At 34.9% G+C, this 72,089-nt stretch overlaps 5 protein-coding genes and 1 long non-coding RNA gene across 7 annotated transcripts; 3 read left to right on the forward strand and 3 right to left on the reverse strand.

Moving 5' to 3' along the window:
* Positions 1–4,440: 4,440 nt before the first annotated feature.
* LOC140976544 (MAR-binding filament-like protein 1-1) lies at positions 4,441–9,809 on the reverse strand. Of its 2 annotated transcripts, none has more exons than XM_073440774.1 (5): positions 9,485–9,809; positions 9,308–9,352; positions 7,505–7,668; positions 7,227–7,373; positions 4,441–6,325 (listed from the first exon to the last, which is right to left on the reverse strand). In XM_073440774.1, the coding sequence occupies exons 1-5, from the start codon at positions 9,744–9,746 to the stop codon at positions 4,622–4,624; spliced, it is 2,322 nt and encodes a 773-aa protein (XP_073296875.1). In that variant the 5' UTR covers positions 9,747–9,809; the 3' UTR covers positions 4,441–4,621. The 2 variants fall into 2 exon arrangements, with proteins under 2 accessions (XP_073296875.1, XP_073296874.1); XM_073440773.1 differs by having other exon boundaries at positions 4,442–6,325; positions 7,505–7,671.
* A 16,530-nt stretch (positions 9,810–26,339) lies between these two features.
* Positions 26,340–28,702, reverse strand: LOC140976545 (pentatricopeptide repeat-containing protein At3g16010). Its single transcript, XM_073440775.1, has 2 exons — positions 28,390–28,702; positions 26,340–28,264 (listed from the first exon to the last, which is right to left on the reverse strand). The coding sequence occupies exons 1-2, from the start codon at positions 28,478–28,480 to the stop codon at positions 26,427–26,429; spliced, it is 1,929 nt and encodes a 642-aa protein (XP_073296876.1). The 5' UTR covers positions 28,481–28,702; the 3' UTR covers positions 26,340–26,426.
* Positions 28,703–44,414: 15,712 nt separating this feature from the next.
* Positions 44,415–45,113, reverse strand: LOC140977488 (uncharacterized). The gene has a single exon (XM_073442225.1). The coding sequence runs from the start codon at positions 45,111–45,113 to the stop codon at positions 44,415–44,417; it is 699 nt and encodes a 232-aa protein (XP_073298326.1).
* A 5,198-nt stretch (positions 45,114–50,311) lies between these two features.
* Positions 50,312–52,614, forward strand: LOC140977818 (uncharacterized). The gene is made up of 3 exons (XR_012175441.1): positions 50,312–50,547; positions 51,656–51,737; positions 51,864–52,614. It is a non-coding gene; the product is annotated as an uncharacterized lncRNA (long non-coding RNA).
* Positions 52,615–53,049: 435 nt separating this feature from the next.
* LOC140976499 (uncharacterized) lies at positions 53,050–53,863 on the forward strand. Its single transcript, XM_073440705.1, has one exon. The coding sequence runs from the start codon at positions 53,050–53,052 to the stop codon at positions 53,779–53,781; it is 732 nt and encodes a 243-aa protein (XP_073296806.1). The 3' UTR covers positions 53,782–53,863.
* Positions 53,864–63,510: 9,647 nt separating this feature from the next.
* LOC140977584 (uncharacterized) lies at positions 63,511–64,509 on the forward strand. The gene has a single exon (XM_073442341.1). The coding sequence runs from the start codon at positions 63,511–63,513 to the stop codon at positions 64,507–64,509; it is 999 nt and encodes a 332-aa protein (XP_073298442.1).
* The last annotated feature ends 7,580 nt before the right edge of the window (positions 64,510–72,089 follow it).

Consider the following 72,089-nt stretch of genomic DNA (forward strand, 5'->3'; position numbering starts at 1 on the left):
GGAATGCATATTTCGTGATGTTAAAGTGTATAAGTTTTTTCTTATTGATATCTATCTATAAAATTGTGAGTATAATTTTACATTTTTCTCTATTTATAGGGTTCAAGCATACATGCAACAATCAAATATGGCGTCCATGAGAAAGTGAAATCAATCCTCAAATAAGTCATTTTTGTGCTATTAAAAACGTAATTGTTGCAGAAAACAAATTGAAATATTAGATGATGTCAAACAAATACAAAATTTATCGTTAAAAAAACAAATGCATGCGAGATTTTTTATGATACTTTTCCCTCGAAGATAATCAAGAGTTTTAGAAATTTGAAGAATGCGAATGTCGTTGATGAAACTCAACTTTATCAAAGATAATTGAACTACTTTATCAAAATTTAGTATTAAAAATTGCTAAAAAACTTAAAATATTTCTTCTTTCATTATTACCCGACTAATTAAATTTTCAAAATGATAGTGTCTTAGAGGGAAAAAAAAAAAAAAAAAAACCATTACTTTGGGATTCAATCTCATAATCTATGCTTTCCAATTATACAGTATATCCATTAAGATTCAAACAATCAAATTCCTTGATTGATTTTAAGATTCAACTTTTATACATGTTTGGGATTCAATCAAATACGAACAAATATGACATATTTTAGAATAGATTAAGATTTATGATAAATAAACAACTTAATATTTTATTTTGAAAATCAAACAAAAATTGTAATAAATTTTGTGCATTCAATGAACTTATCATATATTCCAAAATAGATCAAATTGCTTAATTTTTTAGAAATATACTAATAATTCTGACAAAATGAGGTGTATAAAATTTAAATACACTAAATATCTTGCATCACTTTATACCAAAAAAAATCTCTATAATAAAATAGACAATTTTCTAAGAAAACTGCACTACTTAATCAAAATTTAGTCTTAAAAATAGGAAAAACTTAATAATATTGTTGCTTTCAATATTACCCCAACTAATTTAAATTTTCAAAATGATCAGAGTCCTAGAGAAGGAAAATATTATATGTTAGGATCGAGTTAAAGTTTAGAGAGAAGAAATAAACTCTTTAAAAGATTTCGCGATTAAAAGAGTTACAATAGCCGTTCTTGAAATGTTAAAAAAACTAACCGAGCGTCAAGTAATTAAATAGAATTTGATTTTAAAACCAACCGGAAGAAACCCACAATAAATCCCTCTAAAAATCGATTAAAAATTTTGAAAAACATTTAAAAAGTATGCAAGTTGAAATGATGAGAATGGTTTGCTTGAAGAATTTTATCAATATTTTTATATTTGAAAAACACATAAAATGCTTCAACAATGCCTACCAAAAACGGTAGAAAAATTAAGTAAATGCGATAAATAAATATGCACAAATTTGTTTACGCATGTTCGGATATTAAGAATTCCAACGTCACTCATTCTCTCCCTTGGAAGGATTCATTATAAGACTTTGATTTATACAACCATTTGTATAAACTCATTTTAACTTAGGACTTAATATTTGCCTAATCGAAACTCCTAGCACTCTCGATATTAGGCTGCAATCTCATCCGCATAATGTTTAACGTCTTTTATAACAAGACTACAAATACAATTTTTAATGTGTTTGTATGAAGACTATCACTCAACTAAACTTTGAAGTTCATCTCTCTTGTATATGTGAGTGAATGTGTCTGTGAGGAAATTATTCAATTACAGTGTATATACTCTCAAACATATCCTAGCACACAAGGGGAAGAGCTCTCACTAACCTAATATATTAACTCAAACTCCCTTTTGTGCTTGATCTCATTTTAGTTAATTTCTTAATGTAGGATGCTCATGCTTTGAATCCACTTCAAAAACTTGTATTTGATCTTCAAGATGTTGTATGTATAGATTCAAAGAGTGATATATACATGAGGCAATATAATATGACCATTGGAAAATATTTTCTATTGTTTCTGATATTGCAACAGTCGTATTTGACTTTATGACAGGTTGCTTGTGCGGTATGGTTCCAGGAGCAAAACGGTTGAGTGGATGAGCAAAATTGAGTGAAATGTGAACTGGTTTGGTGAATATATCTCTTGATTCGTTGATTTCTGGGTAAAGTGGTAAAGATAAAAGAAGTTGTTATTTTTCTTAGCTTTCATAGAATCAAGAATATGCAACATATTCAAAACTAGTAACTTCATCGCGAATTATTAGCTTCTTAAGCGCTTCAATGTAGACTTCAACATTTGGAAATTATTTGTAGACCATTGTTTTAGATTTCCAACTCATGCTGAATCGTTCCATTACGTTAATTGAGTTGAGAGATATCGTCAAAATACTGTCGGCTCAAGGATGTTTGGTTGGTCGGATCTTACGACCACCATTTCGCCTAGATAACATTTGAATTCACTTGACCGACCTTGTCAAATTTTCAGTTTGATTCTATTTAAGTTTCAACTTGATATCTTACAATTACATACTTGATTAAATATGTTAGAAATACAATAACAAATTTTGTTATCACAAAAATTAACTTTGATAGCTTTTCCGCAACTAAACTTTAAGATTCAATCAATAATTCAACCTAATTCCTTAACTGAATTGAAGATTCAACTCTTATACACTTATTTATAAAATTACAACTTTTATACACTTATTTATACAATTGCATACTATGGTTCTATAGAAGGAAAATTCCATAAGTTTGAGATTCAATCCCATTATTTATGTTATCCAAGTATACATCCTATCAATTTTAATAATTCAAACAATCAACGTATTTTACCTCACAATTCTGTCATATTATGAAACCCATTTCATTCTTAAAATCGAGTATTTGAATTTTTTTTCCGGAAAAGTTCAAAAACCAAATCTGTCATATTACCTGAAAACAAACAAAACATTGGTGATAGATTTAAATTCATTAATCCTAATAAGGAATCAACATACAATATCAAACAAGGTAATCTTCTTGCCGAGCTTATATACAAATCCTAACTTTTAATTTGAGACGAAGCTCCAATGACACATAAGTTTTGTTTTGAGGCTTTGGATAAAAGCATGAAAGATATAATGAGATTTGTCAATTCTTCAGCCTTCATTTGTCTTTTGGAGGCAAAATAGTTGTTCTCGGTGGCGATTTTTGACAAATATTGCATGTTATTCCAAAATGCAGTTGGTAAGATATTGTTCTCGCCACCATCAATTCTTTGTATATATGGAGACATTGCACGATTTTGAGATTGAAGAAAAACATGCGACCACAAAATTTAGGTTATGATGAAGAATGTGCTAAACAAAGAAATTTTCAAATTGGAGTGCTAATATAGGAGATGGAAAAATTGGATAACCAAATGACAGTTATGCGAAATTCGATATTCTTGATTAATTTTTGCTGAAAGATTGTAACGATCCTATTGCAACAATAGTTAAGAGTATGTATCATTCTTGAGACATCACTATCAATGATGCTGCATATTTTCAGCAGAGAGCTATTTTGGCACCGACTCTTGATGACGTTCAGTTCAGAAATGAATATACGATATCTCTAAACCTTTATAAGGGAAGATTGTATTTAATTTGTGATACGACGTGCCACTCGGATAGAAATGTTGATATATTGCATGATGTGTATACCCCTGAATTCTTAAATAGAATAAGATGTTCTGGAGTACCAAAGCATGAATTAAACTTGATGGTTGGAACTTCGATTATGTTGCTGTGGAACATAGATCATTCTCTTGGATTATGTAATAGTACTAGATTGATTATGACGAGGCTCGGAAATCATGTTTTGGAAGGACAAATTTTGATTGGAAATAATGCAAGTCTTAAATTGTTTATTCCAAAAATGTCATTGACCACCTTATGATCTAGGACTTCCTTTTAAATTCCAACAAATACATTATCATTTGATTGTATCATATATAATGACAATCAATAAAAGTCAAGGTCAATCATTGTCTCATGTAGGACATCTTTTGAAGAGCCTGTTTTTGTCATAATCAGTTATATGTCGCTGTATCTAGTGTTACGGATTCTAGGGGTCTAAAAATTTTGATATGTGATAGGAACAACAAGAAAAATTCAACACATTGTATTTAAGGAAGTTTTTCAAATTTTATAGGATAATTTGTTTGTTTTCTAATTGTATTATCTATAACTCATATATCTAATTTTTATTTTAATTATTTGTTCGAATGCTCATACTTATTAATTTTTATTGTTAATGATATAAAATAACATTATGTGTATCACAAAGATGTGATACTAGTATTTAACAATACAGGAGTTTCTAATGTATTGAATTTTTAGAAGGGAATTTTAAGTGTAAATTTAACAAAATTGAAGATTTTTAGCTCGTCAAGAGGGGCTTTACCAATTTTTGTTTTATACAAAAAACCCATGAATGATTTATGCACTTAACCCAAAAGAAACAAGAATTATAAGAGTGGATCCGTGATTTGTCCTTTTTAGAAGTCAGAGCGACTCTAGTATGCATATAGGCAATCATTAAAATAAAGCTTACATCTTCCCAAAAAATGTAATAACACAACAACGCCTATTTTCCTGCCGATGAAGATGATTAAAAATGACAAGATTTCACAATGGACTCGGATGAATAAAGCATTGTCAACTATTATCTGTCTCCTTTCTCCTCCGATAAACTTTTTTATTTGGTTTACCTCTAGCTTCAAGGTTTTGCTGGTTCTGATTATTTTCTTTAGTTTTCGATGCGTTTACTTGACTCCTTAGCTGTAGTATTTCTCCCTTTGCAAATGCCAACTCGTGTTGCAGTTTCTTTCCTCTCTTTTCTAAACTCTCCAGCTCTTTTCCCAGTTCCATCACCACATTAGTGGCATATTCCAAGTTTTTCCGAGCTTCTTGATTCATTTGTTTTTGCTCGTCAAGAGACTTGTGGAGTGCATTTTTTTCATCTTCAAAACTGGAAATTGTAGAGTTAGCAGACTCGAGATTCCTCAAAAGAGTTGATTCATTCTGAGTCTTCTCGCCAAAAGATCTTGAAGTTGCTGCTAAATCTGCTTCAAGAATTTTTTGAGCTTCTTTGTTTCTTGAAATTTCCGTCTCGAAAACCAGTAATTCATTGTTCAAAGAAGATACAATTTTCCTTTCTTCCGTAAGAGCATCAGCAGCTGCTTCTGCTTTCCTGTGGGCATCAATGAGTTCTTTCTCTGAGCTATCACACTTTTGCACTGCAGCTGCCAATTCTCGGGACATAATTTCCAGTTTTTCATTCATTTCGCCCAAAAGTTCCTTTACCGACAATAATTCTCCTGCTAAGGATTCCTTACCTTCTTTCAATTCATCAATTTCACACTGCAATGATTCCGATGCTTTGGTAAACTCAGACTTAACCTTGGAGACCTCGGCTTCAAGTTCTGAGCACAAGCTTCTTGACTTCTGCAGCTGCTTTGATAGATCAGATGCCTCATTTCTTGATTTTTGTAGCGTTTCTTGTGTAATCTTGAGTTCTTGTTCAAGAATCTTCGCAGTTCTCAGTTCAACGTCCAACTTTTCTCTTAAATTCTCGTTCTCTCGAGTCAAATTAGCAATCAAGACTCCATCTTTGTTCACTTCATCCAATGCAATGTTAAGTTGTTCCTGAACCTGGTGGAGCTGCTTTTCCCTTTCACCCAAGCGCTCCTCATCCACAGCCATCTTCTTTTCTGCAGAAAATTTAAACTCATCGAACTCCTTTAAAATCCCATCAAGCTTTTTGCTCGATTCATCTCTCTCAGTAATTAAAGAGGTTAATTCTTTATTCAAATTCTTCAATGTCAAATTCTTCATTTCCAACTCCATTTCACTCTTCGAGACTGTACCTTTCAGTTCTTGGATCTCAGAATCTAACCCTTTCAGTTGATCTCGGGATTTCTGGTATACAGACCTCAGTTCATCACATTCTCGTTCTTTTTCAACAACTTTATAATCAAAATTTTGAAGATCATCCTCCTTAACTGTGATCTCTGAAGAAAGCACTCTGATCTTTTCTTGCAAGGCAGCTACAGAATCTAGCTTCTCCTGCATCGGTATTTGCAGTTCCCTTTTCTCGTCTTGGGACTTACTGAGGTTTCTTTCCAGATTCTCAACTTGGGTGATTAGAGCTTGGTTTAATCTTCTCTCATTTTGCACCTGCTTTCCCAGGTTTGTTATTGTACCATTTGCACTATTCAATCGATTGATCAAAGATTGTTGCATCTCATTTGTTTTTACGAAGTCCTGCTTCCGAGCTTCTTCATTTTTCAGCATGTTTGACTCAAACTCTTTTTCCATATTAGTGATTGCAGCTTCCTTTTCCTTCAGTTTATTTTTCACCTGAGTACCCAAGAAAATGACAAATAAATAATAGCAAAATTTTCTGGCTGAACCTCAAGCTCAAGTAGAAAAATTTAGTTAAAACTTTAGCTAAGCTTGCGTATAAATAAATTTTTATATAGTAAAATTATAAATTGCATTAATACATTATTTATTTCATTACACTCTAACAAACATAAGAAAACTCCATGCAGAAAAGGTTGATTTAAGTTTATTTTAGTTTTCCCTGGAGGTTTACAATAATTAAAACAAACCTAACTAACTTTAGAAATTACATATACCTCCACTAAGTTTGTATCAGTCTTACATTTATACCAACTAAGTTTAAATATTACATGCATATCCCATGAGGTTTTTATCTACCTTACAACTGCCCCCACATATTCAAGGTGATAATTGTAAGATGGACATACACCTCGAAGTATGTATATATAATTTTTAAAGTTAATGAGCGTAAATGTAAATTTGGTACATATATCATGAGAGGTATACGTGGCATTCAAAGTTGGATGTTTTTGTAATTCTTAGAAATCTTAGGGAAATATATGTAATTAACCCTACTATAATTAAGCTCAAACTCGAGTTTCTACTTGCCATGCACCAGAGAAAGAAGGCATATTGACATCAAATGCAACTAAATCAAAGAAAAGTGGAGAACTTTTTATAACATTTAGATCAGTGGTTTCAAGGCTGCTTGTTGATGCCAACTTAGCAAATATAGCAAAAACTTATGAACTCCTATAACACCAGAGAAGAAAGCATATCGATATCAAATGCAATCAAATCAAAGAATAATAAAGAATATTTTTTATTATATGTAATCAGTGGTTTCAAAGCTACTTGTTGATGACAATTTTACAAATATAACAAAAATAATATAATATCTTTTAAAATGGCTTACAGATTCTATGGTCGCATCAGAAGTGGCTTTTTCCTTCGTTGTTGATGAATAGAGAGCAGCAAGAACACCAGACGACAAAACCCCAATTGAATTGATAACTGAAAAGGTCGGGTGTGGGGCTGGGGATGCATTTTCCTTAATTGTTTGCTGGGCCCAAGAAACTTATTATTTAGGCAAATGATTTGGAGAATTATATGCAAGCTATCAACCTTTGAACCGTAAAACCAGTAGTTAAATAATGTACTCTCTACACCATGCTATATCAAAGAGAAGCACACCTCAGTATTTGGTATCCTGTCTTGTGTTTTCAATTCAGCACTTTCTTGTGTTCCCAGTTCAGCACTTTCTTCTGTTCTCGACTTGGTACTTTCTTGCGTTCTCAACTCAGTATTTTCTTGTATTAACATTGACTCAGTATTTTCTTGTGATCTCGACTCAGTATCTTCTGAAATGAAACAGTAAAACCCCGAAAGTATAGTTGTTAGCCATAACTTATAAGATGATTGGTATTGGGAAAGATAGGTATGAATTTTCTTTCAAGTAGTCAATTAACGCACTGAATAGTAATTGCCAAAATTCAAACACCCCAAGTCATGGATTCATCCATCATCTAAATTATAACTCCCCACAGTCTTGGAAAAGCCAGCTACATGAATTAAATAGTATTCAATGATCTTAAAAACACAGGAAGAATAGAATCCACTAGGTGCATCTTTAATAGATTCCTTAATTGTGTGGAAAAGGTGAGGTCCTATATAATTCAGGATGAATAGCAAGTTGCTAAACATGGTAGGTTAGAGAACATATTTTGCAAAAGTAAAACTATCATTTCAACCACCTCCCATGAGTTTGTGTTTTTCAGAAGTGAAAGGTTCAAAACCCTTGGTGCGGAAAATCCTATATATTTCATTAAGTTGGTAACTTGTTACCTAATATTCAATCAACATGCATACATGTGTACACCTTATAGATTAATTATTCCCAGTATCTGGTTTGCATGGAAGTGAACATTAAAAAAGATGAATACAGTATAAACTCCATATCTGTAATCTCTATTGGATAATCATAATATTTTCAGTCCCAAAGTCGGCTAAAAGAATAAATGAAAGTTTTTGATAAATTAAAAAGATATTTTTTAATTGAAAACCCTTATGCAACTTTATTAACCATTCATCTCACAATTAATGGTTCATGTATCTCATCTGTCATTATTGATTTTTGAACGTTCTTCAAATGGGAAGTCTTTGTGTTTGGTACAGCATACTTTTCAAATGGGAAGCCATAATGGTCACATAATGTTTCACTTAGCTCACCCATTACCACTTTAGTCGCTTTCTTTTCCGGTTCAATCAACACAATCTGTTCCTAGCACTAGAAATGAGCCAGGACTTCTTTGGTGGGGTGGGTGGGTGTGTGTTGGTGGGTGGTGGTGGGGGTGGGGGGGGGGGGGGGGGGGGGGGTAAGAGGGGGCACTTAAAATTTAAAAGTGTTGGGAGCCAGAACAACACTTCTAGTCCTGTCCCCTTCCAATACTGACTGACTCTAGATGAAGTCGTATCCACCCCCTTGTCTCGTTTTCATAGTTGTTTGCATTTCTCCAGCACATTGGAGATTAAAACTATGTTTCAAGAGTTTGAATATAAGGGGACTACATATTCCATATCTTCAACAAAACTATGCAAGTTCTTTTGATCTTAGCAAGTTTAAATTCCATCAAATATTGAAATTAGAAACCTATTTTTAAATCATCGCCAATTGGTTATACCGAATGTTACCACCGATTAAAAGACATCATATTACTGATGTAACTTTAGCCAAAGACATGCATTGTGAAGGAGCTAAAAAAATGCAGGCCGGCAGCCAGACCATACGAAACACTCGAATCATAGCTAAACAAGTACTGATTGTGCCAATCTTTAATAAGGAATCCTATGAGCATCTTCCTTAACTAATTGAAAAGTCAATAACAAAACTAATGGACACACTTTCAAGAAATCAACTTCCCAAGTTGAAGATAACAATCTTGATTTACAAAGATTTACAATGTCATTAAATAAAGGAGAAGTAAAAGTTAAAGTTACTTTCAATCGAGCGACCATTCCTTGCCCGCCCGCGCCGATTCCATCCTGATAGCAAACCAGGAACACATAAAAACCAAATTGCCACAAAACATTGCTTCTCCAACAAAAACAAAATAGTAAACAAAACAACAATTACAAACACAATAAAAAAAAAACAAAAAACAAATGCCAGCCGACCTACAACGTAGCCATCGACAGCATCTGCCCTCGTCCCAAGAAACGGAACTAAACCAAAACCCATGAACAGAATCGCCCTCCTTGCACAAATATCGCTTTGTTTTGAATTTTCTTGCAGCAAAAAAGCCATGGCGGCCCTTTTCTTTCTCCGGCACAGAGCATTTCTTGTGTCAGAAAATGGGAGCGGAGAGGAGTCGGAGGCGAGGAATTGGCATAGTGGAGAGTGCAGAAAGCAAGAATTCCCTATCACAGATCCAACCATGGCAAAAATTCAATATTTTTTTCTACATTTTGCTGATTTTTGGTTGATAGACTATACAATACACTGCCCCATCAAAGGCTCAAATCCAATTTTTACTGTTTTTATTTTATTTTCATATTTAATATTTTATTTATGGATTATACTGGACTCGGAATTAGGGATATCAATGGGTCCGGGTGACCCACCCATCTGGGACGGGTTTGAGCATACTAAATAGGTCATGGGGTGGGTCTCGGGTCCAATTTTTGAGACCCGTCTGGGTATGGGGCGGGTCATGGGTCCTATAATACCCAACCCATACCCGCCTCATATATGTGGATATAAATTGATGTGCTCGCGAAGATGGTTGTGAGGTGACGTGGAAGATAAATAAATCACATTTTTATTTTGTCATTGTACTTTCATTTTAATTTTGTTACTATACTTTCTCTCTTTAAATTACATTGTTTTTACGGTTTTAAATTACAGTTTTATTTTTTCAATGTACTTTCTCTCTTTAATTTTGTAAGTAATTCTTCAAGTAATTTACCAACTTGTCCCACCATTCTTGATGAAGAGGAAGATGATCCTGAATAATGTGTCTGAAAGATTGCTTACTCGCTGATTTTACATTGATCTGTTTAAGTTATGTTATGACTTATTTTTGAGGATGTCAAGACTTTTTATTGGAGAGCTAGTAACTCTTTTTTTTTATGTGATTCATTATGTCGTGAAAATAATTTGTTTGTTATTATTAAGTGTGGTCGAAGACATGAATTAGTTTTCTATTGTGTTGTATTTAGAGGATTGTTTGTTTCATAATTCAGTCATGTGATAAGAAGATTATTGTTTTCATTTAAAAAAAATTCGGTCTCGCTGGTCTCGCGGGTCTACCCGACCCCATTTCGTTTTCGGGGTGGGGTGGGTCCGAAGAATATTTAACCGGGGTGGGGCGGGTAATGGGTCCAAGTTTTCTTCATGGGACGGGTCTTAGGTTTAGCCATACCCGCCTCATACCCGCCCCATTAACATCTATACTCGGAATAGTTGAAATACCCTTATATTACTATTTTTTCTTAGAAAAGGCTTTTGGTTCGGGTTTTTTAAGAAAATAAATTTTTTTTTACTAAACTATAACAAAATTACAAAAATTTAAAAAGTATAACATTCCGAGGAATCATTTTGAGGATTTATGGTTCCTCGGATCTTAAGATAAAATTTACAAATAAATGGTATGAGAAAGTTATTTTTACTAGTATTCCACACGTGCAATGCACGAAATGCTATTTTATATCATTAACAATAAAAAATAATAAGTACGAGCATTTGATCAAATAATTAAAATAAAAATTAGCTAAATGGAATATAGATAGTACAATTAGACAATAAACAAAGTATCCTATGAATTTTGAAAATTTTCCTTAAATACAACATTTGTCGTTGAATTTTTCTTGTTGTCACTATCACTTATCAAAATTTTTAGACCCCCGGGATACACAACTCTAGATACAGTGACATACAACTGACTATGACAAAACATGATTTTTCAAAAGAAGTCCTATATGAGACAATGATTGACCCCGATTTTTGTTGATTGTCATTGAATATGATACAATCAAAAGATAATGTCTTCGTTGGAATTTAAAAAGAAGTCTTGGATCATAAGGAGTCAATGACATTCTTGGAATAAGCACATTGTGACCCGCATTATTTCCAGTCAAAATTTGTCCTTCCAAAACATGGTTTCCGAGCCTCGTCATAATCAATCTAGTGTCGTTTCATAATTCAAGATAATGATCTATGTTCCACAGCAACATAATCGGAGTTCCAACCTTCAATAACCCGTGATTTCGTACTCTTGCTAGAACATCTTATTCTATTTAAGAATTAAGGGGTATGCATATCATGCAATATATCAACATTTCTATCTGAGTGACACGTGATATCAGAACATAAATGCAACATTCTCTCATAATGGTTTAGAGATATCATATATTTATTTAACTATACGCCATCTAGATTCGGTGCCAAAATAACTCTCTACTGAAAATATTAAGTATCGCTGACAGTGATGTTTGAAGAAAGATATGCAATCTCAACTATTGTTGCAATAAGTTCGTTACAATCTTTAGTAAAAATTCATCAAATATCGATTGTCGCATAACTGCCATTTAGTTATCCAATTTTCCATCTCATATATTAGCAATCCAATTTGAAAAATTCTTTGTTTTAGCACATTCTTCATAAAAACTTAAATTTTGTTGTCGCGTGTTTTTTGTCAATCTCAATATTGTGCAATGTCTCCATGTATTGATAATGGCGAGAACAATATCTTTCCTACCGTCTTTAGGAATAAAAGGCAATATTTGTCGAAAATTACCACCGAAAACAACTGTTTTGCCTCCAAAAGGAAAATAAAGGCTTGAAGGATTGACAGATCTCATTACATCTTTCATGCTTTTACTAAAAGCCTAAAAACAAAACATATGTATCATTGGAGCTTCATCTCAAATAATAAGTACCTTATTACTTGCTCAATATGTAAGTACCCTATAGTAGATAATGCATTTGTATTTGATACTTATTGATAAGTGTCTATATATTATATTAAGCTGATGTTTAAACATTTTTATATATTTGAGTTAAATGACAATATAACACGTAAATAAAATCGAAAGGACGTTTATTTCAAACCATTTATTTCAAAGTTACAAAAAAAAAAAAAAAGTATGTAAAACTACACAAAGCAATCCAAAAGTTAAATTAAAAACACGAGAAGAATAATTACCTTTTGTTTGCTTGTTTCTTTTCTATCTCTTGGCACTTATATAACCACCCTACATTTTGTCAATCTCTTCGTTGTTGTTTCACGCCTTCGAAATTTTACAGCCTTTGCCTTAATAAAATCTCTTCTCTCATTGCCCCAACATTGGGGCCGATACTAAAATTTTATATGAAAAATGTTGAAAGCATGTGGGACCGAAATCATATACCGTATACCGTACCGTATCGAAAATTATATACCGTATATCTATCGAAAATTATGGTATAAGAAAATTCATACCGATACCGTACCGAAAATTTGGATCGGTATACCGAAAATTTCGGTACATATAACTAGCATATCGATTATACCGAAATTGTACATATAATAGTTGACAATGCTTTATTTATCCGCATCGATTGTGAAATCTTGTCGTTTTAATCATCTTCATCGGCAGGAAAATAGCATACCATGTGCATTATTGTATTATTACATTTTTTGGAAGATGTATGTAAGCTTTATTTTAAGGATTGCCTACATGCATACTAGAGTCACTATGACTTCCCAAAAGGACAAATCATAGATCCATTTTTATAATTCTTGTTTCTTTTGGGTTAAGTTGCATGAATCATTCTTGGTTTTTTTTTTAAAAAAAAAAAATTGGTAAACCCCTCTTGATGAGCTAAAAATATTCAATTTTGTTAAATTTACAGTTAAATCCCCTTCTAAAAATTCACCACATTAGAAACCCATGTATTGTTAAATGCTAATATGTGTTAGAAAATATCAATTTATTGACAATATTTAAAATATGTGTTAGAAAATATTAATTTATTGACAATATTACTATGCATATNATATAATGTGACACTCTCTCTCACACACGACACCTAAAGGCACACACTAAACTATCTTCTCTCTTGCCAACCCGTAAACCCACCTTCCCCAAACCCTTCAACAATTTTCGTCCCCTTTGACCAAACGTCCGGTGCGTCGCCTGAAAAATTGAAATAACCACATATACGGAAAGCCATTGCGAGAGCTGCGTTTTGGTACAAATATTTCAAGGTATTTCGCGACTTCAATTTTTTGCCGTCTGAGTTGGTCGCGATTTTCCAGCCATTTCTTGATTGATTTCGGTAGTTTTGGCTTGTAAGTTGCTTATAGTTGAGTAGGGATGGCAATGGACCGGGGTCGGGGCGGGTTTGCCATCCCATCCCCGAATTCCATCCCCACCCCCATATCCGTCCCAATCCCCGTTTTTTCGGGTTCTGGGAATCCTCAAACCGAAACTTCGGGGATCAACTTCTCATCCCCATCTCCATTTCAAAAATATTAATATGGCAACACGATGNGGATCCTCGTTTTTTTCGGGTTTGAGTTCGGGTTCTGAGATTTTTTTAAATCCCCGATGTAGTTTGGGACGGATATGAGATTACTATCCTCATCTCCGAAATCCCTGAACCCGTCCCGAAATTAATATCAATAATAAAATAATGATATTATTAGTATTAATAATATCATTATTTTATTATTGATATTAATTTCGGGACGGGTTCAGGGATTTCGGAGATGAGGATAGTAATCTCATATCCGTCCCAAACTACATCGGGGATTTAAAAAAATCTCAGAACCCGAACTCAAACCCGAAAAAAACGAGGATCCCCATCCTCGTTTCGGGTTTTCCCCATTGGGCCCCAAACCCGTGGGGAAAGTTGTCATCCCTATAGTTGAGCTTAGGATAATTTTTCGCAGCTATTTAACTAATAGATATCCTGATATCTTGCATCTATTCATGCACTGTATTCATGCATGACATCATTGAATTTCTAAGTCATATATCGTGGTTTTTTGATGTCTCGTACTGGGGTTTCTGACCCCCCAAGTGGAGGCTGTCGTGTCTTCTGTGTGTGGACATGATAAGTGGTAGGTACAGGTGGTTCGATCTTAGGCGCTCGAGAGGAAGCATCAGGAAGTACCAAAGCTCCTTGAAAATGAGTTCAGTTATATTTAGGTACTGCGTGGTGTTGCGGTCTCCCAGATACTATATGTATGTGTTTGGAGGATTGTATTATGGTATCATCGAGCCTTGTCGGCTCTAGGATATTTTGGTTTGTATATGTCATGATTGTGTATGGCTGTCACATGGTTATGTTGTTGTGTTTATTGAGAGCATATGTTGTTTATTTTGAGTATTGATTTTTTGGTATGTCATATTTACGAGAAGATTATATCAAAATTTTTATAGGTCCAAACACAAATTTTTAACACACGTTTCTGTTGTTTATTAATTAATCGTGATTGTATGTTAATAAATTGTGATTATGATGACAGTCCCTCACACAATAACTGACCCAAACTTTTGTTGATTGTCATTACGTTTAATACAATCAAAGGATAATGTCTTCATTGGAATTTAAAAAAAAGTCTTAGATTATAAGAGGTCAATGAAATTCTTGGAATAAGCACTTTATGACCCGTATTACTTCTAGTCAAAATTTGTCCTTCCAAAACATGGTTTCTGAGCCTCGTCATGATCAATTTAGTGTTATTGCATAATCCAATAAAATGATCTATGTTCCACAACAACATAATCGAAGCTCCAACCTTCAAGTTTAACTCGTAATTTGGTAGTCCAAAACATCTTATTCTATTTAAGAATTCAGGGGTGTTGAAACATTGAGTTTTGATGTTAGGTAAAAAGATCACAACTAAATTCGAGAAAGAAAATGAAATCAGTAACCTAACCGATCGCAAGCTCAAACTGATATCAGCGTAAAAATCAACCTACCAAACTAATTAAGGTACTCTTATTTAATTCAAACCGACAGACTATCACTTTAAACGAGATCGCTACAAGGATCTTATCGATCAGTGATTAAGGACCAGAACCTAAAATAATACAGCTTTTTTGTTCCTACCGATCAGTGTTAAGGATTAGAGTGACAGTCTCTGCCAAAAGTCAACTGATATTAGAAAAGACGATGAATCGGCAACAAGTACATTGCAGTCATGAACGGATATTTTTTTGTACAAGTTACCAATGAATACTATGACTATATATAAGATCAGTTGAACCAGCCAGCAACAAGAATCCTCAGCTGAATACAAAGCCAAATCTCTTTGCAAAAATATTACAAGAACTCAGATTGAAGAACAATCACACACTGATTCGTTATTTTCTGACATGTCAAGGATCACATTCGTGCACAAAATTCTTTTGTTTAGTTCACATAAGCTGTGAGCAAGGAATTCTATCACTCTAAGTTTTTCACTTTCAGTTAGACAGTGTTAAATCTTATTGAATTGGGTAATTTCAAATCTCTTGTAATTACCAAAGTTTTTAAGTACAAACCTTCCTTGAGGAAATAGGTGTGACGTATAAGTATTGAAACCTCCGAAAATCAATAAACATTCATTCGTTCATTTATCATTTAGTTTGTCTTCTCTTAACTACCCAACTGAATAGTCATTTGTTTAAACCAATTTCAGTAAGCATACTTCCGTACAGTTCACTGATTGACTTGCTGAAAACTCTATTGACAAGAAAAAAGTTTCAACATTGTTAACACAATTTAAACAATTCAAAGAAAATTTATTCACCCCTCTCTAAATTTCTAATCTCGATCCTGACAAGTGGTATCAGAGCGGTTCATTTTTGTCTTTGAACAAAACATTCCTCATGACATCATTCTGTAAGATTTCAAAGTTCTCCAAAGAAGACTTTGATGATTGGAATATCATAATGCCGATTCTCTTAAATGCTCAAGACGATGATATGTGGTTCATCATCACAAATGGACCAATGAAGATAATGAAGACAAATACAATCGTAGTCATCACTGAAAGTGCTCCTCAAATACTAGAAAAACCAAGAAGTGAATGGAAAAACGATGATAAGAAGAAATAAAATTTTGACAATGTGGCCAAAGACATTATATACAAAACCCTCGACAAAAACATATTCAACAAGATCAAAATATGAAAAATCGTTGAAGAAATATAGGAAAAGCTGACCAGTTGTGTGAAGAAAATGAGCAGACCAAATAAAATAAGCTCTATGTGGCCATATAGAAATTTGACAGTATTAAAATGCAAACCGAAGAATCTATGTATGACTTTGATGAAAGAGTTAGTTGAATCATAACAAAACTCAGTGCACTTGGAAAAATGTATAGCAACCAAGAAATAATTCTCAAGGTGATGAGAGGACTACCGAAAGAATGAGATCTCAAGACTATAGCTATGCGTGATTCAAAAGACTTGTACAAAATGGAGCTACATGAATTATTTGCATACATGAAAGCCTATGAATTTGAATTGCAATAAAGGAAGATGATCAACCTACCTCTCAGCTGACTAAAGCTTTAACCATGGTGAAACTGGAACCATCAGTTTCAAATGAAAAGTCAACTGAACAATTAAGTAGTGATGTGTCCGTGCAGCTTTCTTCAAAGTCATGTTTTTTCTTTTAGCAACTCCATTACGTTGAGGTGTTCTTACTATAGAGTATTCATGTTGAATTCCTTGATCTGATAAGTACTCATTCAAATATTTGTTAGTGAACTCAGTATCTCGATCACTCCTAATCTTGATTACTGAGGTTGATTTCTCAGTTTGTACACCCTTAAGAAATTTATTTATTTGGGTTCTAGTATGATTCTTACCACTAAAAAGTATCACTTAAGTAAATCGAGAGAAATCATCAACAATCACAAGTGTATATCTCATTTCTCCTAAACTGATTGCAGGTATTGGCCCAAAAAATTCCGTATGAAACATTTATAAGCATTTATTAGTCACTTTGATACATTTATTCTTAAAACTCGATCGAATCTGATTACCTAACTGACATGCTGAGCACACATGATTTTTAACAAATTCAATGCTGAGTAACCCATCAGCTAGGTTCCATTTACCCAGATTATTAATTGATATGAAATTGAGATGATTAAGTTTTTTTATGTCATAGCCACTGTTTATCATTATTAATAGCAGCAAAACAAGTTGGTGAAAATAAATAATTATTATTGCAATCAATTTTGTAAGTGTTACAATTTCTAATTCCAGTTAACAATATTTGATTATTAGCATCTTGATTAAGCAATTGTTTTTGCGAAATTCGACTAAATATTCATTATCACAGAGTTGATAATACTTATCAAATTATAGCACATATTTTCAACCAGTAAAACATTATTAATTATCACATTTTATGGGTAATCTTACCCTTACTCACGGTCGTACCCTTAGCATTATTTCCAAAAGTGATCCCCGATCCTTCACAATTGATCAAGTTATTTAACATTTTGGCTTTACCAGTCATGTGCCTTGAACATCCATTGTCTAGATACCAAACTGAATTTTTTAGTTCTTCTCGTTCATTGTTATGCATACATAAATTAAATCAACTAGTACCCAATCCTATTTGGGTCCAAACAGGATTAGTCTCTTGGAAACCCACACTTGGATCAGTTTGACAACCTGACCTCGTTGTTTGTTCTGGAAAGATTGTGCAGAATCATGTTTGTGCAATGCTTAGTGTGTGTGTGAAATGAAATGTTGTTTAGTCTTACTATCATAATTGGTTTGCTTGAATATCTTTTGAACAGGTTTGCAATTATTGCATTGATAGGTTTTAGCCATTTTTGAGTTATGTCTTGTGATGGATCGATTCTCACACCTGTGAAGGTGCTTCAAATACAATATTCTCAATGAGCTTCAATAGCTCGTATTCTAAAAATATTAACACCGATAAATTAAATCGAGTTTGGTTTTAAACCAAATGGAAGACACTCGAAAGAATCATTCGTTAAGAAAGCTGACTAATTTGAAAGCCTTTTAACTTGTGTAAACTAAATAGCTGAAATAAGAGAGATCAATTCTTGAATATATTAGTTCAGTTATGGTGAGAACTGAACTGATAACAGCTCGAACTGATCAAATCAATTTAAAAACAATATTTAAGCACTTAAGTACACAAGATATGTTTATGGATGTTCGGAGACTTCAACTACTCCTACGTCACACCTTCTACCACCTCGAGTAGGATCCACTAGAAGACTTTGATTTATACAATACCTTGTATAAACCCACTCAACTTAGGACTTACCCTACTGCCTAACTGAACTCCTAGTCTAGACTGAAGGCAACATCTTCCAGCCAACACTTGTTTAACGTCTATGTGTTAAAAACTACATACACAAGTTTAACGTCTTTGTGCAAGACTCACTTATTTTTTCAATACGTTCTACTTTCTGTATGCATGTGAGTGATGGTGTGTGTGTGAGAACTGATACGAAAGTGTTCTCACACACTGAGAGAAAAGTGCTTTCTAATATAAGCTGATAACACTTTGAAGTGTTCCCTCAAATCTGGGCTGATTGCTTCTTAAAAGCTGATATGAGTTAAGCGTGTCCTTTTTATTTTGTGATCTTCACACACTTCTCTTCTTTTTTTTGTTGTTGATGGTCTTGGTTTTGTATTTATTGAGGCTTCGAGTCCGTTCATCAAGACTCATCAAATTTGTCCGTTTTCTTGCTATTTTTGTCTTTTCCTTTCTGACAGTCATTCTGGAACGTCTTGACTTTATGCTCTGTTACAACGTTCATTATTGTCTTTTGACTGGACAATTGTTTTTTTTAAATGCGCACAGCTGGATTCTACTTAGATAAGCTTGTCATGTTCTGCAAACTGGTCGGTTCCTAGCTGATGCTCTGAACTGATCAGTTGAACTGGTTTGGTGAAATCAGTTGGCTCGTCAGCTGAACTGATTTTACTGCTTCAGTTGAACTGGTCAGCTGAGCTATTCATCAGTTGAGCTCTTCATCAGCTGACCGAGCTTCTGAAGGTCTTCTGCTGAACTACCTATCAGCTGATCAATCAGTTGAACTGGTTCAATTTGGGCAATCAATTGACGCTTTCATTTTGCGTCTCGATAGCTTCAGCTTAGGCTCGGTAGCTTTCTGCGCACTTAGGTAAATTCATTAGAAACAAATTAACAAGTTTTGTTAACATCAAAATCAAGATTGCGAATATTAAATGTTCCAACAATCTTCCCCTTTTTTATGATCACAAAACTTGAGCAATTAAAATGATTTTAAAATTAAATTTTAAAATTTAATATTAATTCTCCCCCTTTGTGAGAATAAAAAACATTTAAAACATTTAAGCAAAAAACAAAGAAATAAAATTTCAATTCGAGGGATAATTAAAGAGAACTCCTCCTCAAGAACTGAATTAAAAACGAGTTTAAAACATTTTTTAGTTCGAGGGATAAGAAAGCTCCCCCTCAAGAACCGAATTTAAAACTCCCCCGTAAAAATATAATCATTTATGCGATTTAATGAAGTTTTAGCATCTTTTATCATTCAAGCAGTTTAGACAACAAATCTTGAGATAACAGTTCAGTTACAAAGAAATCAACTGGATAAACGCGATGTTTATTTAACCAAATAGGCGTCCCTTGTATCATACATTTAACACACCAACATGTGTAAGGTAATTGCTACTACAACAGCGAATTGTAAACAACATCAAATATCAGTCAATTTATATATAATAGAACTGAATATACCAATAACTGGTTGCCTTGAATGCTTTGAATGCTACATCGATCTTGAGTTTTCTTTGCTAGAAGAGCAGCTAATTTGCCTTGGACTTGATCTCTGTGCTGGCTAACTGGTCGAGCTGACTCAAACTAAACTCAACTGATGCTGAACCACATTGATCATTTACTTTGATAGATGAACTGGCAGGCTGGCAACTGAAATCTTGTCCGCTGATCAGTTTAGCTATTCTGCTGTCAGTTTGAATTCAAAACCCTTCAAGTTGCTAAAACAACAAAATATGGAGTCGAGAGAAGTGGCTACGATGTTAGTTGCAGATCCAAAAATCTTCTCTCTTCCCACGGTAAACTCATATAAAATTTTTAAAAGGATTTTGAAAACCATTTTGAATAACATTTTGAAACACATTTAAAATATCAGTTTTCAAATGTTTTTCTTAGAACAACTAACTCTGATACCAATTGATGGATTGGTTCTCACACTTGTAAGGGTGCTTCAAACACAATATTCTCAATGATCTTCAATAACTCGTGTTCTAAGAATGTAAACACCGATGAATTAAATCGAGTTTGGTTTAAATCAAGCGGAAGACACTCGAAATAATTCTTCGTTAAGAAAGTTGACTAATTTGAAAGCCTTTTAACTTGTGTAAAATGAATAATTGAAATAAGAGGGATTAGTTCTTGCATATATCAGTTCAGTTATGGTGAGAACTGAATTGACAACAGCTCAAACTGATCAAATCAATTTAAAAACAATAGTTAAGCAGTTAAGTACACAAGATATGTTTATGGATATTCAAAGACTTCAACTGCTCCTACGTCACACCTTCTACTACCTTGGGTAGGATCCTCTAGAAGACTTTGATTTATACAATATCTTGTACAAACCCACTCAGCTTAGGACTTCCCTACTGTCTAACTGAACTCTAGTATAGACTGAAGGCAACACTTGTTTAACGTCTATGTGTTAAAAACTACATACATAAATTTAACATCTTTGTGCAAGACTCACTCAACTTTTCAATACGCTCTACTTTCTGTATGTATGTGAGTGATGGTGTATGGGTGTGTGCGTGTGTGAGAACTGATAAGAAAGTGTTCTCACATATTGAGGGAAAAGTACTTTCTAATCTAAGCTGATAACACTTTGAAGTGTTCCCTCAAATCTGGGCTGATTGCTTTTGAAAGCTGATATGAGTTGAGCGTGCCCTTTTTCTTTTGTGATCTTCACAAACTACTCTTCTCTTTTTTTGTTGATGGTTTTAGTCTTGTATTTATAGAGGCTTCGAGGTCATTTATCAAGACTCATCAAATTTGTCCATTGCAGTTTGAATATGTTTCTCGATATTTGTGTCTTGTCCTTTTTGACTTTAAGCCCTGCTGCAACGTCTTGACTTTAAGCCCTGCTGCAACGTTCATTATTGTCTTTTGACTGGACAATTGCTTTTCTTAAATGCGCACAGCTGGATTCCACTTAGATAAGCTTGTCGTGTTCTGCAAACTGGTCGGTTCCTAGCTGATGCTCTGAACTGATCAGTTGAACTGGTCTTGAACTGGTTTTGTGAAATCAGTTGGCTCGTCAGCTAAACTGATTTCACTGCTTCAGTTAAACTGGTTCATCAGTTGAGCTCTTCATCAGTTGGCCGAGCTTCTGAAGGTCTTCTGTTGAACTACCTATCAGCTGGTCAATCAGTTGAACTGGTTCAGTTTGGGCAATCAGTTGGCACTTTCAGTTTGCGTCTCGATAGTTTCAGTTTAGGCTCGGTACCTTTCTACGCACTTATGTAAATTCATTATAAACAAATTAACAAGTTTTGTTAACATCAAAATCAAGATTGAGAACATGAGATGTTCCAACATCTTGCCTGGCTGAATCTATGATCAGACCAGTTGGGTTTGACAAATGAACTCTCTTGTGTATATCCAATACCAAACTTTTTGTATTTGTTCATTAATTCGACATGTTTCCCAACTTGATCAGTTGAATTTTGATGTCATATACCGTATTAGACTTTACGAAATGAATGTTTTTCCTTTTTCACATGTTCAGTTTCGATCGGGTACTACAGTTAATAGGATTGCCATCATTACCACTGAAGCCAAGACTAATTTTGTCTTCTGAGTGCTTCTGCAGCTCTTGCATTTTCACAAGACTTACTGACGACTTATTCCAAATGCTAATCAGTTCAACTAAGTTCTTATTCTCAGAAACAAGTTTCTGATGTTCATTCAATACTTCTTCATTTTCAGTTTTTAATTTTGTAATTTCTGCCTTAAGACCTAATATTTTATCTGACTTTTCTCAGTTAAGCTCAACATCATTTTCAGTTTAGCTTGCTTTCTTTGCTTTCACTTCCTCGAATGATTGAGAAAATATCTTGTACTATATTACCATGTCATTGAGTACAGTGAAGAGATCATTTCGTGTAAAATAATTTGAACTAAAGTTAAATACTTATCACAGGTAGATTCTAGCTCAGCATCAGTCATGAAGCATTGTACCACCTCTTCATCACTTTCACTAGTGGAGTATCCTGACTCTGATGAGTCAGTCTCAGAATCAGCCCACCTTGCTTTGCTATCTTCAGCAACAAGCACCTTCTGATTTTCTTTTTTTCTGAATGACATATTGTCATATTTAGACTTTTTCTTCTTGTTATGAAATCGACCTTTTTTGTCAGTTGGCCTCCTCTCATCCTTCTTTGGATTGGGACAGTTGGTTATAAAATGCCTGACTTTTCCACAGTTGAAACATGCATTGTCCTCACTGATGAACTCTTTCTTGTTATGATTACGTCTTCTTGGACTTTGAAAGTTGCCCTGATTATTTTTTAAGAACTTCCCAAATTTTCTTACAAACAGTAACATTGCATCACTGTTCAATTGCTCAGTTGAATTCTCTTTTGAGGAATTTTGTTTGGTAGTTATAGCAGCTAGAGCCTTTGTTAGTTTGATTGAATATTCACTATCAGTTCTTGTTTCCAATTCGAATTCATATGCTTTGAGATATGGAAACATATCGTGGAATTGAAGCTTGTTATGGTCCTTTGATTCTTGCATAGCCATTGTTTTGACGTTTCATTCTCTTTAGAGTGTCATAATAATTTTCAAGGCTATTTCTCTATTTCCATATTCCTTCCCAAGAGCAACCATTTCAATAATAATACATCCCACTCTTTCATCGAAGTCCGACATGGATTCTCCATCCTTCATGTCGATACTATCAAATTTTTGGATTGCCACAGACAGTTTATTTTCCTTTGTTTGATAATTACCTTCGCATAATTGTATCAGTTTATCCCAGATTTATTTGGCAGTGAGACATATTTTGATCTTGCTGAAGGTATTCTTGTTCAAATTTTTGTACAATGTCATTGACCAAGTTGTCCAGATTTTCCTTCTTCTTGTCCTCATTAGTCCATTCCATCATTGGTTTTTCAATCATCTGAGGAGCACCATCAGAAATGACAATAGCATTATTTGCTTTCATGATCCTCATTGGTCCATCTGTGATAAAGTACCACATATCATAATCTTGACAGCTAGATGAGCCTGCATTATGATCTTCTAGTCATCAAAATCTTCTTTAGAAAACATTGAGATCTTGCTTAATGATGCCATTTAGGATATCGTGTTCAGAAACAAGAATAAACTGCTCTGATACTATTTGTTAGGATCAAAAATAAATTTAGAGCGGGGTGAATAAATTTATCTCAAAAGTTTTTCGGTTGGGTAAGCAACACTGAACTTTTGTTCTTGTCAGTTAAGTTATCAGTAAATCAATCAGCATGAACTATGCAGAAGTAGACTTACTGAAATTGGTTGAAAAAAATGGTTTAACAAAAAAATCAGTAGAGGTTTACTGAATAGTAGAAAGGTAAGTAGGCTGAAAAGTAAATATTCACAATTTTGTTTCTGGATGTTCGGATATTTCAAAACTTCTTTGTCACCTCTTATTTCTCACTGAAGGTTTGCACTAAAAGACTTTGATAATTACAAGTAATTTAAAATCACTCACTTCAATAGGACTTAATACTGTCTAACTGAAACTCTTAGTAAAACTTCAATCTAAACACTTTGAGTAGTAAAACTTCTTACTCTCAATTACACAGATTTTACATAGAAATTCTAGCACAAATCAGATCCTCAAAACGATCAGATAATGATTTATCGACGTGTCCTAGCTATTTTAGTTTGTCTTACGGAAAGCTTCTTCAGAGAAGATCAATTTGTTTTTGATAATAAAAAATAGATATTGTAACGGTATAATCTTCGGATCTTATTTAACCGATCTATTTATATCTTAATCTACAACGGTAATCTTTTCAAAATGTATCCATTTCCGAATACAAAAACCTGACATTCTGTTAAGGTTCAGCGACTGTTATTACGAAAAGTTTTATCTGTTATTTCAGTCGGGCTCTGATCCTTAATCATTGATTATACTGATTCTTCAGGGAATAGATGGATTTGGACTGACTGATCAACTAGATAGACTGTCAGTTGAGCTTCACCAGTCAACCTTGAATTGTTTAGCTATCAGTATCCTTTTTATATTTTATCTGTCCGGCTTTGTAATCAGTTAAGCTTCTTAGGAAACTTCTTCTTATGTAAAATCAATTTTCCTCCTTGAATTCAGTTTAGTTAGGTTCTTTAATTATCCTAGCAACTTTATTCAATCACCAAAACTTAAAAATTCCAACAATATAGATATTTATAGCTAAAATCCTCTTGTTTATATGTGTCATGCGTGTTTTTTTAAAATATTTTAAGCACCTATATATAAAAGTATATATTTTCATCCAAGAAACTTTCTAGCATTGATTTTGGATTTATTGCATGCATTTGTTGCATTTTCTTAACACCATGCAATTCTTGAACTCTAGAGCATTAGGACCAAGTTCATAAATGTTAGCACGAGCATAACAAACCTGCTTTATATGAATGTGTACCTCCAATTAGCTCATAATCATCGTTTATTGGAGTAAAACACAATTCCCTTGTATTACGCTGGACGAAAGGATCTAACGGTATGAATTTCAAATCTATAGATTTTAAATTTGTTTGATTGTTTGGAAGTGTATTTCAAATTAATCTTAATTCATATAGATGCAATGATAATTATGATGAATTTCAAACACCCAAATTGAGTTTCATTTCAAAATTATCGTTCAAATCTTTTTCCAATAAAATCATTAGCTAATTCATTTAGATGTAATGCTAATCATTGGATGTCATTTCAAAATTATCGTTCAAATCTCTCGCCAAATAAAATAATTCATTCAAAATTAAATCATCTCGTCCAAAAGCAATCTAACATAAACTATCACATGTTGGTTTTAAAGTCAAGCCACTGTGCTCTTTTGAACATATACGCCAATCCCCACTAAAATCATTTAATTATTGATATTCAAAATCTTACTTCGATCATGATGATGATGATAATAATAACCTATTTAATCGAATGTGATTAATATCTAGCATTATCTTGTCATAATCTAATAGTATGTCTCTTGTGATACGGTCTCACAAATCTTTATATGTGAGACGGGTCAACCCTACTGATATTCACAATAAAAAATAATACTCTTAGCATAAAAAGTAATACTTTTTCATAGATGACCCAAATAAGAGATATGTCTTACAAAATACGACAAGTTAGACCGTCTCACACAAGTTTTTGCCTAATCTAATAGACGAGTGATAGTAGCTGCCACCAAAAAAAATTCAATATCAGTCAGCATACAAGAAAATTCTTTTGAGACTAGAGGAGAACCAATCTTAATCTTAATTTTGAAAAATAAAATATGCATTTAATTAAATTAAAAAAATTAGAAAAAGATATCAAAAAGTCTCACAGTCAATAGTTCAGAATTCATTCGTTGGGCAACTGCTCCAACATCCATGTTTGAATATTCCTCTGATCTTGACCTCCATCTGAGAAGTAGAGTTCAAATTTTCCTCGCTAAGAGTTCCAGGTTCTACTTTCGTGAATCCGAACTAATAACTTGATGCTTCGTTAAATCAAGGATCGGTATCTCATGTTCTTGAAACAGAGATACAAATAATGAATCAGTTTGATGTTATTTGTGACCCTGTGTAAAATTACAATCCACCAGCGAAAAGAACATGAGAAATGCTGCATTTTCTTCTAGCTGACATGATGAGAGAAATACAAATAATGAATCTGTTTGACGTTATTTGTGACATCGTGTAAAAAATTACAATCCACCAGCGAAAGGAACATGAGAAATGCTGCATTTTCTTCTAGCTGACATGATGGAGAACGGCCACCATTGCACTCTGATCCCAATGCAAATATGATGTTATACGTAGTCTCGTATATATTTACTACAATAACAGGATTTTACGCTGCCACAAGCTTGCCATCTTCATCGACTTGGCCAACAGCCTCGAGTATTGATGAGTATGTTATGAGATCATATTGTAAGCCATTCAAGCGCATCTCTCTCATCAAATTTGCAGCCTCTTCAAACATGCCAGCACGGCTAAGACGACCAAGAACCGTGTTGTAAGATACAGCATCAGGCTTCATCTTGGAATTCTTCATCTTTTTAAGCATCTCCATCGCCATTTGAGGACCCCCGGTTTTTGCCAATCCATTCAAAATAATGTTGTATGAATTAAGATCAGGAGTGCACCCATTTTCTTCCATGGTTCGAAGCAAAAGCTGAGCCTCATCCGTCATGCCAGACCTCACCATCCCAGACATGAGTGCATTATAGGCATAGACATCTGGAATACAACCAAGTCTTTTCATCTCATTGAAGAGATCGACAGCCTCTGTCAAACGTCCACACTTTCCAAAATGCTTTATCATCACGGCATACACACGAGCACTTGAAGATCCACAGTTTTCCTTCAGTTCCTGAAATAGCTCATGAGCAGCATCATAACGTTTTGCTCGGCCAAGACTGTTGATCAAGCTGCAGTATGCAGCTGGACATGGAGGAAAGCCCTTTTCATCCATTTCCTCAAGCATCAGTAGTGCTTTTTCTAAATTATTTTTCTTGCAAAATCCATCTATAAGAATCGAATAAGTAAAAGAACTAGGACTAACACTACTTATTTTCATTTTCTCATACCACGACATGATCTCAGTTAATGGGTATTTCAAATCGAACAAAGATTTAATAATAGTATTATACGTCACCACATTTGGCTTACATTCCATTAACTCCATTCTTTCAAAAATCTTAATAGCATCAGTCAGACGTTCTGCCCTTCCCAGGAGATTTATGACATTATTTATGAGCACCACATCTGGTTTATAACCTTCGTTAAGCATATTCAAGAATATAGAGTAACCTTCTTCAACCCTCCCAACAGCACCAAGCCCTCTAATCAATTCTGTATATGTATATACAGTTGGTGCACAACCCATTTCTTTCATCTCTTTCATTAATCCTAACGCCTTTTCAACCTTACCCAATTTAAAGTAAACACCTAACAAAGTAGTATATATTTTTGGATTAGGATTTAATCCGTTTTCTTTCATTTCATCAAACAGCCTAATGGCAAAATCATCACGACCTAGTTTAGAGAATGCTGATATGAGAGCACTGTATGTTAGCGTATCTGGAAAACAGTCACCGTCACGGCACATCTCATTATACAGCTCTTGAACTTTTTCAAGACGACCTTCTCTCATCAACATCAAGATTATAGAGTTATACGTGCTCGAGGATGGTTTGCACTTGCGAATTTTTATCTGGTAAAAGATTGCAAGTGCTTTATCAACCATCTTCATCCTGCCCAAAATCCTTACAATTTCCGACAGCTCAGCTGGGCTAATGGCACACGAACTCTTGACCATATCCTGAATCATCCTCCATAGTCCACCAACCAGCCCCGCTTCCTCGAGGCATCGGATTAAAGCCATGTATGTAGTTGAATCGTGCTCAAAGTTCCTTCTTTTCCCAGCCCATTTGAAAAACTGTATTTTTACATTGAAATCAACATCTACTTGCAAAACCTCGCGAACTAATCTATGATCAACCTTCAATTTAAGAACATCCAGAGCCTTCTCGGCATCAGGTCCCCATTTAAATATCTTCAAAATCCTAACAAACCTCTCATCAAGAGCCCTCGAAGAACAGTTCTTTCGTTTCTCGAAACGTTGCTCAGATTTTGGGGTCTCATCTTTTGGACGTCCCAGCTGAAACATTTTAACTATTTCATTTTCTGCAAAAAAATGCAAGCAACACAAACTTATTACGAGATCCCCGACAAAAGTTGTTCCATCAAATTACAGTAACAGACGATACAAAATGCGAAAAATCAAAGATTCCAAATTCATATGATTTCACCTGTTTGCTTGACCCTCTCAAATAGACAAGAACAGGTGGATATCCCACGCTTCGATACAGCCGATTTAGCAAGATTTTCCACTTGAATCATCTCGACTTGCGCCACCACCAACTCACGAATTGTAAAGTTCCATTCCTCAGGATCCTAGCATGAATTTACTATCTGCACGACCATTGTATAAAGTAAAATTGAGACCGTATCTGCCACCGCTGACGGAGGACCGGTGGACGGTGACTGTTGCGGCGGTAAAATCTTGAAAAGTGGAGGGATGAGGGGCAACAGAGAAATGGAATTCACAATTGTCTCTCTAAAAATTAAAAAAGTATCTCTCACACGTTATATGTAATAAATTAGGGACTTTTAAATTTCAACACAAAAATTATTGTTTTAATTAATTTTTTTTATAATTACATAGTTAAAAAATTTATTTGTGGCATTCACATATTTAACAATATAATTATTAAATTTTTACAATAATATTAGAAATTAAACTACATGATTTTAAGGAAAAAAACTACAATTTATTATTAAAACGTAGTCACAAGATTATAATTTATTTAATAAAAGATATAAGATTAAAAATATTACGTCTCATTTGAGATTAAATTTGATATTTTGTCAAAAATTATATATGTATATATTAAATTTAATTTATGTTTGGCTATATATATATTAAAAACTATATCAAAATGGTTATGCTGTGCTATTTTATAATAATATGAAATATTGGTAAATAAAAAACACTCGATAAATATAAAAATTGGTAAATAAACACATATGCTGCAAAAAATATATTTTTTTCACAATTTAAATTAATTTACTGAGCAAAATATTTATGTTAAATTTGTGGATAAATAGATTATTTTCTATATATAAAAAAAACTTTGTAGGAGAATTGCATCTTTAAACATATTATGTTTATTTCTTTGCATTCAATTACTCTTAATTTAATTTTACATTCATACATGTTAGTTTTCGTTTTCATGCTCAAATAAAAGTTTATGAAATCATTTTCAAAATTAGTGGGTCTCTTGTGAGATAATTTTATGGATTTTTATCATGAGACGAGTCATCCTGCTCATATTTACAATAATAAGGAATACCTTTGGTAGAAAAAATAATAATTTTTGATGTGTGACCCAAATATGTTATTCATTTTACAAAATTGACCGGTGATATCATCTAATAAAATTTTTTTGTTTCAAAATTATCTCAAGTGTCAAATTTTTAATTTTATTTTTTAAAAAGACTAATTTTATTTTTTTATTTAAATTTGAAATCCCAAACAAAAAACTTTTGAGATATTCGTTTTATACCTAGGGGTGATATATCGTACCGTACCGAAAATCCTATACCGTATAACGTATTGAAAATACGGTATAAGAAAACTTATATCTTTACCGTACCGAAAATCGGTATACCGAAAATTTCGGTACATATAACTAGCATACCGTTTATACCGAAATTGTACGGTAAACCAAGATTTCGGTACGGTATCGGTATATATCGTTTTATACCGAAAAAAACCTAACATTTTAAATTTTGTATATTTTTTTACTATTTCGGTATTCCGATATATACAGAAATTTTCAAATTGCAAATCGTTACCGTACTGAAAAATTCTGTATTGTTACCATACCGAAATCTTTGGTATACCGAAAATTCGGTATTTTTTCCTACCCCTGTTTATACCATCTAACTGGCACACATAATATGAATATAACTATGAACATTAGTCCTAAATTAAGTTAAAATAAATACGTTATGTTGAAATATAATTTTTGTAACAAATTCTGATTAAGATAAAAATAAAATTAATTGTACAATTAGTATCCTTCCAATTTTAACAAGTGATGCTATATAATTTATTCAAGTCAAATTTCAAATTATTAAAATAGCTAAGATTAATTTGATTGCTGGTATTATTCTTAGCATCGAACCCATTTTAACATCTCAGCGTTCAGTTCAACAACCCTATATTGCTCCCAAATTAGGAAAAATAACTGGGAAAAAGCATTCTAAATTCTGAAATGATTTATTCATCATTTTCATGTGAACCTCTTTGTTTTTTACTTCAACCGTAAGAGTATAAAGATCTAAACGAATATTGAGTTTTTCGATCTGACTCAAAAAATATTTGATTTGTATTCGAAATCATGCAAGTTAAAAAATCCACCTAAATTTAAATGTGACATTTACCCCCTTCAAGTTTGTGAATAGTAACAAATAAGTTCAATAATTTCTTAATTAAAAAACCCATCAAATTTATATTTCTTTTACATTTTACACCATCATGTTTGTATTTATCTTACATTTTTTGCGAGTTAAATGTAGTCATGGCCAATGGGAAGTTTAAACCAAATTTTACACATAAGATGTTGATGTGACAGTTAGGGGTGTCAATCGGCGAAATTTTTTTTTATTCTTTCAACCCGAACCCAACCCGAACCCGAAGCAACCCGAACACGAACCCGTCTAACCCGAATCAACCCGTCTAACTCGAAATTTATTTTTTAAAAAACATTAATGNCAAACATACAATATATAAAAATATAGGTAATATTTTCAAAAATAAAGTTTTCGGGTCAACCCGCCACCCAACCCGAAACCCGTCTAACCCAACACTAACCCGAACCCGACCCAACCCGAACCTGATTTTTTTCGTGTTGGGTCGTGTCGGGTTGACGGGTCGTGTTGCATTTCGACACCCCTAGTGACAGTTTTAAAACACTCGCCGATCTAAATACAACCGTCGCTAATAGCGAGGGTTCTATTAGTGACGATTTAAGCATTAGCGACATTTTTTCAAATTGTCTATAAATATAGGCATACTCGGTCTATTTTTCTCCGCACCGCTTCCTATCTGTGATAAATTTTTCTCTCTTAGGCGATTTTAGTTTCGATTTGGGGTAAGTTTTTTAGCTTCAATTCTTGATAAATTTATTAATGTTAGTTAAGCTAATGAATTTTGTTAGCTTACAGTGCATGTCGTTTTCCAGCTGATTTTTTTGTGCGTGCATAGTGCTTCGGCATCTTCTACGGTCGGATTGTAAGTTTGTTGTAAATTTATACATAGTTTAATTTTTTTTATTGCATGTTATTTAGAAATTAAATAATATATATTACATGTTTGTTATTAAAATATTATATAATTTAATTGTTCAATTAATTGTCAACATTAAAATTATTAAATCTGCCACTTATGTTGAATCAGAACTAAGGAGTTCATATAGTAATTTTTTTAATTAAGGAGTAAATTATAGCGATTCAGTAAAATATATCTTATTTATTCTTTTGTAGGATAAAATGGATAACAGTAGAAATTGGATGTATCGTCGGTTGGAGAATAGATTTCTAACAAATGAATATTGTGTTGGTGTAGAGTCGTTTGTAACATTTGCACTTAGTCATCCTGAGTGTTTATTAATGGAAATATACGTTATCCTTACCATCGAAAAAAATGTCAGAACAATATATCACTACAAGAAAAACGCTAAACGACAACGGATTTTATCCGTTGTCTTAGGCCATTTAAAATTGTTGTAACTGAGGGTGTCGTTGAAGGTGTTGTTGAAAGTGTATTCAACGACAATTATTTTTAACCGTTGTCGTAGCTATTATATTGCGACGGTTTTTTAAAAAAAACCGTCTCTTTTAGCGATGGTTTTTTGATAAACCGTCGCTACAATTAGCTACGGTTTTTGATTTAGCGATGGTTTTTGACAAAAGCCGTCGCTATTTTTTTACGTAAAATTAAAAAAATTACTTTTATAATTTAATAAATCTACCAAAAAAAAACTTACAATCTGACTAAACTAATAATAATCATGATCTTAACTAACATTTAGAAATTTATCAGGAATTGAAGCGAAAAAACTTATACTATTTCGAAATTAAAATCGTCTAAGAGAGAAAAATCTATCGCGTGAAGAAAATGAACCGAAAACGCGGATATTTATAGACAATTTGCAATGGTTTTTGTTAAACTGTCGCTAATGTTTAATAAAACCGTCGCAATTTTAAATTAGCGACGATTCTAAAACCGTTGTCGTTTGTCCAAAAAAACACTTTAATAGACCGTTGTCTTTGTCCCCCAAAAAAATGCTAAAGACAACCGTTGTCGTAGACACATCAAAGACAACGGTTTTTAAAAAACTGTTGTCTATGAGCAGGTTTTTTTAGGCTACGACGACGGTTTTTGTTGAAACCGTTGTTAAAAGATAAAAGACAACGGTTTTGATAAAAAACTGTTGTCTTTGATGTGTTGTTGAATGCCTATTTTCTTGTAGTATATATTTAGATGAAGATACCGTTAAGGTACATCTCGGTCGTTATGGATTTATACCGAATGACTACAATTCATCATTCGAGCGACGATGTTCGTGAAATTTACGACGAAAGTGAATATGGTTGAGTTTATTTATGATTGAATTGTAATTTGGATAAAATATATTTTATTTTGTGCACATAACTACTGAATCGTTTACATACATCGATTCTGTACGTATATATGGCAAATCAGCAACACGGATCACCTCCGGATGATGTTCGTACTCCGATATGGGTCGCAGATGGCATGTAAGTTATAAAATTATTTTTTTGTTTATTTAGTCTCATTTTTTGGTAAAAAAAATTTATATAATTATCGTCGCTAATTTTAAAAATTTCGATAACAGATTTTAGCCGGATCACAATAAGATTATCCGGTTCATTACTGCTCAGTTTTCGTTACAGACATGCAACGAAGGCTATTCATTGAAGCATGTTACTGAAGACCAGGGACAGTGGTATTGGGAGGAGTTCATTGTAAGTTTTGGTATATAGATTTTTATTGTAATTGCTTAACATTCTGATTTATGGTTTTAAAATTAATTTTACATCATAGTAACAATAAATCTCATTATTGTTGTCTTGCATTTTATTGACAGAAAAAATATAGATTGCCAGATCATCTCGATGATACCATCAGACAACTATGGTACAAGAACATAGCTACATAGAGTGCTGATCGTCATCCGCAAACAGTCAGCGATGAACGCTGGGCTTCATGAATGTTGGCATAGAGTGACGAGAGGTGGCTGGCTAGGGCAGCCAAAAACAAGGATAACAAGAATAGCGAGCCAGCATGACCTGAGACTGGTACTACAAAGCACATTGCTGGCTCGAAGACTTACAGCGGACATTGTCAGAAATTGGTAAGTATGTTAATATTTCATTATTAAACATTGTGGTTATTTTTAAAATATATTATTTTAACGTCTCTAATTACATACAATCGAATTAATAATGCATTAAGAACAACATCATAGAGATCCGACGTCATGGGAGTTATATGTTCACACACATCGACATGACGATAGATCGTTTTCGATGAGCGTTCAAGACTTGTTGATGTAAGTATTATGTTTAATTATAATTATATCATTTTAAAATGTGTTGGAAATATTTTCTCTATATAACTTTTTTTTTAACAGCAAGCCATGTAGGCTTACATGAACGAGTCTTTGACACCTCTCGACGATGGGACGATTCCTAGTCCACCTACTTCATGAGAGGTGAACAGCATGTTTAGCATGGTTGTCGGTGGACCGAAAAAGGGACGAATGTATGGCTGTTGTTGAATGGCCTCCACGACATTGCGTACACTTAGATATAACTCGTAGAAACTAAAATAGCATAATAAAGAGGGTCTGAATATTTGTCGACGACATTGCGAAGAAGTGAAGAGAGAGTTAACAAGATCGCATGAATTGAATAACATAAATTGGCACGGAATTGTCGATCATTGATTTCACAATTCAAGGATTAGCGAGACTTTAATTTCAGAAAGAAATATAAAAAATTAGACATCCATTCAAAAGAGAGCAGTGTAATGACCCAAATCCTTATTTTGAATGAATTACTAATTAAGAAATGATTAAAGGGTTTCTAATTAAGTATTATTAAGGAATTGATAATTCGAGATCAACCTGTTGGGATCCACCGAATTTAAAATGGACAACCCAATCTACTTCAGATTACATTATCCCGAGAAATCCAACTATACAAATGAGATTCTGACATGTGGCAGATAAGATTGATTCGGATTTTCTGAACTAGTCCGGATGTAGCTATAAATGGAAGCTGATTTTTTTGTTTCCTACATCACTTTCGTTAGAGAGAATTCTAGCCATATATCTTAGGTTTTCTAGCCAGTTTCTAGGGCACTTTGATGTCGAGAAGTTTCGGAGCTAGTGTCGACTCGAGAAGCATCGCGAATCAATGGGTTTGAAGCATATGGATAGTTGGCTATAGCGCAAGTGGGAGATTGTTAGAGTAGGTGTCCGTCGAGCCAAGTGTTGGCCGAGAGTTCATGTTGAAACTCTATGTATAAACAATCTTTATTTTAATAATATTTAAAATTATTGTTTTGACACATCTTTATCTGTATACCCATGCTTGTTGCTCCTTGAATATACAAATAGTAGAAAGAAGATGATATGCTCATATGATGAGTATCATGAAACTCATATTTGAAATAATGTATGTTCTAAACAGTTCCTAGTCTATTCAGCCGCCGTTAAGAAGGATAAAGGCCGCTTGAGCTTGAGACTAGTGTCTGCGATGTGAGTACCATGTTTCATTGGTAGGGGACATTGCGATGTCCGAGCATGCAGATAGGTGCTTCTTGTAGAGTGCACTGAACATCCTTCTATAAAGGACTTTTCAAGTGGTTCTCACTTGTCGAGTGGAAATGTCCTAGTTTATAGTCGTACACCATTAGTCCTCATGATCCGGGACAACATTGTGACTCTATGTAACGCCCCATATTCGACGACTGTTCAATGTAATGGACTGTACAGTTGAAGATGGTTTAAAAGATTTGATATGTACTACTCATAGCACGAATGTGCATCTTCTTTTCGGTAGCTCATCACATAAGAACTCCAAAGTTAAGCGTGCTTGACTTGGGACAATTTTGGGATGGGTGACCTCCTGGGAAGTTTCCTAGGGTGCGTGTGAGTGAGGACATAAGCACGCTGGAAAGATTTGTCTTGGTACAGTGAGGACAGTCGTCGAATCTGGGACGTTACAGTTGGTATTAGAGCCGACCTCTCTTAGTACGGTGTGATTTGGGGACGAACCAAGCGGAAGCTGGTGGGCATGTGAGGCCCGGGGCCGAAGAGGGCGGGGGTGATCGCCGGTGCCATCAGTTGCACGGACAATGAGCGGCTCCTGGCAGGCTTCTAGGTGGAGGGAACATGAATGAACCGATCTCACACGGGAATGAGAGGGATTCCGAGACTGTTCAATGTAATGGACTGTACAGTTGAAGAGGGCTTAAAAGATTTGATATGTACTACTCATACCACGAAGGTGCATCTTCTTTTCGGTAGCTCATCACATAAGAACTCCAAAGTTAAGCGTGCTTGACTTGGGACAATTTTGGGATGGGTGACCTCCTGAGAAGTTTCCTAGGGTGCGTGTGAGTGAGGACATAAGCACGCTGGAAAGACTTGTCTTGGTACAGTGAGGACAGTCGTCGAATCTGGGACGTTAGACTCTATATGCTAGCATTGCACTTTAACTTGTTTACCGACTCTCATGGGGTCATCAAGTGGCAAAGTTAGATGTTTTGTCGAAATATATAAGAGTCTATGCATTATAGTCGGGGATTCACCGCTTACCTTCGGGTATGGATATCCTATGTGATCTCATGTGTATATAGTGTGAAATCTCTTATCAGAGTGTTGGTGGTAATTAAGAAAGAGGTTTCTTAGATTACACTAACGATGTAACTATGACATGACACATAGTATCGATTCTTTGGCAACTCTCGATATACCAATAGTTGTCGAATCGGTCGGGATATATGAGATGAAGGGACCGTATTGTACGCTACCCATAATGAAATGTTCTTGCAGGCATTATCATTTGATATCTAGGGAATCATGTAAGCGATGCTGTTAGGAGTTTAATATGATTGGTTGGGTACTATCAAACTTGAGTTCTGACGTTCTTTTTATCAAGTAGTTGATAAGTAAGAATGAAACAATTGGGGTATGCTCATATAAAGACATGTTTAGTCCTAAATCACATTGAGGTGTGAACACACTGCTAGTTGTATCAATGAACCATTGAGGACCACACAAGTACTAGCTTTCTAGATCTCGTTGAGAAGAAAAATAGTTCAATGTTTTGAACGACTCATAAAAGAGTTCATAAGCGCAAAGAAAAATCGAAGTATGACTTCTATAAAAGGATTAAGGGGAATGTGACTTTTAATTTGTTGAAGTGTTCCTAAATTAAAAGTTGGCTCAATTAAATAATGTATTTGAAAATTGTGATTTTCATAAACATTGTTATGGACTAATTTAAATTAATTCAAGTGTTGAATTAATTAAACACTAGTGGACCTAGTAGAGTTTAAATAATTAAATTAATTCAAGTGTTGAATTAAATAAATAGCATTGGGTCTTGTATAGCCCAATTGGAAATAATATTTCAACTAGTGGGCTTGCGTAAATTCAATTAAGATTTAATTGATCTCAAATGTGTTTGAGATATTTAAATAAAAGTCTATGGGCTTTGTAAATGTTACAAGCCCAAATAAATTGCATGCAAGGGAGGTGAAGGATTAGGAGACAACTTTTTCAATAAACAAAGCATGTCATGCACATGCACTTTTCAACTTTTTCAAGCACAAAGAAAAATTATCCTCCCCTTCTTTCCTCCATGTGATGGCCGAAACTTTCCCTTAAAATTTTCTCAATTTCGCTTCTTCATTATGATGAAAGGATTGCAAACTTCTCAAAGAAAAATACTCTACATTTTCTAGTGCAAGTGTAGAGTGGATCTTCCTAGCTAGTGGTGGGCTTGATTTTGAGCAAGGAGTGCTCAAGGGAGGTTTGTGGATTTGTTTTCCATTCAAGAGCTAAGTTGTTTAACAACTTAGTGGGAGCCATCATCAATCTTTGTGATTGATAGGTAAATCTCTAAAAACACTCTATGTATGTTTTTGTGTTTTTATTTGTATTTGCTAAACACTAAGTGAGGGGTGCTTGGGTTTTTTTTTTTTTGCCATTGTAAATATTTTTAAAACTTCCGTTGCGCATTCCGGGTACCCATAATCGATCTCCTTTCAATAATATGGTGTGAAAGATGTTTGAAAGAAATTTAAGGCGTGCTTTTGCGTATTTTACGCACAACAATTAAGTTGAGATGCGAAGAACAATGATGAACGGAACCGTTGTTTGCTTTTATCTCAAAGGCATGACTTTCTCCTTCAAAAATACGTGTATGTGTGTGCTTGGCTGGTGGAAGAAGAGTCCTTGTGTTTAGAGGGGTTGGGGCGTGTGGTATGATGTGTAGGAGTTAGGGCCTTGTATTTTAAATAAACACTTGGTAAAAGTTTTAGGCCCAATAATCATAGTATATTAGGTCTATTAGTGAATATTTAAAATATTTTGTTTAGGAAAGTTCGTGAAAATATTAGCCGAGTTCTCGAAAAGTTCATATTTTCGTCGAAAATCAAATAGCGTTTAAAAATACGACTCGGCGTATAAAAACACATCAAAATACCTCCTTCGAAAATTTCATTTAAAATACACCACACATTAAACAATTAAAAATATTTATTTAATAAAAATATTTTCTCTTATATGGTCCCCGGTCTCCGTTTATTTATCGCGTATCGAATAACTTTTTTAAAACACAGTTTTATGCATTCTAGTAGAAAACCATATTTTAAACATGTAAACATGCCTACCATATTTAATTAATGCAATTAAATTAATTTAATTAAAACACATAAGAAATTTGATAACTTGAATGCATGTGGTTCACGTAGACCTTCAGATTTTCGGGACGTTACAATTTTCATCTCCATCCACATCCCTATCAGGTAAGCAATTTTATCCTCATTCTTAACATCATGCTCATCCTCATCCTCATACCTATCGGAGGATTGAATAATCATATCCTACTCAAATATCTTATTACTAGCTATAATTACATTTTCTCAAATTTGAATTATTTTGAGTAAGCTATATATATTTACTTAATTGTTGAGAACAATAAGGAAAAATATAAAAATTAGAAAATTAAACATCATAGAAAAATAACAAAATATTAGAAACAATTTATCTTAACATCATTATCCAACAAAAATAGTATCAACTCTATACTAATAATTTTCTTCATTCCATACAACTAGTATCATTCGACNTATTAATCGAGCATTTGTGTCGGATATGGATATGATTTTTTAATACCCGCCTCCATCTCCATTCTCGAAAATTGTCATACCCGGTTATCAGTTTTTTGAATTTGGGAAAAATTCCCTTCCATACCTTCTTCCATCCGGGTCCGATATCAGATTCTTTGTCAGGTTCAAAAAAGATTGTTATCCCTAGTGATGATTGTCCCAAAATCCCTAAATACTAACGAACTGTAATGACCCAAGTTTTTTTTTATGAATAAAGTATCATTTAAACGTGATAAATATGTCGTGAAGATGTCATTATTAAGAAAATTGAAGAATATATTCAGCAGCCAGTTTGGAACTACCTGTTGGTTTAGACTTCAGACTTTCTAAAGCTAGGATCGAACCTCTAGAACCCACACATCTAGTAAGACAGTTATGCATCCAATGAGTATATGTATGTTACAGTTTGGATCTTATAAACCATGGACCGGACCTTCCGATCTCCACCCTCCGATGAGGCGTCAGGGCGAGCATGACACATATGACTGTAGCTAGTTCGGGCCATCCAAACTCATCCTATAAATAGACCATGCGAGATTCATTTCACTTGCACCACTTTTGTATCTTTCACTCTCGAAATCTAGTGCAATTCTAGAATTTTCCAGTTGTTTCCTGGAGTAGTCATCGACTCAAAGATCGAGCGACAAAGCTGTCGTGTCCAAAAGGTTGTCGACGGATGAGTGTATAATTTGAGGGCCTTAGTTATATTTGGGGGGATGGTAGTTGTGAGCTATAAGCATGCGTAGATACTAATATAAGTTTATTGGTTACAATGTATAGAAATAGGGTAAGCAATCCGGACTATAATAGAGGTATGTAGTATTGACCGAGATATCCAGCTATTGTGCATTTTTATGTGTTGTATTTTACTTGTCATATGATGCATGTTATACTTTCATGTTATATATGTGGTATTTGCATACCATGTTGAGCCTGATTATCCATTGATATAAGACTTGATCAACTAAGGGCCGCTCAACCCTATCTTGGATGAACGAGTACCGAGAGCCACCCAGATTCTATGGACCAGCGTGCTACGATGACCCAAGACATTTCAGGTCCAAGATCTCGATTGAGTGTGAGAATCACCAACTGATTCATCGGAACAACGTGCTATTCACTCATACGCCTCTAGGCTAAGCATGAGTTTTCAATTTGATCCATTATCATCAGTTCATGATTCATACATGAACATATATGTTTGTATACTCATACATTATGTACTGGGTCACGTGGACTAAGCAGTGGATTCAACGGAACGAAGTCCTTACTTTTATCTTAGACACCTTATTCCCATGAGACAGATCTTAGGTTGGACGGGTCAGGTGGACTTAGCAGCGGCTTCTAGAATTTTTATCAGTTGTTTTGTTCATGATTTGCTTTAAAAATATTCGGTATGGTTGTAAAATTTAATTCAGGATTATCGCTCGTATCGCGATGATATTTGGTTCATTATATTATGTTGGTTTATGGATTTCATACTCTGATTATATTTGGTTTAAGTTTATTATGTATGCACAAAATATGTTAATGTAGTTAATAAAAAATCTTGTTTACAATCACATTTTTCTAAAAAAAGAAGACAGAAGAGCAATCTTAAAACTTGATTTCATTTTATATTGTGTAAAATTTTATTTGAAGTTGATGGAATCGAATTTCCAGGCTCTTGTTCGATATAATTGGCATTTTTTCCCCTGAAAATTGTTGGATTTTCTAAATATTCTTGTTTGAGAAAATATTGTTTTATATTTATAGTATTTATTGCCAACAAATAATGTGAGAGATTTGCACAAAGTCAAAAGATAGGGCTGCACATTTATTATATTAGGCAGAATATTTGAATATTTGTATCCATGTTTAGACGATGAAAATGTGCGGATGTTTCTTGCGTTTAGACGAGGAAGAGCGCCTACAAATAGGTGCATAAATTCACCTCATTCTTCATCTCATTCTCAGTTCTTTTATCTGATCTTATAGCATTTAAGTGTTTAGTTCTATAATATTTGTGAGGTATTTGTTCTCTTGTATTAACAGAGTGTATGTTCTCTTTGAAAATATAGAGAGTGGTTGTACACCATAAAAATATTATAGTGGAATTTTTTTCATCTTACCCGTGATTTTACCCTAATAAATTTCAGAGGTTTTCCACCTAAATCTTGTTATCCAGTTTTTAGGATCAGTTAATACGAGTAAAGTGTTTAGAAGAGGATTTTGAATAAACACTTATGATTTTTAAAGTATTTTTCAAATGTGAATAAGTTTTTTGAGAAACTGATCCTGAAATCTTGTATGTCAATAACGATCAGTTAACTGAGATAGTGCAGAAATATACTGAAGGATAAATTTGAATATTTTGGCTAGGTTACTGTGATAACTAAATGAACAAGAAAATCTGACACACGGATTTTTATGGATGTTCAGAGAATTCAAATGCTACTACATCACCCCTTCTATCTCAATTATCTGTATTCACTAAAAAACTTTTAATTAATTACAATACAATGTAATAACGCACTTCAGTTTGGACTTAAATACTGCTAAACTGAAACTCTTAATTTTACTTACAGAATTTATTAGTTGGAAACTGAATAGCTCAAATGAATAGCCTGACTGCTACGATTAACTTAGTGTAGTGTGAGCTTGAGATTGCGATTTGCAAACTGAGTATAATCTTGAAATTGAATCGCAACTGATTGATAATGGATTGATCGTTCGTAATCGTTTTTCGTAAGAATCTTAACCACTTCACAACTGAACTTCTCATCTATATATAGTTTTCGATTCCAACGGTCACACTGAATTCATTTAATATTTAATATCTGTTGAATCGTCTTTTAGTCTATGTAGACAATTTTTTCTGAAAAAGGTACGCTGTATCAGAATGTAATGCTTCGTTTGTTCTGCTTTGGTACAAAATGTTGGTTTATATGTTGAGATTCAAAACTGTAACTGATGATGTGACCAACTGATCAGGAATCAAACTGATCGACTGATCAGTTCGGCTAGTCTAAATTAGTTCTAACTAATGTCCTTTTAGTTTGAACGCTTTTATAGCTCCAGTTCCAGTTTTCAGTTATTCTATACTAGTTCACATTCAGTTCTGCTCTTCAGTTCTAGTATCGGTCAATTTGTCTATCTTCGAATCATCATTTTTTAGATTTATTAATACTTTTGAGAACTTTTAGTTTATATACTTTAGTTCTACTTCGTCCATTTCAGTCCGATAAGTCTCCTTCAATTCTAATATCAGTTATATTCTTTCAGTTCAGGTCTTTAGTTTGTTACTGATCAGTTTGTCAAACTCTGAAACTTATAATTTCCAAAAAAAAATTTATTATTTATTTTCATGTTTATATCTTAAGATGTAGTACATGGGACCAACAAGTGGTATCAGAGCCTTGGTTTAAAATTCTTAAAATTCTGAATATGCTCTGTGGTTGCAGCCTAGACTAATCTTCCACATCAAAAAAGATTTTTTTTTGAGATTTTTTTGTGAAGGCAGAATTATTTTGTCCATTCTACTAAATTATTGTAGACATATTGACGGGCATATACAAGATAACAAAGTCCAATTGAAGCAATTTTATGTTGAGAAAAATAAAGATACAAACAATTTTAAGAAAAGAGAATTGCTTGACAGCTATTGGAGATAGACCAGTGAAAATGACTGAAAATGGAAAGTGGAATAAGGTGAGTGATAATGTTGTTGCAAATTTACACTTGGCTATAGCAGACGAAGTACTGTCAAGTATCTCTGAGATAAAAACAGAAAAAATTATCTAGGATACTCTGACAAAGATATACAAGGTCAAGTCACTACACAACAAGATTTTTCTAAAGAAAAGACTTTATACTCTTCAGATGCAGAATCATCTTCAATGACCGACCATATCAAAACACTAAATACTCTATTTGCCCAACTAACTTCTCTGGGACATAAAATAGAGGAAAATGAACGTATAGAGCTTCTACTTCAAATTTTACCAGATTCATATGATCAATTTATCATCAACTTAACCAAAAATATTTTTTTGGGCTCTTTAAAATTCGACGATGTCTTAACTGCGGTTCTTGGAGAAGAAAGCCGACACAAGAATAAAGATGATAGGTTGGTAACTTCGAAGCAGGCAGAGGCTTTAGCAGAAACATAAGCAGTAGAGAATGATTAGATTGAAATGATGTGTGAAGATGTGTTTGACTCTCAATCAAATCTCTAAGTGAGAGAAATTTCGACAAATCATGTGAGAGATTTGCACCAAGTCAAAAGGTAGGGATGCACATTTATTATATTAGGCAGCATATTTGAATATTTTTATCCATGTTCAAATGATGAAAATGTGCGGATGTTTCTTGCGTTCAGACGAGGAAGAGCGCCTATAAATAGGTGCATAAATTCAAATCATTTCTCATCTCATTCTTAGTTCTTGTAGCACACTTACCCGAGCCACTACTAAACAGACAAATAAACATGCAAAATTAAAACTTAATAACAACAATTAAACAGCAGAAACCAAATAAATTAATCATCTTACAACCCAAACAAAAATATAACAATAACAGTAGTCTTAAACATTAATACAAATATATCGAAAACATAACACTGCACGAGAATACGATAACCAAATAAAACCTCCACTGGATTACCACCGAAAGCCCAACTACTCTAGCCACAGCCCTGGCCATCCGAACCGTTCAACCTAAGACCTGCTCCATGGAATGGGATGCCCAAGATGAAAACAAGGACATAAACGATAATCGTCCAATACGAGAATGTACGAGAATAAAAACTGATATGATACATGTGAAATGCAATATGCTCGGATATCAAAGATCAAATCAAGAATCTCATGCTGAGTCTAGGGGCGCCTGAGTGTGTAGTCTCTGATATGTCCTAGGCGTGTTTTGGCTCTCACAATCATCATCAAGACGTGGACCTACAATGTCAAGATCATCAGAGCCAGTGGGTGCCGTTGGACACTGTAGCTCTCGATGCCCCACCTTTCACAATACAGAATGGGGCTGAGCAGCCCCAACAAACGAGGTATATCTCAAAAGATATCAGGCTCAATATGATATGTCATGCATAATATGCAAAAGTAGTAAAACATGTATCATGCAACGTATAAATATGCAGCATATAAGTTTGTATACTACACTTGGCTATCTCAGTCAGTACATCACATGTCTCACTAAAACAATCTGACAGAAAGCCTTGAACCTAGATAATACCAACATAATGAAATCACTATTAAACCAGATCTTGAATTATCAAACATGCTCCAAAGTTCTTTCTAATGATTCTTAAATCACTATTTAAAGTTTTACGAATATACATGCGTCCGTCGTCAACCCGCTGATGATATCTCGATCTTAGTTCACAGATCTCTCCTCGAGTCGACACTAGATTCAAAACTTCTCAACATTAAAGTGCCCTAGAAACTGGCTAAAAAACCTAAGGTATATGACTAAAACTCTCTCCGAAGGAAGCGGTGTAGGAAACAAAGGAAATCGGCTTCCATTTATAGGCTGCATCTGGACTAGTTCAGAAAATCCGAATCAATCTTATTTGCCACGTGTCATAATCTCATTTGTCTAGTTGGATTTATCAGGATAATTTAATATGAAGTAGATTGGGTTATACATTTTAAATTCGCTGGATCCCAACAGGTTGATCTCGAATTACCAATTCCTTAATAATGCTTATTAACAACCTTTTAATCATTTTTTAATCAGTAATTCATTCAAAATAAGGATCCGGGTCATTACATCCTCCCCTCCTTACAAAGATTTCCTCCTCGAAATCAGAGTTGAAGTACAATACAACTGAATAAAATATAACTCGTTCTCTAATTCCCAAGTTGCTTCTGCAGTACCTCGACGTGGCCATTGCTCTAGAACAAGTGGAATGGTCTTGTTTCTGATCTTCTTCTCTTTCATACCCAGGATTAAAAGCGACTGCTTGACATAAGTCAAGTCTTCTATAAGTTGAACATCTATCGGACAACGAACGTGCCATTCATCTACTACATACCGTCGTAGCAATGATGCATGAATGACATTATGAATGCTGGATAGATATGGTGGTAAAGCCAATCGATACGCCAAATTTCCAACACATTCCAAAATCCCGAAAGGTCCGATGAATCTTCGGGCTAATTTTTCCATGAATCCAAATCTCATCACTCTGCAGAATGGTGAAACTTTAAGGAAAACTTTTTCCCCTGACTGAAACTGTAGGGGTTTACGCTTGGTATCCGTGTAACTCGATTGACGACCTTGTGCAGTTTTAGTTATCTTCTTGATCAATTCCACTTGGTCAATCTCTTGTTGCACTAATTCAGGTCTTTGAACTTGTCGTTCTACTACTTCGTCCCAAAACAATGGAGTACGACAACATCTACAATACAATGCTTCAAATTGAGCCATACCAATGCTGCTGTGGTAGCAATTGTTATATGCAAACTCCACAAACGGCATATGATCATGCTATGCTGGTCCAAAATCCAAAGCACAAGCACGTAACATGTCCTCGAGTGTCTGAATAGTCCTCTCATACTGACCATCGGTCTCTGGATGATAGGCAGTACTCAGACTCAATGTTGTTCCCAACGCTTTTTGAAAACTTCCTAGAACCCAACTATTTTATTTCTCTTTACTTTTATATAATTAAATTAAATATATTTGGGATTGATACTTAATTTCATGTCATTCAACAAGTTTCTATGACATAACAATTATCAGAGCAACATATGAAAACTCTACAGTTAGTTAAACCGACGATCCAAAGATATACAGAAAAAATCATACATACGCACAATGATCATATGTAGTCGGCGGTCGGGAGTCATATTGTGCGGGTAAATGATCCATATCGAGGCTTCAGAGCCGACCCGCATTTAGCGCCATCTGATCTAACCCTTTCGATGTTATCCTTCTCTTTCTTTCTTCCCTCTCCATTTCTCTTCGTATTTGTGTGATCCAATCAATGGTAATATGTACGCATGGATCCACTGGAGAATTTTCGGCTAGTCCACGTGAGTACGTACACCTAATGCTTGTATACTGTTCTATCCCATAAATTGATTTTTTTTTGGTTCAAATATCATGGAATAAAATCATTTTCTTGTCTAAAAAAACAACATTATTTTAAAAGAGATATTACAATCGAATTTTTTACATGGTTAAAATTACAAATTTTCTTTTCTAAAAATTTTGAAGCATGAATATTTTCCGACAATCCAAGTAAAAAATGAGCCACCTGGTATAATAATAAAATTAAATAAAAGAAAACAACTCCTAGTTTAACGCTATATTAATTAGTTTTCTCTTGATTATATTTTTTTCACAGAAAAACTTGTAACTTTATTAATATATAATATGTTGGAAATTTCATGTTCGTAATCTTGATTTTGATGTTAAAAAAATTTATTATTGTATTTCTAATATATTTACTCAACTGTGAAATTATTAATACAAGAAGCAAACTGAAACTGAATTCTGCAAAAATTGAATTTCTATCAAGAGCTTCGGTATTCTGATGATATCTGTTGGGTGCAATAATTATCCCTGCTTGGTAGAATGATCGAACCGTGGTGCTTGAGTTGCTGTGCGGTTTAAAAGATTTGAGTTGCACCATTACCACCAGCTATAGCTTTTGGTAAAGCGGTAAGCGCTCGATCCTACAATTGGTATTGTAATGTCTGAGATTTTTATCACTGTAATCTGAGATTGATTAATTCATAACTTGATCGGATGATAGACGGACCACCTCGAGGAAGGAATTGGCATGACATAAGTTGAGTAGGGTGTGAGACCCGAGGGTCTCGCGGCGATGCACGACGAGATGGCGCGCATATGCGCGAGCTGACGGGAAGGCACGCGCCAAGACATATGTCTCGCGCATATGCGCCGAGGAGGGTCTCGCATATGCGCGAGACGTGTTGAGCGAAAATGAAGCCACTTGCCTTGATCATGCAATGATATATATATAAACAACCTTAGTCTTTCAGAAATGAGAAGGGAAAGGAAAAGAATCGAAAAAAAAAGAACGAGAGAAGTTATAGAAAATCCTTACGCCTTTATATTTCGATCCGCCCGTTAGATTTTGAATTCGACTTCAGTACTGTGTTCCTATCGACGCAGGCTCCAACTGGTCGTAAGTTTTGTTATGTTTTGATATGTTTTGAAATTATGCTACTGTCAGAATTGAATAGGATTCATATATGATGTTCTTGACATGCTAGACATCATAGAATCGAAGTCAGATTAAGAAACAGATTGATTTCGGATTTATTATGATTTTTCAGATTATATTGAGTGGTATTGGATAGATTTGGATTATGGATTGATTACAGATTGTATTGGATATGGGTTATGATTGGTAATTGATATCTGTTGATATGGTATTGACGGAAATATTGGGATGGTACCGTTATGTCGTTGGTTTTGAATTAAATTCAGATTGATCATATTCGGTATTGAATTGTGAATGGAATATTGATATTGCTATTCTCGATATGTCATTTCAGATTGACAGAGACAGTCTTGAATTCAGAACTTCCAAATCTTCAGACCGAGACTACGAACGAAAGGTATAAGTCAATGTGGTACCGGGAGAACGACTCGAGTATGATATACTTGAGTTTCCCTAAATCACATAATTATTGTTATTGTGTGTATTGATTTGAATTGATATGCTTGTTCTATTAATTTATAGGAAGCATGTATTAGACGAGTATTAGACGAGTGATCTTGTGACAGTAGTGCCGAATACTGATGGAATCGTTAATAGCACATTGCACATTGTCACAAGATAGTATATTGATGAAAATGCCATAGTCTGTGACGGATAGGTCAAGACACCGGATGTTTGGTTATATCGAAGTGGATAGAATTTGAGTTTCTTCTATTACTATTATTCGATATAGGAGTGCCAACGTCTGGAAACCGAGATCCTTAGACTAGGAATGAGTCTAGTCTGAGATATGAAATCATGAATTGATTGACAGTTTTATAGTGATTATGTTTTCAGAGTTGATACATATGACTGATATCTATTACATGCTTTTACATTGTTTGTATGATGCATGTTTTGTTGATTTATACTGGGATATATTTCTCACCGGAGTTATCCGGCTGTTGTGGTGCTTGTATGTGTGCATGGCAATAGGTGGGACAGGATCAGGGTCGAGGAGATGAAGATAGATCGTGATTAGAGTGGAGACTACGGACTTTGATTAGAGATAGGGTTTGGACACTTGATATTTAGTTGTTAAACCTTAGTTTGAATGATTGTATATAGTACAAGACTTGTACTTTACTACGGACATGTATATCAGAATGATTACCCTCACGTTCCGCATGTGATCTTGTATTAAAAAAAAAAATACGCCCTGTTGATTATAATTGATTAAATTGTCCCAATGATGATTAAGAACATGATTAGCGTCCGGGTCCCCACAGGTATCAGAGCCAAGGTCACGGGTTCGATTTCCATTGATTGCAAGGAGTGCAATTATTGAGAGGGAGATTGTTGGGTGCAATAATTGTCCCTGCTTGGTAGAGAGATCGAACCGTGGTGCTTGAGCTGCTGTGCGGTTTAAAATATTTGAGTTGCACCATTACCACCAGTTATAGCTTTTAGTAAAGCGGTAAGCGCTCGGTCCTACATTATCTCTCAACTAGATGATTCAAATGACAATACTTCAGGAAAGCGAATTTGACCGTTGCAATTTCAAAAACAGTATAGAAACTTTCAAAACGGTCGTATTCTTGTATCTAACATATATATCCTTGTTGGAGTCTATAAATACAACATATTGAAGATCAAACAAGAGTTTTTTTAAGAGAATTCAAAGCATGGACAGTTAGCATGAATAAATCAGCTAGTTGAGAGCACAAGCCTTTGTGTGAGGATACATTTGAGATGTACATTGTAAAGGATAAATTCCTCACACACAATCACTCACACATATACAAGAGAGTTGAATTTTAAAGATTAGTTGAGTGAGTCTTGCACAAAGACAATAAACTTGTTTATGTAGTCTTTGCATATTAGACATTAAACAATATGCTGATTGTAAGGTGCTGCCTGCAATCTTGAGTGCTAGGAGTTTCAATTAGGCATGAGATAAGTCATAAGTTGAAATGAGTTTGTACAAGGTGTTATGTAAATCAAAATCTTCTATTGCATCCTTTCCAAGGAGAAGAAGGGGTGACGTAGTAGCATTTGAAGTCTCTGAACATCCACAAACCTTGCGTTCTTTATACTCAGTTTTATTCTATCTGTCATTCAGTTTATTTCCGCACTTTCATTAGTTAACTGATTGGCATTGACAATAAGATTCACGATTTCAGTTTATCACTAAACTGATTCATCCATCCAAAAGTTGTGAAAATTTTCGAGTGTTTATTCAACCCTATGATGCATTGTTGAAGCATTTTATGTGTTCTTCAAATACCAAAATATTGCATACAAAGTGTTTGATAAAATGCTTCAACTAAAATATTTTTTTTTCATTCAACTTGCATATATTTTAAATGTTTTACAAAATATTTAATCGGTTTCTACGAAGGATTATTTCGAGTGTTTTCCGCTTGGTTTGAACACCAAAATAGATTTAATTCATCGGTGTTCAATATTTTAAGAACCGAGCTATTGTAGCTCAACGATTTTCCCCCAAATCGATCCTAAAATAATCAAATCGTTAATTACAAGATTGACCAGCCAAGATGGAAAAGTCTCAAGCACCCAACATAATGATGCATGGGAAAAAACAACAAAATTCGCTAAATTGTAGGCCACTTTAATGATTGTTCGTCTACCATGACCTTTTTCTCTTGATTATTAAATAACTCTAGTTATAAGTTTGTCTAAAACCATAAGTAATATAAACAATTTTCCCATGAGGGAGAAGTGTGTGTTATTTTGGAGTGAGTATATGCACAATTTTAATTTCCAATACCGATTTATATCTTCTTGTCTTTAGAAAATCATACGGTCAGAATTATATTCCTTTTGACTATTATAAATTTTAGCAATTGATTAGCCATTAATACAGTTTTATAGTAGCAACTTTCAGTCTTTCTATTTTCAAATATTACATGAAATCAGATAAATCCTAAATCATACTATTGATATGTAATAATACTTAATAAAAACTACCAAAAAATCTCATGACATTTATTTAATAATATATATAAATATATGAAATTTCATATATAAATATATGAAATTTTGAATAGATTTCAAATCCAAATTTATTTTTTGGAACGAAAAAATATATCTTTCGTATTCGATAAATCGCACACTTTGAATAAAGTTTATTGACAAAAAAATTGGAAAAACATATCGTTTTGCATCTAGTTATTTCGGCCAACATATCTGTAAGGTCCTGTAATTAATTTCTGATAATTTTGGCATAATTAGAAAAATTATTAAGTTGTAAATTAAAATAATTAATTATGTCAAATAAATTCAAGAAGTGTGTTAAAAATATATATTTTAGAATATCGGAGAATTTAACGATATAAAATACATATAGAGTTTAAATAACACACGAGTGCAAAATAAATACAGACCGGGATAGATGGGCTTGAGTTAATATTTTAGTAATCAAATACATAATATATAAAAATACATATACATACACTGAACTTACCAAATAAGAGAAGGAAAGAAAAGAAGAAAGAAGTTTTCCCAACTCCATTCCCGTCACTTGTGTAGCGGCTGCGGGAAAATCGCGATAACTCCTCCGTCCGGCGTTCAAATCTCGATCGGTCTGAAGGGGTGTCTTCCTAACATCCTAAGATTCGATTTAAGTCAAAAATCGCGAAGTTTGAGCAAGGATTCGGGTAGATCGAAGCTGCTGTTCCGGTGCTCTATTTCGGCGGGAATTCTTCCGGTTTTTGGGTGAGGGTTTTTGGGTTGCTGCGATTTTTGTAGTTTGAATTTGTAGAAATGACCTAAATAGAACTTGTAGCTCTGTTTGTTAGCTTTCTTTAGCCGCTAGAATCATCAAATCTGGATAAGAAACGGAATTGATATGATTTTTCTACCAAAATGTGTCAAATCTAATTCTGAAACTGTGCTGTGCAGGACACCTACTGTAATTCGAGTTTTTGTCAATTATGCGCTCGTATTCTAGACTAGTGATTCAAAATAAAGTTGTAGAGCTATGTGTTGTCTTTGTAATGATATAAGATTCATTAAATTCGATTAAGAATTGAGATAGTTATGCTCATTTTTCCGAAACCGCTCAGTACGAGATTTTGTCCGAAAATCTGTTGAGTAGCAGTGTGTTCTTGAAAATTCTGAGAATAATCTATTGAGATTCTTAAGATGGTTTTAACTGGAGAAACTTAGATAATTGATTATATTTCATTTCCAATTGGCGGATATTGATTTGGATCAAAAATGAATTAGATATGAATTTTATGGTCATAGGTGCCGAATCTGAAACTGTAACAGAATTCATTTTTCTAGATTTCTGGTTGTGGATGTTTATCCATGTCAAGATGATTGAATTTCTTGTTGACATCTTCAGATGAAATATGGGTTTTTAAGTTAGGATTCCAACCATGTATGATAAGTATATTTTGGTTAAGTTTTGGTTAAGTTTTGACCTTAAAACTTAGTATAGGTACAAGCTGAGATTTGAAAATATTGTATTGAATTGGAAATTTACTCGACTTGTTATATCATCTTATTGTTGGGACGAGGAGATCAAAGTTGAGCTTGTTGTCGGTATCAATCGGTATAGGTATGTTACAGTTCGGTAACATACGACGGTAAAACATAAATTATGTTTAATTGTCATTTTGTATTACATGGATCGTGTTTATGACTTGTTGAATATTGTAAATTTTTAAATGCTTTCGTTGTGATATATGTTTATTATTATGACATATTATTGGCATTTAGCATAGGTCATACAGTTATGACATTCATGTTGAGCCCTATCGTTCTTGTTAGCCCATTGTTGATATCCGTTATTATCTGGCACTGTTGTTTATCTCAGGATCATTGTGTGGCTGATAGGCCTATATACATAAGACCGTAGATGTGATTGAACAATTCCGTGGTTAGTGCAGCCTTTTGAGGTGAGCGCTGAGATTGTGTCATCATGTTTGTTCTGTTGTGCCATCCTGTTATATCGTATCAGCTGTATGGAGGCCGAGTCAGGGGTGTTATTCTGCACAGCTTGACATACCTCGCATACTTGGCAGGGCGGTTTAGCTGCATGACGATGTAGCTCCCTTGTGTTGTTGCTCGAGCATTATTCCAGTTGTTATCGTACCGTTTGTTGGCTCCTGTTATCTCGGTTATTTGTTGAGCCTTTCATGCATTGCATATTACATTTTATTATATGATTATGCATGATTTATGATTATCGTTGTTATTGTTGAACTATTTCATACCAGAATCCTAACCTCAGTTGTTTACTGGGGGGCTGCTGTGGTTGCATTTGGGCACCATGGTAGATCTCCCGAGTCGTTTTGCAGCATCAGGCCGAGGTTCCGCCAGTGGAGCTCGGGATTGAGGTTGGATTGCTTGGTTCTGTTCAGTGGAGTCTCCTAATTAGTCTATATGTATGTATTGAGTTTATTTCAGTCTTGTAATGTACTTTATTTGCCGGGGAGATGCCCCGTGTATTTGTAGTGATATTTGGTTGTTTTCATGATGTTCTGAGTCGATTCCGTGGTTCGTATGATCTGGTGAGTATTTGGTAAGTTTTAAATTCTGTTTAGTCCTGGCCAGTGCGGCTTCAGGTTGTTGACTTTGGTTTTGTTTTAATGGCTCTAGTTGGAGTATATTTTGATATAAATTGATGCTTGAGTTTTTCGGGATGTCCTATTTACGGAGAGGTCATGCCGAAATTTTTCTAGGCCCTGAGGTCCGTTTCAAATTATTTTTAAACCATTTCCGCTGCAGTTTTAAATCAAACCATTATTGTTTGATCATTAATTGTCATTAGAGTAAATAAACCTCACAATATCAAAGGGTTCGTTTACTACATCATTATTTTTCTTTTGAAAAAGGAAAAATATAACAAATATTAATAAAAAAAGGAAATTTTCCAAAATACGAAGGGTATATGATATTTATATTCGTGAAACGGGTTGTCCTGATCCATATATACAAAAATGACATGTGGATTGAAATAGAAGTCCGTCTCACAACATTGACATATGAGACAGTCTTATAAAAAATTTTGTGATATTTTAATTAAAATTATTTACCAGTTCATCTTAATGACATGTGAAAACACCCTTTATTATTTCACATTTAATGTCGTACGAAAGTTTATCTTCCATTTTTCACTATAAATATCAGTCCCCCTTTCTTGTAATTTCTCACCCAGAAAAATAATAATTAAATAAATTAAAACAAAATTACTTTTCATTAAAAGAAATGCCAAAGAAAATTCAGAAATCAGTTCGAGAATGCTTTTCGAAGATCAAGATTTCCGATGAACAAATTCAATTCCAAAGTTGCAGGCCTGCCAAAATGCCGTCGTTTGGCGTCCATGCTAAGCGGAACGAAAGCGATGCCGTTACGTTATCGGACGTGGATCAATTCTTGTATGAGAAATTCGGTTGTCTTTATCTGGAGGAGCGCGAAGAAGGAACCGGGAACAGATGCAAAACTACGTCGTTCCTGTTCGAGTCTCCGAAATTACTCGATCCTCCGCCTCCACCAGAGACCCTACGCCGCTCGGGTAGGTTTTTCGTCGCCTCCGGTTCTTCGAGCTCACTGCTCACGGATGAAGCGTGTTCTTCCCCAGCCTCCGCCGCGGAGGAGTCGGAGGAAATCACAGCGGAAGATCGAAAGGCGGCAGAGGATTTCATAGTCATCTTCACGCATTCCCCCAGACCTTACGAGGATTTCCGGCGATCGATGCAGGAGATGGTGGAGGCACGTGTGGTGCAGGCCGGGAAAGTGGACTGGGAATTTCTGGAGGAGCTTTTGTTTTGTTATCTGGATCTGAATAACAAGAAGTCGCATAGGTATATCTTGCACGCGTTCGTGGATCTGATCGTGGTTCTGCGGGGGAATCCCGGCAAGATTACGGCTAGTCGTCTGGCTTGGAACGGCAGAGGTGGTAGAAGACTAAAAGGGGGTGATGTAATATTGCATACTTGAATTTTATTTAGTAAAATAAAAATTGAAAAAATGTATATAAATAAATAAAGTTGTGGTTATATATAATAATATACAGAAAAAATTCTTTTCAAACCATTTTACAACATAGGTTTGTGAGATGGACCTTCTATTTGGATCGATCCATGAAAATATATATTTTTTATATCAAAAGTATTTCTTTTGAATCTAAATATGAATCGGGTTGACTACAGGGCATTTCTGGAAAAGTTGAAAATAAAACTTGATTTCTCCACCAGAAGAGTCATTTGTTGCAATCAATCCCTCTCTGTCTCGTCATCTTAGTTTTGAGTCTGCCACAAAAGACTTGTCTAGTGTGGTTTACCTGGAACGTAGTTTGCAGAATGATGCATTGACTCTTTCAGTTTATCAATAGCACACCAAAAATAGCGACAGCGGGTTTCTAATGTTAAAAAATTAAATAAAAATAAATAATAATATTGACTACAAGTAGTCTAATATAAAAGATTAAATCATCGATCGACTATATGAATTCATGACATTCGAACAAAGAACAAGGAGATCGGTGGATGTGATTTATGATATACAACGATTTAGAATTTAGTTTTTAAATGGTTTAACTCTCCAAAAACTCAAAAAATTTTGTGTTCTTTGTTTTGCTTCAATTCGATCCAAGAGGATAACATTATGTACAAATTTGTACATAGCAAACAAATATTTTGTGTTATTGATTTCCAACTGTTTCTAACTGTCATATGGAAAGTAGACCATTTTTTTTTAAATTCTCAAACCCTAACGTTGGAGAACTAATTACAGTGTGTTTGGATGCTAAAAATTTTGGATTTGGATTTAGAAGTAGAATTGGATTTAGAATTGAATTTGAAAATCCATGGATTTAGAATTTCATCTTGTGTTTGGTTTGAAATTTAAAAATTGTATCTAGAATTCATTTCTTGTTTGATAAAAATAAGATTCGAATTTGAAAATTTAAAATTTTACTAAAATAGCCTTAATTATCTTTTTACATAAATCAATATTTAAAACATATTATTCACATTATTTAAAAAATAAAAAATTAAAATTACTTTTATCATATATTTCCCTATACCATTTCAATTATATATATATTTGTGTTATATAAATTACATAAACTCTTATATAATTAGCTACTTAATGTTAATGAACACAANTATCTTTGATTCAAGCTTGTTGTTGGATTGTGGTGGTGAAACAAGGTTCTTGTGGGTTTAAGAAGCTAAGGTAAGCTTGTGGCTTTGTTTATTCTTGGATTATGATGTTGGGAAATCTTGGGTTTGTTGATGGTGTTGGTTTTATGGATTTAATGATATGGTTGTTTGATTATTGGGTTATTGATGGTGCAATATATGGTTTATTGTTGTAGGAATTCAACCAAGAGTTTAGAATCAAGGTTTCCAAGTGTAGTAAGTGGAATTTCATTTATTGTGCTCACATGATAATATATGTATTGTGTTTCAAANCAACAAAGTGTATTAATACATAGCATGAATCAAATGGAAGGGAATAACATGTTAAAACCATTGAAACACAATACATATATTATCATGTGAGCACAATAAATGAAATTCCACTTACTACACTTGGAAACCTTGATTCTAAACTCTTGGTTGAATTCTTACAACAATAAATCATATATTGCACCATCAATAACCCAATAATCAAACAACCATACCATTAAATCCATAAAACCAACACCATCAACAAACCCAAGATTTCCCAACATCATAATCCAAGAATAAACAAAGCCACAAGCTTACCTTAGCTTCTTGAACCCACAAGAACCTTGTTTCACCACCACAATCCAACAACAAGCTTGAATCAAAGATAGGAAATGAAAGGAAATGAAACCCTAACCTCCCCTTGAGAGAAAGAACCGAGAGAATGGATAGAAATGAGAGAAAATGAGACCAACTCATGTATTATATCACTTAAATCTCGAAAACACGTTTTTTAAAAATCGCTGGCCGCCCGGACGAACATCTTTTTCCGCCCGGGCGCGGAACTTTCGGCAAAAACACAATATTTTCGAACAAGGCCCGCCCGGGCGGACATTTATTCCCGCTCGGGCGCGCTCTGCGCACAGCTAATCAAAGATCGCTTCCGAAACGCCTCTTCCCGTCATAATTTGGAAAAGTGGTAAACATAAAAGTTGTAACTCTATGTCTTGGCTTGCATCTCCAATTAGCCTCATGTCATTTAAAGGTTTGAGTAAAAAGTTATGCTCAATATCCCAACATGTGTCACTGGAGGAACGAAGACACACACGACAAACTTCGGGGCGTTATTGGCTTGTCTTCCACAATGATTTGAACAAAACTCAAAACATGAAAGTTACACCTCTATGTCTTATCTAACCATCCAATTAGCCTCATACCAATTGGATCAACATACAAAATATCATGAATTTAATCGCACGACACTACAAGATCACCACACATCTTCTATAAACAGAATACCATAAATCATAAATCTCAACTCTTAACATCAAAACTATATTTAAACTTAACCAAGGAGTCAATAAACATATTAAATCTTAAACCGTACCGATCACCAAGCTTGAATATTACAATCTCCTCTCCTTCGAGGAATTTCGTCCCTGAAATTGACGTTGCTGCGCAAACACTCAGGATGCTTTTCTTTCATCTCATCCTCTGGTTCCCACGTGGCTTCTTCAATCAATTGATTCCTCCAAAGGACTTTAACAATGCCGATCTCTTTATTCCTTAATACTTTAACTTTGCGATCCAAAATCTGGACTGGAACCTCTTGGTACGTCAAACTCGGCGTCAAATCCAATGGCTCGTGGCGAAGAACATGGGAAGGATTCGCAATATACTTCCTGAGCATGGAGACATGAAAAACATTATGAACTCTATCAAGATCTGGCGGTAAGGCTAACCTGTAAGCTCGATCACCGACTCTGTCCAAGATCTCAAATGGGCCAATGAATCTTGGACTCAACTTTCCCTTTTTGCCAAACCGCATCACACCTTTAAGAGGTGCAATCTTCAAAAACACATGATCGCCAACCTCAAACTGCAACGGCCTACGTCTTACATCAGCATAACTCTTCTGTCTTGACTGTGCTGTCTTCATCCTTTCTTGAATAACAGCAACAACATCAGCTGTCTGTTGGACCAACTCTGGACCCAACATCTTCCTCTCACCAATCTCGTCCCAATACAAGGGAGATCTACATTTTCTGCCATAAAGTGCTTCATAAGGTGCCATGCCAATCGTCGCCTGGTAACTGTTATTGTACGTGAACTCAACAAGAGGCAATTTGGAATCCCAACTACCAGGATAGTCTATAGTACAAGCTCTGAGCATATCCTCCAAAATCTGAATAACTCTCTCTGATTGACCGTCGCTCTGAGGATGATATGCTGTACTGAATGCTAACCGTGTACCCAAGGCTCTGTGTAAACTCTTCCAAAACTCTGAAGTAAATCTAGGGTCACGATCAGACACAATCGACACAGGAACACCATGAAGTCTAACAATCTCTGCTATGTACTCTTCGGCATATTGGTTCATGGAATACGTTGTCTTGACTGGGAGAAAATGAGCTGACTTGGTCAACCGATCAACGATAACCCAAATAGAGTTATAGCCTTTCTGCGTTCTGGGAAGACCAGTCACGAAGTCCATCGTAATATGCTCCCATTTCCATTGAGGAATCGGCAATGATAGCAATGTCCCAGCAGGTCTCTGGTGCTCGATTTTCACCTGCTGACAGGTTAGGCACTGAGAAATAAACATGGCAATATCTTTCTTCATACCTGGCCACCAATAGAGTCTACGAAGATCTTGATACATCTTGGTGCTACCTGGGTGTATCGAGTATGGCGCGGTATGAGCCTCTGTCAAGACGTCTCGCCGAATATCATCACCAACAGGAATACAAATACGGCCTCTGAATGTCACCAAACCATCTCTATTCGTCCCGAACTCTGAATTACCTCTCTCCTCTGCTCTGGCTCTCAACTCTGTCAACTGTACATCATTGGCCTGCTCTCTACGGATCCTGTCCGTCAATGTAGCCCGAATGACCAACGCTGAAAAGCGAGCAATGGTTCCTGGAACCACCAAAGCTATCTCCTCTCGTTCCAAGTCTAACAACAACGACTTCTGGATCATAGAACTCAAAGAGGAACTTGACTTACGGCTCAATGCATCTGCTACAACATTCGCCTTCCCAGGGTGGTAACTAATCGTCACATCATAATCTTTGACAAGCTCTAACCACCGTCTCTGCCGCATATTGAGTTCTTTCTGGGAAAACAAATACCTTAAACTCTTGTGGTCCGTGAAAATTTCACACTTTTCGCCATATAAATAGTGTCTCCAGATTTTCAGGGCGAAAACTACAGCTGCCAGTTCCAGGTCATGCGTAGGATAATTTTTCTCGTAGTCTTTCAACTGACGAGAAGCATAAGCTATAACCTTTCCACGTTGCATCAGCACTGCACCAAGACCCTTCTTCGACGCATCGGTAAAAACAACAAAGTCCTCTGAACCACTGGGCAATGCAAGTACCGGAGCTGTCGTCAACTTATCTTTCAACTCCTGGAATCCTCTTTGGCATTCATTGGACCACTCAAACTTCACAGTCTTCCTCGTCAAATTGGTTAATGGCAGGGCAATTTTGGAAAAATCTGAAATAAAACGACGATAATAACCCGCCAAACCAAGAAAACTGCGTACCTCTGATACAGTGGTAGGGATAGGCCACTTCTGTATCGCCTCTATTTTCGCTGGATCAACAGCTAACCCATCCTTTGAGACAACATGGCCTAAGAAAGAAATCTGCTCTAACCAGAACTCACATTTCTTCAACTTAGCATACAACCTCTTCTCCCTCAACAATTGAAGAACGACTCTGAGGTGCTCTGCATGAAGCTCTCTGGTCTTGGAATAAATCAATATATCATCGATGAAAACAATGACAAAGCTATCCAAATACGGCTTGAACACCCGGTTCATAAGATCCATGAAGACTGAAGGAGCATTAGTCAGACCAAACGACATCACAAGAAATTCGTAATGACCGTACCTGGTCCGGAACGCCGTCTTAGGGATATCAGACTCCCTAACCTTCAACTGATAATAACCAGATCGCAGATCGATCTTCGAAAACACGGTAGCCCCCTGCAGTTGATCAAAAAGATCGTCTATTCGCGGCAACGGATATTTATTCTTGATAGTCACTTTGTTGATCTCTCTATAATCAATGCAAAGCGGAAAAGACCCGTCTTTCTTTTTGACGAAAAGAACCGGAGCTCCCCAAGGCGAAGAACTCGGCCGAATAAAACCTTTATCCAATAGATCCTGCAATTGCGTCTTCAACTCTTTCATCTCTGTAGGGGCCATTCTGTACGGAGCCTTAGAAATAGGAACCGTACCCGGAACTAGATCAATCACAAACTCTACATCTCTGTCCGGCGGTAAACCCGGCACATCATCCTCAAATACATCAGAGAACTCTCTCACAACATCAATATCATCAATATTCAACTTCACAATTATATCCGTATCAACAATCGAAGCCAAAAATCCATCACAACCTCTAAACAAAAACTTCTTAGCCTCAAGACACGAAATAAAAGGAAGGACCAGCGAAGTACCTGCACTGGCGAGCATACCTTCCTTATTTCCATCATCTGCAAATTTCACCGTCTTGGCAACGCAATCAATCACTGCACGGTAAGTTGATAGCCAATCCATGCCAAGTATCATATCAAATGCAACCATCGAAATAACAATCAAATCGGCATAAACCACTCGCCCATCGATTTGAACAGAACAGCATACACAATAGACGTCGGGCACAACACATCTCCCGAAGGTAATACAACATTAAACTGGAGGGGAAGAATAGAAGGAACTAAAACCAAAGATCTCAAAAATAGTTCAGACATAAAAGAATGAGTAGCAACTGTATCAATCAATGTCGTAGCTACTCTGTCTGAAATTAAGATAGTGCTAGAGATCACAGAAGAATCAGGGTTTATACCTTCCTTCGTCACGGTGAAGATGTGACCCTGCACCTTCTCTTTACTCGAGCCTCTCGAACAATCCTTGGCTATATGGCCTGCAGTGCCACAACGATAGCAAGTATGAGTACCAAATCTGCACTCTCCCCGATGATGCCTACTACACTTGGGACACAACGGCTTCTCTGGATCAGATGGAACTGTCGGTGCTTTAGAACTCGGCTCTATCTTGCCTTTCCCTTTAAAATGGTCTTTCCTCTTTGGCTCGAACCTTGACCTCTTTGAGCAACAAACTGCTGCCTCGCCTATCTCTCTCTGGCAATGTCTCTCTCATCTTGCTCGGCTAACAAAGCCTTAGCCACAATCTCTTTAAATGTCACAGCCTTAGACATATTGATGTCCCTCCTGATCTCTGCTCGAAGGCCTCTAATGAAATGAGCACCTTTGTCTTTGTCATTGGAGGCAATATATGGGGCAAACAGACAACCTTCCTCAAACTTCAAGATGTACTCGCCAACATTCATACCTCCCTGACGAAGCTCTAAAAATTCAGTCACCTTACGAGCTCGAAGTGCATCCGGAAAATACTTGTCGTAGAAAAGATCCGTGAAATCTTGCCACTTCAATGCCGGAACATCAACACCTACATTGGTAGCATTCCACCAAATACGTGCAGCTTTGACTAGTATGAATACTGCACAACCCACTCTGTCCTTCTCTTCATAATTGAGATGATCAAATATCGCCTCAAGTGCTTTAATCCACTCTACGGCCACCAATGGATCAGTGCTTCCTGCAAACTCAGGCGGATCCATTCTATTAAAAGCAGTAAAGATCCCATCAGTTCCAACTGCTTGAACCACTTGGCCTCTCACTTGGCCTCTACCTTGACCTGTACCTTGCAAACGGAGCAACTGTTGGATCTGCTCACTATGAACCTTGGCTTGCTATTTCGATAATTTGCCGAACTCGTCGACAACTCTCGATGAGGGGCTATCCTCACCCTCTGAAACCTTTCTCTTAGGAGGCATTAAATCCTACAATGTGCTCACACAATACATATCAACAAATAACAATACATAGATATAGAAGAAGACATACCCGTACTGTTGAAAGTAGACGAAGTCATATGCATTGGTTCGAAGAACATGGCTCTGATACCACTAAATGTAACGCTCTGACCCGATTTCATAAAGTAACAGCGGAATTTAAAATTTTTCTTGAAGGGAAGAAGGATTTAAAATACATTTCAATATGTAATCAAAAATATATACATGATCAAATAAGCTTTGCATCAAAATACAAAATGTCATTTTGATCATGTCCAAAAGTTCTAACAAAATAGCCTTCTTCCTTCCATATACTATGCATATGACCTCGGCTCCAATCAACATCCTAGCCCGTCACTCTTATCTGCATCACATGAAATAACTGAATTGAGTATAAAATTCAGCAAGTGGAACTCTTACATAGCAATGAATACATATCATACTCTGTAAAACATGGCTTTGAAAACATTAAATACCATCAACTCTGAAACATGAATATCATAGAATGAATAACAATAACGATGGTATTTCTATTTTCTCTGATGGATTGATATCTATATAGTATCTCTGTCTCTGTACCTATATCCCATCTATATAAATCGATTACTCTGTCGGGATATAATCCTATGGTCATTGATCAACTAATTGCATGCAATATCTGACTATGTATCTATCAATCCAATAAATCATTTGAATTATCTCTTTGGCATTAAAACAAATACTTTGAAGACTATATTCTCTTTCGTATTCCCTTTAACATAATTGAGACAAAAATGCCTATAATATACAACAAAGTGTATTAATACATAGCATGAATCAAATGGAAGGGAATAACATGTTAAAACCATTGAAACACAATACATATATTATCATGTGAGCACAATAAATGAAATTCCACTTACTACACTTGGAAACCTTGATTCTAAACTCTTGGTTGAATTCCTACAACAATAAACCATATATTGCACCATCAATAACCCAATAATCAAACAACCATACCATTAAATCCATAAAACTAACACCATCAACAAACCAAAGATTTCCCAACATCATAATCCAAGAATAAACAAAGCCACAAGCTTACCTTAGCTTCTTGAACCCACAAGAACCTTGTTTCACCACCACAATCCAACAACAAGCTTGAATCAAAGATAGGAAATGAAAGGAAATGAAACCCTAACCTCCCCTTGAGAGAAAGAACCGAGAGAATGGATAGAAATGAGAGAAAATGAGACCAACTCATGTATTATATCACTTAAATCTCGAAAACACGTTTTTTAAAAATCTCTGGCCGCCCGGGCGAACATCTTTTTCCACCCGGGCGCGGAACTTTCGGCAAAAACACAATATTTTCGAACAAGGCCCGCCCGGGTTTATTCCCGCTCGGGCGCGCTCTGCGTACAGCTACATCAAAGATCGCTTCTGAAACGTCTCTTCCCGTCATAATTTGGAAAAGTGGTAAACATGAAAGTTGTAGCTCTATGTCTTGTTGCATCTCCAATTAGCCTCATGTCATTTGAAGGTCTGAGTAAAAAGTTATGCTCAATCTCCCAACATGTGTCACTGGAGGAACGACGACACACACGACAAACTTCGGGGCGCTATTGGCTTGTCTTCCACAATGATTTGAACAAAACTCAAAACATGAAAGTTACACCTCTATGTCTTATCTAACCACTCCAATTAGCCTCATACCAATTGGATCAACATACAAAATATCATGAATTTAATCGCACGACACTACAGTATCACCACACATCTTCTATAAACACAATACCATAAATCATAAATCTCAAATCTTAACATCAAAACTATATTTAAACTTAACCAAGGAGTCAATAAACATATTAAATCTTAAACCGTACCGATCACCAAGCTTGGATATTACAGTTATCATCCTCAATCTGAGAGGAACAATTAGAGAAGGAGTGCAAGAGTTCACCAGGTAAGTGATTTTTCTGCGGTTGCTGCACAATTAGAGGCTTTGAGTAGGAAAATAGATAATATGAATGTTGGTGGTACGACCATGAGACTGCAAGAGATCTTCTGTGATGGTTGTTGAGGTGAGCACTTCACGAAGGATTGCCAGACAAAGAATCCTAATTATGTACAAATTTAAGCACCAGTGAACCATGTGGGGACTTAGAACCGTCCTAGAAATTACCCATATTCCAACACATTTAATGCTGGACGGAGGCAACATCCACATTTCTCGTCGGTGGTCAAAACAATCAGGTTCGCCCACAAGGAGGCCAACAGTATGGGAAGCAACCGATGTATAGATCTGAGCCTCGAGAGGAAAAATCTAATTTAGAGTAGATGGTGACTCAATTTATGTTTGCAACGGAAACCAGACTACAAAATCAAGATGCAGATCTAAAAGGCTTGGAAACTCAGATATAGGACAGTTGGCCAAGATAATTTTGTTATTTTTTTTATCTTCTAAATCTACACCTGCACCCACTACACAATCTAGAATTGTTATTCCTCCTTCTTTTCCGATAGCATTGAAAAAAGCTAAAATTGATGCGCAACTCGGTAAGCTTCTTGAAGTATTTAAGAAATTGCACATTAACATTCCTTTTGCTGATGTTTTAATGCAAATGCATTGTTATGTTAAATTTCTGAAGGATATCTTAGCAAATAAGAGGTTGTTGAAAGACCATATGACGGTAAACTTAATTGAAAACTGCTCTGCAATGGTGCAAAACAAGATCCCACTAAAACTTAAGGATCCAGGGAGTTTTTCTATTCCTTGCATGATTGGTGATGTTGTTTTACATAAAACTTTGTGTGATCTTGGTGCAATTATTAACCTTTTGCCTTTGTCTGTATGTAAGAAACTTGGATTGGGAGAGCCTAAACTAACGAGGATGTCTTTGCAGTTAGCAGACAGATCTGACAAATATCCACGAAGAGTCATAGATGATGTATTAGTGAAAGTGGGAAAGTTTATATTTCCTACAGATTTTGTGGTGCTTGACATGGAAGAGGATAGTGAGATGTCTTTGATTTTAGCGAGACCTTTCCTTGCAACTGGCAAGGTCATGATTGAAGTGCAAGAATGGAAGTTGAGATTGAGAATGGGAGAGGAGGAAATCACTTTTAATGTTTTTAACGCTCGTAAGCACTCACTGCACACTAATGATTGTTTTATAGTTAATTCTTTGGATTCACTTGTGTATCATTTTGTGCAGGATGCTATGAAGGATCCATTGAAAGCCACTCTCACCACTGAATTGAAGGAGAATGAACTTGATGAAGAAAAATCTGAAAGAGTAGCATACTTTAATGCCAACCATCCATGGAAGAAGCCAATAAAGATGAAATTGGAGGATTTGGGGGATCGAAGAGACTTAACCCCTCAAAAGTCAAGCATTGAGGAAACGCCGACACGTGAACTCAAACCACTGCCTCTACACCTCAAGTACATGTACTTAGAGCGTACAAAGCTAGCACCTGACAAGCACATTACACCGAAGGAATTTAAAGAAGGCGAAACGGTGCACCTGTACAACTCCAAGTTGCGCTTATTTCCTGGCAAGCTCAAGTCAAGGTGGACGGGCCCTTACATGATTACCAAGATGTTCCCCTCTGGAGCCATAACTTTGAGATATGGGAAAAATGAGTCGTTCACAGTCAATGCTCAACGACTGAAGCACTAATTAGGTGGCACAGTGGAGCCACAAATTGGAGTCACTCGATTCCAAAACAATCAGAGCTGAGAGGGACTTACAGTCTAGCTCTAGACTATAAATTGAGAACTAATTTCTTTCTCTTCCCACTAATTTTTTTTTATTTAGTTGCGTTTTTAAATTAGATTTTGATTGTTTTTATTTATTAATTGTTTTAAAAATGTAAATAGCAGGGGGATGCACCTAGAGTACCACCGCCGGAATACGATGAAGACGAGCATTGTTCAGGGGAGTTCACTGTTTCCCCTTCTTTTCATTGTTATTTTCTGCTGCATTATGTTTTTCTTTAGTTATCATCGTTGTTTCATTATGTCATTTTAATTGCATTTGTTTTTGTGTTATGCATTTGTGTGTCGTTTATGTGTTTCAGTATTTTGTGCAATGGGGATATTGCGCACACTTAGTATGAGGGGATTGGTTGGATTGTGTATTGCAAGTGTTGTTAATTGATGGTGAAGTAAATACATTGGTAGTCGATGATGATGTTGGGATTGATGAATTACATGTTTCTTAGTCTTGTCATTCGTTATTAATACCATATCTGGTAAAAGCATGCATTTAGTCTTGAATTGTGGAATTTTTATATGCACAAAGAGTGGGTTTTGGTAGTTGTGTGAATGACAGTTGTGTTAAAAAAAATTGTGGTGGAAGCAGGAGAGACATGAGATGCGAGTAGAACTTGAATAAATATATGTGGAAAAAAGTGACTGACTAGTAGCATGAAGTCGAGTAGAAAATCTTAGTAAACCTGGAATAACCTTCTTCCCAATCGTGCATAGAACCTGAAAATTCGTCCCTAGGCCAAATAAATGAACATGCCTTATATTCAGAGCCTAGAGAGTACACATGAGAAAATTATGCACTTATTCAAAGAAAAGAGTAAAAAAAAAGGGATATAAGGTGTGGGGGAACCAAAAATAGATGAAATCCTATCCCTAGGCTGAAAATATCGAGATGTACGGTGTTGAGGAATGTCAGATGAAAATTCTGACAAGTGCATAATGAAAATGATCGGTGTACTCCCAATCTTTTTGGACCACTAGACCACATGTTGACATTACCCCCTAAATATCGTTGTGCAACCATTGAATTCTACTACATTGTGTTTACTGGTGGGTCACGAATAGAAAAGGAACTCAGGAATGAAAACTTGCGTTGAATTGTTGATTTGGTAACTCACACGATTTGCGAATAAAGCTATCTGAAGTACAAGCTGGTAGAACCCATAGCACCCACACGAACACATTTTCTATCCAAATAAAAATGCTATTTAGTGATTTAAAAGGGGGGTTAATGGATGTTGTGATGTGACTAATGAGGTGTATTTCAAAAGCCCACAGAGGCATGAAATACCAATTTGCTATTTCTCTATCGAGTTGGTTGTTTGGTACTTTTATTTGATATCTTATTTTGTGTCATAATTTTGGTCTATGACCTATTTTTCTCAAGGGCAAGCAAAAGCTCTGTATGAGAGGGTTGATATGTGTTGTTTTTATGAGTTATATTGCATTAGTTTTGTGTGTGTGTGTGTGTGCATTTCATCTACATTTTGTTCATTTTAGGCTTAACATATGCATATGATCACGGCTCACTCGTACTTACTGTATTTGCAGGTGAAATGACCGGAGAACTGAAATTGGGAGACAAAGATACTAGCCACCAAAAGGAAGCAAAACTGTATACCTCTTTCAACTGCTGAATATTAGTATGTGGCAGCTGGTAGCTGCTGTTCACAACTATTGTGGATGAACCAAATGGTAGAGGACTACAGTCACAAAAATCCATCACAACAGTCTCGCACAAAACACAATGACATCAGACATCACTTTATTTGAGATTTGGTTGAGAAAAAGAATAATATGAATGAAATTTGTTGGAACTAATAACCAACTGGAAGATATTTTCAAAAAAAAAAAGATTTTGAGAGATATTTCAACCTTAGTAAGTTTCCCAGTTTGTGTGCATGATAATCACTCACTGATGTTGTCTTAGATCCTGCAAAATCAGGGACAACACTCAACATGCATATGCATTTATAGGATGTTAGACATATTGCATTAACTCTTCCATCGTATTTTATGAAATTTTTATACTGTGATGACCATTTTTTTTTGTATTTTCAATTTCCAGTTTTATTTCAATCAACACACTTGGCCTTGAGATGTGCTCTGACTAAGTCACGAAGCAGTTGAGGATGTTCTTGTACTCCGTAATATTGTCTCATTTGAAAAGTGACTTGAGAAGATTGAATAAAAACAAAAAAAAAAGATTTTGTTTTGTATGAGAAGAAAAAAATGGAAAAAGCTATCTAAGGGAGTCCGATAAAGACTGTTCTTTTAGTGAGGAGCCATCTCTTCTTAATAACCAATAGAAATCATAACAGTAGAAACTGGAAAAAGCTTCCTAGAGAAGTCCAATGAAGACTGTTGTTCTAGTGTGAGAGCTACCACTTCTGGATAAAAATTAAAGTGTAAATGTGCTCTGTGTGTGTAGGAAAATCAAAACATTTTTGAAATTGGAAGTGCTGTTGGGAGATGTTGGCAACACTATAAACACCTCAAAATTTGATCACACGCGTGACATTTCTTTAATATATCATATTATAGGCATAATTAAGACATGCATGTTAATGGTTATTTGAATTTCTCTTGATCGGTGAGTTATCAGATTTGAAGTTTTGAAATTTGCCTGAACCCCTAACGTTCTTGATTTTGAATATTTAACCTTCTTGATTTTGAATATTTGTGATTTCCCATGGATTAGTGGGTTGAGTCGAAGAGGCGTGAAATATGATGATTTTCTTTAAATATGATCGTACATGCTTGTATTTTTTTTACCATTGGGTGAGAGAATAAAACTAGATTGATTTTGAGCAAATTTTTCAGTAGGAGAATATTTGTTACCATTGGAAGCCTTACTATGTAAATGAATGCACAAATTTATTACTGCTAATGAACTTTTCTGTCTACTTGAACTCTCATTGCCCGTATTTTTCGTGTTCTCTACGCGAATATTTTTTGAAATTATCGCAATTTTCATATGTAATCTCATTTATATTTCACAGATGACTAAAATTGGATATGATCATATTGAAATTCAAAGAGAAATTCCTACAAACACCGGTGTTCCACCCCGTGTGGCAACACCACCTACATAACCCGCTACGGTTGATTCTCTTCAAATGGTTGCAATCATCGAGGACTCAATTCCAATTGAATTCATTACCTCTAGGGAGCTGGGTAATGCAATAGATGTAGACAATCTGCCAAATTTTGAAGAAATGAAACATACTTTCCATGTTCCTCCGCAGCTACAACGATCAAAGCCATAGGCTGGGTACGACCCCGACTTCATTCATTCCAAGAAATTAAAAGCATCTTCCTCCACTACTAATATCTTGGACCCTGACTTCTCATCTAGAGATGACTCTGATGATGAAGATTTTGAGTTGGTCGCAAGACCTAAACCTGTTGCTGTTGAAAAGAAGACGATCCCTACTATGAAAGAAGCTATGGTTTCAGAAGAACCAACTTCCCTTTCTGAGCATGAAGAGTCGCTGGCTGAGTTTGTTGCACGATTAAAAAAATAAAGAGGCTTGAAGAAAGATACATCAGAGATTGAAGAACCCGATGAAGAAATGTTGCAAGAGTTCGAAGGTAACCATCGAGGGAAATCTGATGATTCTATTTCTGATTCTAGTTCTGACTCTGATTTTGACAAATATTCTGGCAAATATGATGAAAATGATGATTATGATAGTGAGAATGAAGAGAGTAATGATGAAGAGGGTAATATTGTTGATGCTGGTCATGATGTTGAGAACGATGTTGAGGACACACCATGGACAACATCGATACTGCATACTATTACTTGATTAAGTCATTTCCACAAAGTTTTATTCTGAAGTTGCTCTTGCTCTCTTGCTCCCTTTACATAAATCGAGGATTGATTGAAGATAAAAATTTTGATGCTGATGTTGATGCCTATATAAGGAAAAATATGTTTGAGTTTCAAAATTAGGGAACTTATGTCAACTGTGAGCGTTGCGGCTCCTTACTCAAGAAGACATTTCCTGGAATTCTAATCAAATCTCTCACCCAATGTGGGTGATGAGAGATCAACAAAATACAAGTTGACAATTTCAAACTTTCTGTTATCAATGCATTCTACAATACTCCCGCTAGTGACGAAGAATGAATGCCTTCTGATATTAATGAAGTTACTGATGCCCTCACTAGAGGTTTGATCACACAATTTCCGAATCATCCTAAGCACATATCCACTGTAAATCGGACTTCATTTTTTCAGTTCTCCACAAGACTACAATCAGAAACTAGATTTCTTCAACAAATACTATAGTGGTTACCAGACCATAGGCTATTGTTCTTTTCTCAATTGATACAGGGAGTACCACATTTAATTTTTGGAGGTTGTTTTTTAAAACTGTGTTGTAATTTGCATATGATGGATTAAAATCAACGAAGATGTCTTTCCCCTATTTGGTCTATGGGATTTTAGAATCACAAGGGTTTGTTCGTGAATTGGGTGAAGAACTTTCTGATGTCAGTGACATGATGAAGATTGCACCAGTATACTTTAAGGGAAATTGAATACTTGATCTACCATGGTTTGAGCTTGGTGTTGCCCCAGAGGTTGGCAACACGAACTCTTCATCTGGTGTGAAACCCTCTGAGTATGTCATGCTATCTACCTCTCTTCTCCAAGCACATATCGACTTTGGACTTCAACAAATGTAGCATGCCAAAGAGCTTATTGTGCATTATGAGACTCAGGTGGCGAACGTTTGAATGCTTCTTGATATAGATGTCTGTTCTAGACAAAAATATGAAGATGGAGATGCTGAAGTTGTTGCCAAAATGTCCGAGTCTGGTGGTTCTGACCATGGTGAAGTATGAGATACTAATGAGCTAACTGAATGAGATGTTTCGTAGTTGGTTTTTATTATTTTTTATTGTTCTCTCCGGTGAATGTTGTTTTTATTATTTTTTATTGCTCTTTCTGGTTAATTTTGTTAGTGAATAAAATGTTGTTCGAGTCCCGTGTTGTCAACACTACTAAGGATATCGAATTTAACATTATCAGATTAAGAAGGGATATATATTTTCAAACGCAGAGGAAGCTAAATTGCGAGTTGCGTGCTAACTCAAAGGATTTCTACTGATTAAAATTTTTTTGTGTTTTGTCCAGAAAGTCAAAAAATAGAGATTGAAAGGAATATAATTTATTCATTAATTATGTTTTTCTCTTGATAATATTTTGTTTATTAATTATACAATTTTGTCTTTCTGACCATAGATATTTATAATAAGAACTCTAGATATGATATTATTGTTTAAAAGATTTTATTTTCTAATAGAACTCTTATTTCCATATCTTATAGAATTTTTTTATGAAATAAACGGTTGGACAAAGTAATCATATAAATAAGAGTTGAGGTTGAGGAAAAAGACATCACAAGAAAGCAATAATGAGAATTGAAGATTTCCATCGATGATATCAAGTGCTTAAAACAAGGCATATTGCTTTGTTGTCGTGGAGTGTTGAAGACATGGAGACACAACACCTATTCACTATTATGATTAGTGGGTTGTTCATCAAACGGAATTTTATCTTCACAAACGTTGGATCCGTAGTTTTGGTTATTTGGTTTGATAAATATTTTGAATGCACTTTGCTCCCTCACTTCGTTAATGAAGTTAGCTTTTCTTTATTTACTAATATTGATTTTGTGAATTGATAGGTTTTTCTAGTGAATCTTTTGCCTTGATGTACCGCACAAATGTATTTACTTATACATAATTTTATGGGTCTTGTTTTATTTACGTAAATTTTTGTGTATTGAAATATTTCCCTGCATGTGTTTTGTGTTACAACACCGCGCACAATGCTTAACTCTGAAACACACATGCACTTTATTACACAGTACTTTTCAGTTATACAACCACTTCAGTTTTAATTTTCGAGTAGCTCACCAACATATCTAAATATTATGAGGTTATTAAACAAAGATTTATACTAATAAGATCGTATGTACATATATTGGTTGGTAAAGGAAAATATAATAAGTACGTACGTATAATATACATGTTAATTTATATATTATGTTATTTGTAATTTAAAATTATGAAATATTTCATTATTAATCATCATCCACAATAATAAATTCAAATACTGATTTCAAAAAATTAACCAAACAAGATCATAAATGTAGTACCCGAAAAATCAGATTTCGTATAAGCCATGCATAATTTCTATTATTTAATTAAAATGAATTTTAAGAAAATATGAAGTGTTTATTTATTTTAAAAGAAGATGTTTAGTTTTATCTTTTCAGGATAAATACGCGAGGTCGGACCGGAGTTTGGGGATTAGAGATAAGGTTAATAACAAGATAAATATTCCTAAATTTAATCTAAGCCAAGGAACAATTTAATTTAAAGAAATAGAATGTGTTAGGATTTATTAACATTAGTTGGAATCAAGTTAGTAAATAAATTCTTTGAGGTTCAATATTTAATTAAAGTTTAAATAAAAATATGTAAACAAAAGGAGATGAATTAATATAGGTCAAATATATTCAAGAATTTAAACATAACCTTTAAACATTCAAATTTGAAGTCATGTATGCCATGCAATATTCTAAACAAGATTCTAAACTAAATTAAATTATTTATGCATTTAAATATATATAATGAAGGTTTAAAATCCTAAGCAATTAAAATGCAAGGTGTAAATAAAAATATACAATGCAAATTAGCAATAATGACCAACATTTAAAATAATTCAAATGGTTAATAACACCCTATTCAAGCCATCTCTAATTTTGTTTTTATGGTGTAATCATCTCCCCATTTTAATGCACTAATTATAATCAAATACAAAAAAATACACCTTATTCCTTCCTCAAGTTATTTTACTAGCAAGAAACGTGAATAGGCAGAAAGAAAATTGAGAACAAGAATCGGCAGCAAGGGAATGAAAAAAATTCAAAACCCATTCAAATCCTTCACTTGTAACTCTCAACTAAATGCACTTCAATACCCATTTAACACCTCCTATAATACCCATCTCTATGGTCTAGCAATCACACACCATTACCTTCGAAAATCATCAGAAAAATACCAGCAAGAATCGTGAGAAAACAGCTGAAGAACAAGGAAGAAAACCAACTCCGACTCCGCCGCTCGTATTCGTCGTATTGATTTGTTTTTGTCAAAACAAATTCCAGGCATGTATATATTGTTTCTTTGCTCTTCAATCAAGTCCTATAGATATGTTTAAATCATTATGTAAGCAGGATTCAAGCAAGAACACGAAATTGATAGCAAGTAAAAATTTTTAAATTCTGTACAGGCCTCTCGGCCATGTTGATTTTTGTGATTCACGGTTGCTGATTTTTTTATGATTGCAGGAGGTTGTTCGGTTCCAGGCTCACATGGCTGATTATAAGAATGTATTATAGTATGTTAGGGTGTTATTGGTTCATTTGTTTGAGTCCATACAAGTCGAATAAAGCATGACAGCATCTA

The sequence above is a fragment of the Primulina huaijiensis genome, chromosome 5, assembly GCF_012295235.1.
Source record: "Primulina huaijiensis isolate GDHJ02 chromosome 5, ASM1229523v2, whole genome shotgun sequence".
NCBI classification, from domain to species: domain Eukaryota; kingdom Viridiplantae; phylum Streptophyta; class Magnoliopsida; order Lamiales; family Gesneriaceae; genus Primulina; species Primulina huaijiensis.

Bases quoted from the DNA above. Each gene is read 5' to 3' on its own strand.
- LOC140976544 (XM_073440773.1), bottom strand. From the start codon at position 9,746: ATGGTTGGATCTGTGATAGGGAATTCTTGCTTTCTGCACTCTCCACTA. The intron at 9,353-9,484 runs GTCGGCTGGCAT...GTTTGCTATCAG, and splicing joins TGTCGATGGCTACGTTGTAG to GATGGAATCGGCGCGGGCGG. The intron at 7,374-7,504 runs GTGTGCTTCTCT...TCTTGGGCCCAG, and splicing joins ACAGGATACCAAATACTGAG to CAAACAATTAAGGAAAATGC.
- LOC140976545 (XM_073440775.1), bottom strand. From the start codon at position 28,480: ATGATTCAAGTGGAAAATCTTGCTAAATCGGCTGTATCGAAGCGTGGG. The intron at 28,265-28,389 runs GTGAAATCATAT...ATTTTTTTGCAG, and splicing joins TGAGAGGGTCAAGCAAACAG to AAAATGAAATAGTTAAAATG.
- LOC140977488 (XM_073442225.1), bottom strand. From the start codon at position 45,113: ATGCCGTTTGTGGAGTTTGCATATAACAATTGCTACCACAGCAGCATT.
- LOC140976499 (XM_073440705.1), top strand. From the start codon at position 53,050: ATGCCAAAGAAAATTCAGAAATCAGTTCGAGAATGCTTTTCGAAGATC.
- LOC140977584 (XM_073442341.1), top strand. From the start codon at position 63,511: ATGACGGTAAACTTAATTGAAAACTGCTCTGCAATGGTGCAAAACAAG.